Below are 71278 nucleotides of genomic sequence, written 5' to 3'. Positions count from 1 at the left end.
AGTCCACCTTTCCACTCCATCACCCCCTGAAGGTGAAGGTCACCGCTGGACTCCACACTGCTAAATCCATGGTCAATTCTCAGCTCTCGTCTGGCTTGTCTTGCAGCATTTGACAGAGTCTGTTACTCCCTCCTCCAAGAAACTCTACTTTTTCTCCTGGCTTCCAAGGCACCACAATCTTGTTTCCTTCTCAGTGATCACTCCTTTGGTTCCTTTGCTGGTCTCTCCTCCTCCCCATCTCTTGCCATTGGATGACCAAGTCTTAGTCCTTGGACCTGTTCTCTCTTCTGTCTACACTCATCCCATGTCTCGTAAAGACCATCTATGCCAACAGCTGTCGAATTTATATTTCATACACAGCCCTCTCATCTGAATTCAAGTCAACTGTCTACTTGTATCCACTTGATGTCCAACAGGCACTTCAAACTCAACACGTCCAGAACTGAACTCCTGATCTCCCCCACCCGCAAAGCCTGGCAAGCCCTTAGCCTCGCTGCTCTTACTTCCTGGCCTGGAAAACAGGGTTACTGAGAGCTGGAATGCAGGTTGGAGCTGCAGTGCCTGGTTGACACCATGTCCTTGCTGTGTATGAACTACTTAGCTTCTTTGTGCCTAAGTCCTCATCTGTAAAACGGAAATAATATTAACGACTCTTACATTACAGGGGAGTCATGAGTTATTACATTCAAGCACTCAGAACTGTGCCTGCAGAGTCAGCACTATAATAGATGTTTGAGATGACCATTATGAAATAACTGCTGGGCTGGTGCTGTGTAAACGGCACAGTGCTGGGTGAATACTCCTTGGTGCCACTGCCACCTGACTCGCGTTTCTTAGTGAAAAGCAACATGGTACAATAAAGCTTCCTCAAGATCTTTCTTAAATATCGGGACCTGGGTGTTTTCACAAAGCACTGTATGTTACTGGGTTAGATTAACAAAAAAGCAGGCAATGAACTGAACATAGACACTGCTTCCTCAAAAATACATCCACAAGGGCTTAGCGGGCATAAGCATTGGGCCTGGAGGAGCTCATCTCTATGTGGGGCAGGGATAGCACAAGGGGAGTTGGCAGGTCTAAGTGTATGGCATTCCCTGTCTACAGAAGCTGATGCTCTCTGCTGAGGTGTATCTTTACTTGCTAAAACTGCAAAAAGAAGAGGTGGGGGAGGAAAGAAACGGAAAAGAAGCACAGCAGGCTATCTTTTTGTCTGGAGAAGCCCACCCCATGGCTATGGCCGGGCGGCCCATCACTTACGCGTTCGACATGCTGGCTACTTTCCCTCTTTCCCTCGCCCGCTGGGAAGCTCTTCTGTTGTCCTCTGAAGGGCGGCTGGCTGCAGGGGTCGGGACACAGCCGGAGGGCGTTGGGGTAAGTTCCTTCTGGAGGGAGGGACTGGGGTTGGGGATATCTTTTCACTTCGGGAAGGGAAAGGCGATGGGAAGGGAAAGGCGATAGGCAGGGATGAGAGCAGCCGCCGAGTGGGGGATTCGAGCCTTCTCGTCTAGACCCCCAGGCTCCGGAACCTTACTGTGGCCCGGCAGTGAGAAGGCGCGAGGCGGAACCTAGCTACGGACGCTACGCCTGAGCAGCGCGGGTCCGCTCCGCCGGCGCGCTCCCGCCCCCTTCGCGCTAGGCGCCTGCGCCGCCTCCTGCTGTTTCCCTGGCAACCGCGCCGAATGCCGAAGGCCGGCAATCCTCGCAGGAACCACGCGTAGTACCCGCCTCCCGGAGGACCCGCCCAGCGTTCCGCGGGATTGGCCCCGGGTCCTGTCCACCCGCTCGTTGTCCTCCACGCCGTTGTTCCGCTTTTCCGTTTGCCCATTTTCGTCCACCTTCAGATATGTAGCCTTGGGCGAGGTCCTTAATGATGGTAGCCCCAGTCTTCCCGTCTGTAAAGTGGGGTAACAGTCATTCGTTCCTTCGAAACCTTACTGGGTATCTACTCTGGGCTAGCGCAGACGTAGGTTCTGGGGGTGCAGGGCAGATGCAGATGCTGCCCTTCTGAGGCTAAATGAAAATGAAATACGGCGACAGTGCGTTGTGAATGCAAGATGCCGTGTGGATGTTAGTTATTAGCAAGTCACTGTGTTTGTGTGCATTGTTCTTCTTTCATCATTTTTGGTAACTGTTGAGGTTTATTTGCAAATTTTATAATCTGCAATTTCTAGTGGAACATTTTTAGAACTAATGCACTTGAAAGAGTATATAGAGGGCAAACACGTAAAAAGGACAGAATAAATCTGGATCACACAACCCTTCTCCCACAATTACTAATGAAATAAACAAAAGAATAGTAAAAAAAAAAAAAGGAAGAAAGAAAGAAAAAAAAAGGAAAAGAAAAGGAGAGCCAAACAAAAAATTAAGTACAACTTCATGCCATAAACTTCAAAAGCTACTCAATGAAATAGAAACCTGCAGTGGACAATGGCGTCTAATCTCATCCCCACTCCCCCGCAAAATCCCTATTAGGGAGAGAAAGTACCAAGTAGGCAAAGTACCAAGAATTCTCACTAATACTTTTCAATACAAGGAAGTCAGGAATCTGATAATTGAGATGAAAGGTGAGTAGGGTAAGTGAGCTACCTGGGGAAATCCAGGTGAGATAAAACTAACACTAGTCGAAACAATCACTACCACCCACAGGGCCCTTCCGGAACTAGAAAAAAATCACTAGGGCTTTGCCACTTTTTAGGACTTTACACTGAATTGAGGCAAAGATTCAAAGTCAAAGGACATTTTGTCACAGGAAGAGGATATACTCCCAAGAAGCGTGAGGGATGGTGGTAAAAGAGTTTACCAAAATCTCAGGAGAGAAAGCAGAGCGCAGACCTTGCAAAGACTCAGAGGATCGGTCCTTATCCTTACCCTGTGTCCAGGCTATAGAAAGGTGGATAAAAATACAATTTTTCCAGCTCTCAAACTCAGTCAGATACAGTGAGAAAGCAGTCAAGGAGAATTTGCTCACATTATATACGAGGAACTGGAAGATATACAAAGAGCAATCCATATTAAATATGAATAAGAAGCAGTATATCCACTATCTAAATGCAAGACTTCAATAAAAGGGGAAGGAAAAAAAGGATTACAACAGGTGAAGAACCTAGCCTGGAAAAAAGGTAACCAAACAGAAGAAAATTCTTTACATGTGTTTTATACTATAGAATAAGTTAATAAGAATAGAAGTTTAATAGAGTAAGTTCTGGGAGTAATATAAAACAACATAATTAGAAGGAAAAGAAGATTGTATAGCTAACGAAACAAATGAACATCAGAAATAGTCCAATATAGGAACTAAATTAGAAAAACCAAGGAATGGACTGGGCACAATTCATCTGAATTACTGACTTAGAGGAAAAGCTTAAATCAATTGCAGGGAAGGTAAAAGGAAAAGACAGATGTTTAAGCAATTAGAAAGGTTTACTTGATATTCCTGAAAAAGAAAGCTCCAATTAAGTTTTTCAAAGATCTAAAGAAACATTTCTGAAATAAAAGAATGAAACTTACAGATCAAAAGTTCTCATCGTGTTCCAGGAAAAACTGACATAGAACAACCAACACCTAAGAAATCCTGGATATGTTATTGAACTTCAAGGAGAAGTGATACAGAGAATCTGGTTGGCCTCGAATTTCTCCTCAGTACCTTTCAATGTCAGATGAAAAGCTAGAGGTATTTACAAAGTTCTTGGGGGAAAATGTGAACCAGGATATTTCTACTCATTGCAGTTAATATTCCAAAATATGAAAGCTCTCAGGTAATACAGCACTCACGTAAATTGGCATGTTTCAAGTGCAAGTAATAGAAAACCCAGTGTCCAATGGCTTAAACAATAAGAGGATTTATAGGGCTTCTCTGGTGGCGCAGTGGTTGAGAGTCCGCCTGCCGATGCAGGGGACACGGGGACACGGGTTCGTGCCCCGATCCGGGAAGATCCCACATGCCGTGGAGCGGCTGGGCCCATGAGTCACGGCCACTGAGACTGTGTGTCCGGGGCCTGTGCTCCGCAACGGGAGAGGCCACAAGAGTGAGAGGCCCGCGTACCGCAAAAAAAAAAAAAAAAAAAAAAAGAGGATTTATAATCTCCCTTAACAAGAATAGAGGTGAGGCTCTTTGGGAGCCAATGATTTCAGTGGCTCAGTGACATCATCAATCTTTGATGGGCTTTCTATCTTTTGGAGCTGTCATCCCTGGGATGTCAAATGGCTTCCCTCTACAGTGGCTCTAGACGTTACAGCCTCACTCTGTAACATCTCAAGATAGAAAAAGGACCAGCTGGGAAATGTGACCGCCATTATTGTCGTATACCTGCATTAAGAGAGAGAGAGGTAGATAAAAGAACCGCATCAGGCAGTATGGGCTGTTGGGTTGGCAACATTCCATATGAGCCAAATCCCATGAGCTCTTCTGGAAAACAAAACACTTGAGGATGAAATCCAGTGATCGAAAGATACAAGTCATGTGAAAAGGAGGAGCAGGTACTCAGTATAAGACAGTGAAACAAGGTCTCCCAACTCTGCATACCAGGAGAACAAACATAGTTGTTCTCTGATTATATCCCTTGAGCTCTGCCAGTTGCTACACTTATCGACCACTTTTTCTACGCCAGGGACAGTTTAGGACCTGATATATATTAATTCATTAAATCGTCCCACTAACTTCATGAGTTGAGTAATATTTTCATGCTCATTTTACACACGTGGAAACTGAGACTCAGAGAGGTTAAGTAACTGTGTATCCAAGGTCATCCTCCAGTTGATGGTGGAGTTGGTATTCGGACCACCTGCTAGTCTCCCTTTAAAGACCACACCCCTAATCATTATCTCTGTGCTGGTAGCCACACCTACCTTAACTGATATTTGTTTAAAAATTTGGTTTCCTGTGAGACAAATGTTACTAAGAAGAGTATTCCTCAAACTACTTTTCCTTTTAGAAAAAACATTGCTACTTAATTATGCAGATCCAGTAGAAAAGGCGACTTTGTCCTCAGTAGTTAATAATTTATGCAGCTTACTAATCAGACTGCCAGGTCTCTGGGCAAATTCATCTTCTCGGTCCTCCGGATATATGTGAAGTCATTTGGGCAAATATTAAATGATGCCTGTTATATGCAAAGCACAATGGTTCCCACTGTGCAAGAGGAAAGGATGAGTCTGGCATGAACGGATCTTGCCTTCCAGGAGTAGAGGAGGTAAACATCCAGGAGAATGATGATCTCAGGCTTCATTATCCCGTTCCTGGAGGAATGACAGGCCTGGAAGAGCCAATCAGAGGTTGTCTGGTTTACTTCTGTCTCAGATGCTTTAAGCCCCCAGGACATTCCTGTTTCTTGAGCATCCCTTCTTGCCCACACTCTGGCAGCGGGAGGGACCACCTGGCCCCTTTACGAAGTCCATCTGATTTTGGACAACTCTCACTATTAGTCTTGGCTTTTCCATCAAAGCTCCAGGGCAAAACAGAACAACCCTCTTCTACAGGAGCAGACTTTTAAACATTGAAACCCATGTATCCCCTCCCCGCCAGTCTTCTTAATTACAGAGTAAGCACGACCACGTTCTTCAACACCAGATTTCAAGTTCCCCTGCCATCAGTCCCTCTGTATCTCTGCTCACTGTCAGTGTCCTTTAGACATAGACCGATGAAACAGAACCTTCCAGGTGGGGGCTGGTAGGCACTCCATCAGGGGCCATACCTTGGTTCCCACCCCTTCCATCTATTGCTGGGCGGCCACAGTCAACCACAGTCAACCTGCTGAGCCCTCTGTCATTCCGTGTGCTCACCTTTCCATCCAATTCCATGTCATCCCTCAAATCTGGTCCAGGCCATCGATGAAAACATTCTCTATGAGAAAGGTGAGCAGACTGACCGAACAGCACTAGAAATGTGTCCAAGTTAGCATCAGTCCACAAGTTATCAACCTCCCCAGCCACCCTGTCTCCTCTCTGTCCTTAACAAGTCCATGAGATAAAGATGCTGTCAAGTTTGTCGCTAATATACAGCCCTCTTACAACTGCAGCGTTGTCCTTTTCTACTAGGCTAGTCACTATGGAAATTGAAATTTAGGTGTGCCCTGTTTAGAGAACCCACTTGTCTCTGCTTCCTTTTCTAAGAACTCACAAATCGTTTTAATGATCTGTTCTGGATCTGCATTAAGTTCACTAGACCAGAACCTGACCTTCTTTTCTTTTTTTTTTTTTTTGTTGTGGTACGCTGACCTCTCACTGCTGTGGCCTCTCCCGTTGCGGAGCACAGGCTCCGGACGCGCAGGCTCAGTGGCCATGGCTCACGGGCCCAGCCGCGCTGCGGCATGTAGGATCCTCCCGGACCGGGGCACAAACCCGCGTCCCCTGCATTGGCAGGCGGACTCTCAACCACTGTGCCACCAGGGAAGCCCTGACCTTCTTTGCTTTTCTGAGTCACCAGTCACTGAGAACCTCTCCACCAGACCCTGCTTTCCCGTGAAGCATGGTAATTCAGCCAGCCCCAGGCACCTGGGTCCTCACGCACACCTGAATCTACAAAAAGGCTTGCACCAGAGTTAAAACACCCCAGAGCCGCTCATCTGTCCAAACCTCAGCCCAGGACAACTCCAGCTGCCACCAGGAGCAGGGCCTTTTCATACCACCATGTGGTGTGCAAGCCACTAACCAATCAGAATGGGGCACTGCTTCCCGCTTCCCAGGGCCACCTTCTCACTCAAGGACCCAGCCTCCTTGCCCCTCCTCCTTTGCCAGCAAACCCCCTTCTGCTCTTCCCACTAACAGCAAGACTAGAACATAAGGCAGGAAGGCACTCTACCCTATGGTCAGACTCTACAGCTGGACCAAGCACCCTGTCCAGGAAAGGCTCCAACTCTCAGCCAGGCAGTGCTGCTGGGGGACTGACCAGATGCAGCAACATGGCCCTGGGGGTTAGTTCCCTGAAGGACTCAGAACAGTCCTGGGCTTCCTGGGAGACCTGTGCTCTGCTCCACCCTCCCTGACCTCTCTCTGTCCTGCCGAGTCTATCCCAGAGTCCCTTCCTGCCATGCCCAGGTGTGTTAGATTCTCTCTCTTCTGGCAGGAAAATACCAAGTTCATTTTGTTTAGTGACCATACTCTCTGCTTCCCTGGACATCTGAGGCCCAGATCATTATTCTGACTCACCTTTCTGTAATTTCCTCTAAATTGATCAGTATCATTTCCACAGTGACTATGCTTTGTCCTAATAATTGGTGTTTTGTTTCATTTAAAATGTTCATATCTTTTTACACAGCCTCATAATTCAACAGCCAGCTCTCTGGGAAAACTCATCGTCCTCCTGACATGTGTGACCTCAACTGGGCAGACGTTGATTGATGCCCCTTCTCTACAGAGCCCAGTACTCAACACTGGGCAGTAAAAAAAGATGACCCTGGTGAATTCTGCCTTCAAAGAGGAGAGGAGAAGAGAGGTAGTTCCAAGGTGATTAAATGCCACGGTGCCAAGTCCCCTGGGAGTTTAGAAGAGTGAGAGGGGTCACCGTGCCCTTGGGAAAGTAGAAGGGGTTATGCAGCAGGTGGGATTTGAACTGGCTTTGACTTGAGGAAACAGAAGGAGAACATTCCAGGCAGGGGAAACAACATGGGCAAAGGTTTAAAAGCAGAAGTGTGGGGAGCTATTCTTCTGATGGTGGACATTTCGATCTGATCTGGGAATAGGTTTGGCATCCTAGCCCTTGGCCAGAAGGTGTGTGTGCTCAGGGAGAGCCAGAGGAGTTGGACTGAGCTCTATAGACCGTGGAGGTCCACTTGAGCAGAGGACTCACATGATCGTGGGGCAGGGAGACCAATTAAAAGTCAAGAAGCACAGATGAGTGGATAAATGCAATGAGGTATAAATACAGTGGGATAGCATTCATCCATAAAAAGAATAACGTTCTGATATGTGCCTCAACATGGATGAACCTTGACATAAGCCAGATACAAAAGGACAGATACCGTATGATTTCGTTTAATATGAATTATCTAGAATAGGCAAAGTTATAGAGGCAGAAAATAGATTAGCGGTTCCCAGGGGCTGGCGCAGGGGAGGAGGGAGTGGAAGGTTATTGCTTAACGATTACAGAATTGCTGTCTGGGGTGATGAACAATTTTGGAAATAGTGCTGATGTTTGTGGAACATCGTCAGTGTAGTTAATGCCACCGAATTGGATACTTAAAATTGGTTAAAATGGCAAATTTTGTGCCATATATACAATGGAATTTGGCCTTTGAAGGGTGAATGGAGTCAGCAGCACGATGCAATCTCCGCGGGTTTCCCGTAACCCCCAGCACCCCAGATGTACCCGGAAACAGCACATCCATCTCTAGGGAGCAGCACACGTGTGTTCCTCTCAGCGGGGACCTGCCCAGTGTCACGCTGCATCTCTTCCATCCTTTGCCCAGTTACAGATTTCCTGAAACACCACCAGTGTGAGGATCATGCTTATTACTCTGTAGAGCACAGGATGTCGCTTATTCTCCTTTCATACTTTAATTGCTCCACTGATGCTCAAAAACAGGTTACAGTGTAATTAGGCAAATTGGAAGCCCACAGTTCGTTTGAAAATAAAAACTGGGGGCTTTGGAGCTTCCCTGGTGGCGCAGTGGTTGGGAGTCCGCCTGCCGATGCAGGGGACGCGGGTTCGTGCCCCGGTCCGGGAGGATCCCACGTGCCGCGGAGCGGCTGTGTCCGTGAGCCATGGTCGCTGAGCCTGCGCGTCCGGAGCCTGTGCTCCGCAACGGGAGAGGCCACAGCAGTGAGAGGCCCGCGTACCGCAAAAAAAAAAAAGAGTTAAAAAAAAAAACTGGGGGCTTTATTACTATGAATGGAATAGCGGACAGTCGGAACCATCAGACACCTCGTCCCAATCCTTCCGTTTCCTATCAGGGTAACTTGAAGCAGCTTGCGTACCATTTCTGAGCCTCAGTGAGAACAAACCCCGCATCACTCAAAGCCCGTGGTGAGCCTCGTGCTCCAGTGGTCTTTGAATTGCCCTGTGCTGGAATCCTGGATGTTACGACTCTGTGTACTTCGGATTCTGGAGGTTTAGTTCATGATGTTTTTCTGAAAACTCGGTGCTTGAGCATCATTGGCAGTTTTCCCCACTTCCCTCACTGAGCGCCTGGGACGGGAATCATCTTTCAGAGGCGAGTTCCCTTAGCCTGGGAGGAGGCTGGCACGCAGGTGTCCACGGAGTTTGGGGAGTGATGGCTGTGGTCCCTCCCTGGCCTGATGAGCCTTGAAGGCACCTTGAGAAGGAAGCAGAGTGGACCTTGGTTCAGTTCCAACGTGTTCCTCAGGTGGGCCTGCAGGGCTGCAGGTAGAGGAAGCAGGATGGATAAATGTGAAAAGGGCTCAAGTTCAAATCGAATTTGAAGGACTTCTCCTCTCAACTTAGCTGTAAGAAGCATTTTCTATGCTTCTAAGTATAAAATGTCATTCTACAGAAGACGTGCATCTTAAAATGTCAGATATTAAACTCTCTGCTGTAACACGCCCGCTTTTGTGTCTGATGTTATGTCTGTACCAAAGCAAATGGATAAAATGCTAACTTGTTATGTTTGCACACACAACTGGAAATGAATCAAGAATGGATTTCATTAATTCATAATTATTAAAGTAAAGCGTTGGTAGACTTCTGGTGTTGAAATATTTCCTGTCTTGACTCTTCCTGACCAACCCCCAATGTCCATGAATGTTATAATTTGTAAGAGGGACAGTCCCACTTACCTCCAGGGATTATGAAAAGGACTAGGTGAATAATGTAGGTAAAGCACTTGGCACAAGTTAGAACCACATGCTGTTGTGTGGCAGCTTGCTCCTTAAGCTCCTGGGAGAGCCTAGGTGTCTGCTCAAAATCCCCAACTCAGGTAGCAGTATTCCTAATTTGGGGGTTCACAGAAATCTTGAGTGTCAAAGATCTGCTCCATAGGTGGGGTTCACCACGCCTTCACCACGGTGATAGTTACAAACTCCTCCAGCAGGTGAAATCGACATTCCCAAGCAGCAAGAAGTTTTGATTGTGAATCTTGGCTTCTCTCTAGTCCATTATAATCACATATCAAAGGATGTTTTGGACTGGAAATGAGTCTTATTTGGTAGAGTTTGTTGAGAATATGCTAGTAAACTGATTTAAAAGGGATATGAGCAATCTGAACATTACATTCTGGATGGGATTCCAAAGATAACAGAGTCTACAAACACCAAAGCTACTTTACGTCACATAAACATCACTTCCACTGGGAAATGAGTGTAAGAGTGTGTGTGTGTGTATGTGTGTGTGTGTGATTCTTATAAGCTGCCTTTATTATCTATAAATAAAACTGTCCAGTGTGAGAAAAAAATAAAAAGGAACTAGCCGGAGGCAGGATGTTTTTCAAATGATTATTATCCTGTTTTTTCACACACATTGGGGCAGCTTTTGTAACCCAGGTGCAAAGGAGGTCACTTCTCATTGTTTTAACACCTGCTGTCTTTTAAAATGAATACGATTTCCACAGGCCATTGATAAATTCAGCCTTAAACCTTCCTCAGAAACGACAGTCTCCTATATTTTGATACTACTTCTGAATAACCAGCATGTGTCTGTCCAATTTCTGTTTTGTTTTGTTTTGTTTTGTTTCCATTTGACTCTCATACGTGTTCCCTCCTCTTCTGCTATTTTATTCTCACAATGCTTATAATGAAACAATAGTTCTTGGGTACCCAGGGTAGAGAGCCAATTACAAATAGCAGCTGCATTGTTCATAAAACAAAAGTGGTGCATTAATGAGGCTTATTTAGGGACCTGCATTGCCAATGGCCCGGACTACAGCAGTAAGATGAAGTTTAACAGCAGAGAAAACACCTACTTAATCAATTAATTTACACTGCCAGACTTATAAATATAATCTTGCTTTTAAATATAGAAATATAATCTTGCTTTTAATAGAAATATAATAGAAATATAGAAATATAATCTTGCTTTTAAAACATCAAGCAGGAGGCTAGTAAGATTTTTTATATGCACATTTCTTCCACCATCCGTCTCCCAGACTCACAGATGTAGAGAACAAACTAGTGGTTACCAGTGGGGAGAGGGAAGCAGGGAGGGGAGTAAGAGGTACAAACTATTATGTATCAAATAAGCTACAAGGATATATTGTACAACACAGGGAATGAAGACCAATATTTTATAACAACTATAAATGGAGTATAGATTTAAAAATTGTGAATCTCTATATTGTTCCCCTGTAACTTATATAATATTGAATAGCAACTGTACTTCAATAAAAAAAAATGAGGCAGAAGGCTAGTAAGAATTTTTATATGCATTTCTTCATCTGTCTTCCAGTTGTCTCTCTGCTTGCCCTTCTCGATTTATCCTTTCTCTCTAGAAGTACGGTCCTCCTGAGATGTGGGATTGCCTTGTACCAGGGCTGGGACATGAGAGGCCCCACAGCATTCAGGATGGGGTCCTCTTCCTTGAGGCATCTTACTGGTTCAGATAACCAGCGCAGCCTTAGATGAGCTTAAGGCTTAAATATTAATGTCATCTTGGGCATGTGCCTGCCTGAGATATTCCCAGGGAGTTGTTTCCGTATGCTTTTTATGCTAAGAAAAAAATTTCATACTTTTCTTTTGTCTTGACAGGTGAAATGCAGATAAAAAATAATAGTTACAATCTAAAAAATACTTTAAAGTATAATAAGTGCTGAAAACTGAAACTCTTAGCATCCAGCTCAATGAAACTTCTCAGCTCGCAAACACTTGTATAGATCGAGACACAGAGGAAAAGCCAAATTCCAGAGCTTCTCTGAGCCCTTCCTAATCTCATCCAGGCTCTGCTTCCCAAAGGCAAACACTGCCGAACACCGAAGATTAATTTTTCCCTTAAAAAGGAAGACTACGTTTTATAAGATGGAATGATATGATGATGTGCATTGTTTTGAATGCAGCTTTGACCTACTTATGAGTGTGAGGTTCATCCACATTGTTGCACGGAGATGCAATTTGTTTCCACTGCTGTGCAGTCTTCCCTCGTATGAACAGACTGCAGTTTGGTTATCCATTCTACCGTGAGGGACAGTTGGGGTGCTCCCAGGCTGAGGTTATTATGAACAATGCTGCTGTGATCAATCTCCTACATATCTCTTAGTGCACATCCTGTGCTGGATCAGAGCATGCGTATGTCTAACCTCAGCAGATACTGCCAAAAAGTTTTCCAAAGTCGTTGTGGCATTTTCTTCAATTTTACGAATAAGAATTTTGATCAGTTTACACGTTTACCAATACTTGGTATTTTCTGTCTTTTTCTTTTTCTTTGAAATTGCGGTATTATTATTTTATTGTGGTTTTAATTTGCATTTCGCTGATAAATAAAGGTTCCGAGAACCCTTTCATAAGCGTCTTTGGCCATTTGGGCATTTGCCTATGGAAATCTTTGACCGATTTTTATTGAATTTTCTGTCTTTTTCATTTGTAGATGATGTCGATGTATTCTGACAAGTCTATGTTGAATATATTTATTGAAACTAAATAATATATTTATTGAATATATTTATTGAAAATATATTTATTGAAAATTAATCGAAATACAAATCTGAGGGCTCGGCTGGGGCAGAGTTGGCTTAGCTTAGTCGCATGGCTGTCGGCAGGATCAAGTTCCTCTTGGGGTTTTGGATGGAATGGATTCAGTTCCATGTTGGCTCTTAGGTTTTCCATATGGGCCTCTCCATAGGGCGGCTCATGGGAGGGGACTGGACTCCATGGGAGCGAGTGAGCCAGAGAGGGTAATCTTGGAGGTGATTACCACCACTCTTGCTTTTCTCTTCTCTCAGATTCTTCACTACCTAGCGTCTGAAAAACAGTTTACCCCCCACTTTTATCCAGTTGTATGGTTGTTTATGGCAGGAGGGCTGGTCCAGTACCAATGAATTCAACAGGTCTGGACAGAATTACTATGTTTATTTTAACAAATAATTGTGTTTAGCTTCCTCTTCCAGCGAACTGAGAGACTGCTTCTTTGCCAAATATTTTTCCTTTATAGTTTCTGCTTCAGAACTATTTTCTTAACATCTGTTCTTTTTATGCTTTAGCTACATCTAGATTTAATGGCAGAGACAGTAACTATAACAGGAAGTTAATAAGAAACAGCAGCACCTCTGTTTGCAGTGCTGATAAGCTTCCTATGACTGTAACTGATTGAATTTAAAATCATTTCAGAAAAGTGGTAGATCACATGATATTACACTATGAAATCATAATAATCTAGAATTTAAATGAGTGATATGCAGTCAAAATTATTTTCAGTTATTTCCTTGAACTTTTAAAATGTTTCATCCATGTATGATTGTCACTGTTCACAAATACTCCTTCCAATCTTGCGTTTCAAATGCAGAAGTTATTTGAAATGTGTGTCCATCTCTCGTTTCCTTGTACAGAAGAGTTTGGCATTAGAATATCCAGAATTTTAACCTTTGGCCCCTCCCAGAAAGGGCTTCCTTTCCCAAGTCTCTTGAGTTTGGAGCCATCATCCATATTCCTCTAAAAAGGCATTAGGATGAACAAGAAAAAATCAAAGTGCCCCAGAGGCCTGAATTTACAGCTCAAAGGATAAAAGGGTGAGGTGGCCTGGGTGAGGCCAGGTCTGTTGTTATTATTTTCGTGTTTCGACAGACCCGCATCTCCCTGGCTGGCGGTGGGATGTTGAAGGTCTCCAGACTCTGAAAGAGGTTCTGGTCTCCTCAGAGTCAGAGCTGAGCACAAAGGTCTTGCCCTCGTCCTCCTGCACCAGACAGTGCCCACATCTCGACCGTCGCTTAAGTTCATCTGCAGAGAGATGCAGAGATCTCTGGTGAGGATACAATTCTGTTTTCTACACAACCAGAAGTCATCGAGGGATTGTCTTTATTTCTGCTTGTTTCAAGGCCTGGAAGAATTAGAAAAGGAGCTGGACTCGGGTCACCTTTCGTTTCTTGTGTGATTTGGAGGCTGTATTACTATTAAACAATACAATGGGTGTAGAATTCAGGGAGAAGCAAATGGAGAAAAGAAATGGCCAGATGGGAAGAAAAGGCAAAAAGAAAAAGAAATGGATACAAATCACAGAAGATGTGCTCTCCATGCACTTTCTATCGTGTAATGATGATCACACACCGGGGGGGCTTTGAACAGCATCCATTTTGTATCTCACCGTTTCTATTGGTCAGAGGTCCCGCACGCACGGCTTAGCTGGGGTCTCTGCTCAGGGTCATGCAAAGCTGAAGGTGAGTGCTGGCTGGGCTGCGTTCCCTGATGGAGCTCTGGGTCCCCCTGCAAGCTCATTCAGCTTGTTACAGAATTCACTTCCCTGCCGTGCGGACTGAGGCCCCAGGACACAGCTCTTGGAAGGCACCTTCAGGTCCCAGCCCCAGGGCCCTCTTACAGCACAGACAGCTCACTTATCCAAAGCCAGCCAGAGACGTTCTCTCTTGTGGGAGCCACAAGGGAGTCTTACAGCTTCTAACCTGATCAAGGGGGCGGCTCTCCCATCCCAGGCACCGGCCTGCCCCCTCTCAGGGAAGGGCTTATAGCGGGGCGTGACTATTGAAGTCCTTAGAATTCTACCTGCCACAGGCTATGAAATCAGGTGATTTTTAAAAAACCATTCTGACAACAAGTACCTACTATATTGCACGGGGAACTATATTCAATATCTTATAATAACCTATAATGGAAAAGAATCTGAAAAAGAATAGACAGATATACACATATATGTATACATACATATATATATGTTTGTATATATATCTGAACCATTTGCTGTACACCTGAAACTAATACAACATTGTAAATCAACTCTACTTCAATTACAAAAAAACAACCCACCACTTTGGCTAATAAAGAAAACAATTAGTAGACATTATTATTATTATTATTATTAGGAGTTAGGTCTTTTAATTGCAGCCTCTGTAAAATTCAGATGCTACTCCAAACCTTGGTCCTACGTGCGGCTGTTACAAGACCGACTGGACTCCTGCACGCGCAAAGCTTCCACAAGTAGAAGAGAATTGGGACTCCTGTGTGCCTTCGCGCATGCGCCTGCAGTGAGACCGTCTACGTCACCTGCCTCCGCGCCCCCATGCAGAAGTCCACCCATCACCTTTTCAGCTTCTTACAGGAAGTTAACACATGCCACCTTCTCTTGTCACTTCTTTTGTACTTTTTATCTGTTCCTTACCAATTTGAAACCTTTCCAACCGTAGAGTTTGCACCTTAATCATTGTTGCATCCACTTTAGTGCCACCAAAAAATAAAGGGACAATAATCCACCATAAAAGCAGCACGTTGTGAGGCTGGGTGCAGGCGTCATGCAGGTGGGAGGGGCTGCCGGGGTCCTGGAGGGTCCTCCTCAGCCGATTTCACTGGCTTCCTTTACGGAGCATTTACTGAGTGCCCGCAGTCAGCAGAAAAAATGTCACCAAAGGCAGTGACTCTTCAGGGTCTCTGCCTTCTTAGAGACGCTTCCGTGTTAAAACAAAACAAAACAATATACTCTAAGCAGGAGTAAGTGAGGCTTTCATCATGGCACGAAATACCATTTTGAACTACTTTTGCCTTACTGTAAGAACAAAAAGAAACTGAACACAGACATGCTTTAAAAGTTCACAGTAGTAACCAGTGGCCTTTAGGGTGAGCTGCACAAGCCTGGAGCTGCCAACCTCCCAGGTGGAGGTGAATCTGGTTTACAGGGAAATCTGGCGGTGCGGTGGGCTTTTGACAGTCATGTGGTGTAAGGCACAGATACCGTCAGCATCCTCACGGCTGCCGAAATCAGCTCGCTGAGGGTTGGCAACAAGGCTATTGCTCGTGGCATAAAATAAATACCGGTGGTGGAGCCACGTAATCTGCAGAATGAAGGAATTATGAGTGACATGTTGACCTGGTTTGAACTTGGAGCAAGTTAGGAGGCATTATTGAAAGCCTTTCTCCTTTTCCAGGCTCAGAGAGAGTTACCTTTCTCTTAGACATAGGCACACAAGGCGTGCTTTCCATAACAATCATTAACCACATCTCAGCTTAGACTAGAAGTTCCCACTTGGGTAGGGTTTTGGGGTTTTTTTTTGGACATTTTATTGTAACATATCTCATGCAACTAAAAAGGTGTAAAGAATTACATGATGAGCACATAGATTCCCACTCCAGAAATTTAAAATATCTTTGCTAATTCAGTTGAAGACCCCAATGTATCCTCCCCAGTCATCTTCTTTTCCTTCCTTTCCCCCAGGGTGAGTATGAACTATTCTTTCTCTTCTTTTCCTTTTCTTTACAGTATCGACAAACTTTACTTTCTCATGATTTTGGATTTTTTTGAAATGATATCATAATGTAAGTATTCTTCTGTGAATTCCCTTTATCACTCAGCATTATATTGTGAGCTTCATCCAATATTCATAGCTCTAGTTCATTCATTTTTACTGCTATGTAGTTACTGTAAAAATATATCTGGCCATTCTTTCTTTGTGGGACATTTGGATCGTTTCCAAGTTTTTCTAACACAGGCAATGCTGCCACCAACATTGTGGCCCATGATCCATTGTGTATGCGTACAAGAATTTTTTTCTGATTGAATGAATGTATCCTAGTGGAGCGGAGTGGAATTGAAGGATATATCTCTCTTCAACTTAAGAGAGAATGCTCAGTCGCTCTACAGAGTAGCTGCACTAGGTGGGTTTTTTACGCTGTGCTTAAGACTAAGCTTATCCCATGACTTCTCACAACGTTGAGTATTTGGAATCTCAAGCTGTTTATCAGACGAGGGCTGCTTCTCATCTCCCCGGTGAAAGATTAACCAAACCATCCACCAGAGCATCCACGTTTGTTTTCTTAATATTGAATTCTTCTGAAGAATAAAATTTTAATTCTCTTTCTTCCCCACCAAGTTGAGACCTTTTACTGAATGACGCCTTCCTGGCCACCATCACAAATGATCTCACCCTCCCCTTTCTTCACTTAACCTCATTCTTCCGTGACCTTCAAAGACCAGATGAATCCCACCAGCACTTGCCACAAGCCTTTTCTACCAGCCCAGCCACAGCAATCTCTCCTTCATCTAAACTCCCGCGAGGCTGTTGTTTATTTTTTTAGGTTGTAAATGGCAGAGAAACCAACTCCAGTGGGCTTAGCGACAAGCACCGTTTATTGGCTGCAAACCTGAAAAGCCTTGGGGTTAACAAAGCCTTCACACAAAGCTGAAATTGGGGTTTGCTTTCCTTTTTGCAAACACTAGCAACTCATCATCTCCGACTGAATTCTTAGCCCCTGCCTGGTGGCCTGGGATGGATCGCTTCTCCAGCTGATCCCGAGTCAGCCGTGCTTCTGCCCCCATCCATTAATTTAAAGAGTTATGGGGCCTGTAATATTTCCCTCTGGATCACTTCTTCATTTCTTTCTTTTTGTTTGTATATGAATGAACAGATCTCACCCCACGTGTGATTAGGTCTGACTCTTGGAGTATCTTTTCTGTTTTTCTGGGCCCTGGGAAGTGCAGTAATGATTTATGTTGTTAATGATGGAAAGTAATATTAATTGATAGACAATGAGAACTTTTTTCTTTTACGACTTATGGCAAATGAAAATGTTTTACTTTGAAAGTTATTGTTGCGTTTCTTTGAGGAGGGGCTAATCTTTACGGAATTGACTTATTAGCACAAGAATATGCTTCGTGCTTCTTACCGCGGAATCATCCTGAAGCAGTGCCACCTGTTCACACGTGCCTGGTGTTCTTAACAAATATCAGCATGATGACTGCACAGGAACACACTGGGGAAAAGCTGCAACAGTCTAAAAGACACAAAATCTGTGCTTGAATTTTAAAGTCTTTCGTGTCAGCGTCATTCAAAACCTAAGACATGTGCGATATTTTCATGTGCTCTTCGCGTTGCAGCCTCTGATCTGTGGTGATGATTGCCTGTCTTTTTCCAGTTTACAAGAAGGAAATAATCCTTTTTGATAAATGTTTATAAATATTGTTTGAAGGAATGAGTTCAAAGCATTTGCCAAAATAATGTTTTCTCGTGCCACCAGAAAAATAGAACTGACAGCGGCAATTCGAATAACTAAAACCATCGTTTTTTACTCAAGTCATAAATATGTCTTTAACTTTATCAGATAAACTTGGTTTGAGTGGCAAAGGACAGGATGGTGGATGTTCTGTGTTTTCTTGGAGCCTAAAAAATCTGAGGGTGTGTCAGCCCTTCCATCCTCCCTTCTTGAGATGGGGCCTCTTTCCTGGGGCAACTCCACCATGGAGCCTGTTCTGCTTTTGGCCTTTGGACCTCTCCATGATGAGAGGAAAAAGGAAGAAAAAGTAAATTAAGAACAAGATGGCAGACTCAACCCAGCCATGTCAGTAATTGCACTGAATGCCAATAGTCTAAATACCCTGGCTGGGGACTCAGCGAGCGATTCCTGGAAACGTCTTGGCTCTCTGCCTGGAAGGGTCTGATGAGGGAGTCTGTTGCCATGTCTAAAACCTATTGTTTATATTTGTATTTTCTCCAGAAAGAAAAGCTCCAAATCACTTCAGACATACTCATTTTCTGCCTTACCTCCCCAGGTCCTCACAGCTGTGGACCTGCAGAATTGCCTGGACCAGGGCCCAGCCTGGGGTTCAGCCCTGATTCTGTGCCCAAGCTGTAGTGGACCAAGCTCTGGGCTGGGCCTCCTCTTCCGTATCGCATGAGTCCTCACCCAGAAAGCAGCTGTGATGGTATTTTCCTTACAAAACACTCAGGATTGTTTTGAGGACAAAATACTATCAAAGGGTCATGTAGCATTTTATAGCTTATGAGCACTCTTCATATATATCTCAGTCTTCATACCAGTGAGGCAAGCTTATTATTATTATTGTATAAATATGGAAATGAAAGTCATATGACTTTCTCAAGGTCACACAGCTAACGAGGAGTGCAGTTGCCCTAAGACTTTCATACCCCAGAGTCTCCCACGATGAGAAATGGCATTTGACAAAGCCTTGGAAAGTACATTCCTATTGGAACCGCATGGTAAAAGGAAGAGAATCCGGCACAAACTAACTTACACAAGAAGAGGGGTTTGTTCAAAAGTTTCAATGGTGGTCCATTTGAAGAAGACTGATCATGAACTAACAGTGCAATAAAAATTACAGTCTAAAGTTACGTATGTACATGCCACCGCAAGTTATTTCGGACTGTCCCTCTAGGGTTTGAAATAAGAGACTTGGCTTTTTTTCCCTTAAACATTTTTCTATTTGTGTGACAGTGTCTGGCAGAGACTGGGCCCTTCATGTTGGTTTGGATTTGTATTTGACAGTTTGCTGAATATGATCACAAAGTTTCAAGGACCATGAGTGCTGGGAGTTAGCGAGAGACAAGAATAAACAATTTTTCCTGAAAAAAAAAGAAGATTCAAGGACATAACCAGAATCCGGGGTTAGTTGGACCTGACGAGGGCCAGAGTTCCAGAAGAGCTGCCAGAGGAAGGTCGGCTGCCCTCCCCACCTGCTGCTTCCCCGTGGAGCTGCTTCCCTCTGCTCATCTGTTCCGTGCTTCACTCTCTTCTCTTTTGTCAGATTTCAGATTGTAAACTCTGCCTCCCAGCCCATCGCTTTTCACAAGTAGGAAGCACAGGTTTGATAAAATATAGTGTACATTCTAATAGATTCTTTACTCAAGAACAAGAAAGGCTATCAGAAAGGCCAGTATTATATATTAAGTTTAAATTGCAAGTCATTTCAAACAAGGTGAAATTGCTCTTCACAAAGTGCGTCAGGTTAATTTCATGTATACGTTGCCATCTGTATTAAACATTTTTGGCTCGTTCATTTTTCTAATAGAATCTTCTCAATATAGGATTTTTAGTACAGAGAATTATTACTGATCCTCAACATTGAATATGAAATTTAACCCACACATTAAAAATGGGTAGGTCATGGGTTTTTTTATATAAGAGAAAACATAATTAGTAAATAAAAATGAGGCTATAAAACAGTAATGATGGGGCTTCCCTGGTGGCGCAGTGGTTGAGAGCCCGCCTGCCGATGCAGGGGACACGGGTTCCTTCCCCGGTCCGGGAAGATCCCACATGCCACTGAGCGGCTGGGCCCGTGAGCCATGGCCGCTGAGCCTGCGTGTCCGGAGCCTGTGCTCCGCAACGGGAGAGGCCACAACAGTGAGAGGCCCGCGTACCGCAAAAAAAAAACAAACAAAAAACAGTAATGATGTTGTTTAGAAAGTTTCACGATGGGCATCTGAGAAGATGGTGGAACAGACATCAGTACCAGGAGGCTCCATCGCCCAGCTTTCTCCATTGTATGGATAAGAACATATGAACTCAGTCAGGAAATGATGAACTTGACTTGCTTCAGGCCTTCACGGGATGCTCTTATGCAATGCTCACCACAGAGATGGATCCAGAAATAGCTCCCAAACTGGAAGGTCAAGGCAGGTCTACAATCATAACTTACACGAGGGAAAGAATTGCATGAAAAATAACAGTAAATACCCATATTACCTTGACATCCACACAAGTTGATAGGAGTCGCCTCAAGTAGTTGGTGAACAAATGCACAGGTTTATGAGTATTATTCACAAGAATAAATACAATTAGTAAATAAGATGGAAAAATGTTCCCTCCCGTGAGTAACCAAAGGACATAATTACATTCCCCATCCCCCAAAGGAAGTGATTTTTTTTTTTTTTTTCTTTTTGCGGTACGCGGGCCTCTCACTGTTGTGGCCTCTCCCGTTGCGGAGCACAGGCTCCGGACACGCAGGCTCAGCGGCCATGGCTCACGGGCCCAGCCACTCCACGGCATGTGGGATCTTTCCGGACCGGGGCACGAACCCGTGTCCCCTGCATCGGCAGGTGGACTCTCAACCACTGTGCCACCAGGGAAGCCCGTGATTTTGAATATTATAATCTGTTTACTCACTCCTGGGAATCTCTCCTAAGAGTGGAGGAACCCTCGGTACCAATTTATTTTCAGTAAAAAAGCAACGTTCAATATTAGGAAAATGGCCGAATAAATCGCAGTATCAACTACTGTATATAAAGTAGATAACTAATAAGGACCTGCTGTGCAGCACAGGGAACTCTACTTAATACTCTGTAATGACCTATACGGGAAAAGAATCTAAAAAAAAGAGTGGATATATGTATATGTATAACCGATTCACTTTGCTGTACACCTGAAACTAACACAGCATTGTAAATCAACTATATTCCAATAAAAATTAAAAAAAGAAATCATACAAAAATCTCAGATTCAGCCTCTATATAACAATTATGCAATTAATGTTGAAGGTTATTGACAAAATGAAAAAACTTAAATCAGAATTTCAAGTGAAAGTACAAAAAGCAATCAGAAGCTCAGAGCTGAACAGGTTCTTAGATGTCATATCATCCTCAAACCTTCCACGTAAAGGTGAGGACAGCCCACGTGAAATATGGCCAGTCTTCCTTCAGTCCTCGGCACAGGCTCTGAACTCAGCATTGATGTGGGCATATCAGCTGAGAAAGGCTAGTGGGAAGTTGATTCTGAGCAGAGGCACAGCTGTAAGAAAATCCACGGAGAAGTGTGAAGGGTATGGAATTCTCTGTGAGAGAAGACAGAGCTTAGTGACCAGCTTGTTGAGTTTCAGAATGAATTGAGCACCAGTTAGCATAAACGGTAGCAAACTCAGCCACAGGACTTGGAGGGTTGAGCTGAGTCCCGTCCCAACCGTGGGCGGAGCAGAGACAAGGAACATACCAGCCTGAAGGCAGGGGCCACCTTTGCCCTGCCTGCTGTGCTTCCCGGCATGTCCTCCCCCATGATTAGAGGTCTTCTTGAAGGGTTGGAAAGAGAGTCTAAACCTCAGCAGGGATTTGGGTTGGTGTCTAGAACAGGGGGATTGGGAGTGATGCAGGATTTTTGAAGCTGTGCCAGGGAAAACCACGGTTTTGGTTCATCACGCTGCTAACATTTCATGTGCAGAGCTTGGCAGTGTGTGTGAAGTATACAGGCAGATATGGGCCTGGCGTTGGAGCAGCCAGCCAGGATGAGCAGGCCCTGGTGTGGGAGATTATGTGGGGCTGTGTGTGGGACCCACCGAAAGCCAAGGGTCTCCCAGAAGAAGGCTCTGTCTCCGAGGACTCAGCCATCCCGACCTGATTCCAGTCCAGGGTGGGGACCGGGGTCCTGGCTAACGCGTCAGGCAGCCCACCGGTAGTCAAAGCAGGGAAAGGTGGGCTTAGGGGAAGCCCACACAGGCCACTGCCTTCACCAGCATCTCCTCTGTGGTGGAAAGACCCAAAGCCCTGGGTTGGGGGCTTAGGAACAGTGCTTTTGCCCCCCAGAGTTGGTTGGCCATGACCGAGGAAAGCCCAGGCCTCAGCTGGGGCCTCCTTAGGCAAGGGGAGAGCTGACAGCGCCATCTCAGGCGGTCAGGTGTGGAATCCTGATATTGGAACCCAGTACTTTTGGACGGCAATCTTCTAAGTCCTGAGTTGCAGTGGCTTTTTCGAAGGTAGGTTTTCTTACTGGCCTGTGGGCTCCATCAGCAGGGACAGCTGAGGGAAGTGGGCACAGAAGGAGGGTGGGCACTGGGGGGAGATGGAGACCAAGAGTGGGCTCCTGTCTCAGCCTGGATTCCCCTCCAGAAAGCAGAGCTGGATGGAGTTTATTTGGGGAGGTCATCTCAGGGGGCAGCTGTGGGCCCTGGAGAGAGGGAAGCTTGGGAGGGCAGGGCCCTACTAGATGCTTCCTGACACTGGCCACCACTGAGGGCTGTCGGGTCCCATCCCCTAGCACCCTCTGAGAGCCACGTGGAGCCTGCCTCCCAGAATGCTCTACCTGAGGAGGGAGAGGGAGCAGTTCCCTGGGGCTCCTGCGCCCCGTGTCGGGAACCTCACTACATGGCGTCCCTCCCCGGTACTTCTAGGCTATGCGTGTACCAGGCAGGTGTCACGGACACAGGAGGTGCCGACAAGTGGCACCGGCAGGAACCCGGCTGCAGGAGAAGGTAGGGGGAGAGGATGTGGGGTGGGGCTCAAGGAGGGACTGGAATGCAGCTCCAGGGCCCTTTGGCGCGTCCGGGCATCAGGACTGAGTAGCCCCTGGGTTGTCACGAACTTCACTAGTAGCTTGTGGGTGACCTGTGTCTTTTTATCTGGAGGAGGGAACGTCGGGTTTCCACCCGGTGGTCTGGTTCTGGAGGAACCAACTCACTTAACCTGAGACTTAACTTTCTCACCTGTAAAATGGGAGCATTAGTCTCCAGTTTTCCTATCCCGTGGGTGTTGTGAGTATTATCAGTAATGAATTTCCAGTGGAGATGCTTTGCCATTTGTAAATCACTGTCCAAGGGTGAATCAACACTGACAGTTAAAGGCAGACATCAATATCTAAACTATGTGACAGCTGGAATAGATGGCCTCCTAACCTTTCTGGAGTGCCTGCTGCATGTCAGGAACTTTTATATATATAATGCCATGTCATCCTCACTGCAACCCCTAAGGTGGTCACCATCATCGTCCCCATCTACAGATAGGGAAACAGAAACTCGAAGAGACAAGGGACTGGATCCGGGACATGCGGGGAGTGGCACAGGGGGACTTCCACTGCCTCTGCTCTCTCTATGTCTTGGAAAAAGCATGGTGGGCGTCACCTGGCAGTGTAACACCGAGGCCAGCATCCTGGGATTTGTGATCGCATTCTAGGAACGCTAGTGCTGGGAAACTGAAACTACCAGCTGCTGAAAGGGAGACGGAGGGGGCAAAGCTCAGCCCCGCGGGCAGCCTGTCCCGGCTCTAAGTGCGAGAGGCCGCGTGGGGATCAGCCATAAGGAAGCAGGGAATGGTAAACACGTGGGTTTTGCTCAGCCCAGGGACTCTTGGCCAGGGCTCCGTGAATAAATTCAGGGGCAGTGTCTGAACCTCTTGAAACAGTCCGTAAAGCTGTGTGCACATGGGTGTATGTGCACTTTTCCAGGAAGCAGGTTCATAAGTTTTGTTAGAGTCTTAATGATCCATGACCCCAAGTTTTAAAGCCACTTTAGTCGGGTCACCCTGACATAAATAGAAAAGGTGCAGGCCACCTGGAACACCTCTGGACACAATGAGAGCATTACAGCCCATCCTTCAGAATGGCTTTAGATTCCATGAGTTTCACTTTTTTGAAGTGGCCTGCTTTTAATTTCACATTTTCATCTTTTTACTACTATTATATATGAGCCAAGGTTAGTGATATTCTCCAGAGGGAAAAATGCATAATAATTTTATGATCAAAGTGTTCCTGTCTACTACTTTATTATTATTTTTTGCACTTTCCGCAAAAAGTATAATTTCCTCAACAAATTTAGTTTCTTTCTTTCACTGACATGTATTCATGCTCTTTCAAGCAAGTGAATGTGCTTCTTTTAGGGAGTCAACTCTTGCAAATTATACCTCTTTTAGTTGCCAGGCTAGGAAAACAAAAATAACCTAATAAGAAAGTGTTTATGTTCCAAGTAGGTAGTCTTTTAAAAAATGGTTCTTTTAAATATAATTCCCTGAACCACTCTTAACAGATTTTGACTCAAAGGCCTCTTTTGTCCCTACTATGAAAAGCAACATGAATAGATCAGACCCCCCTTTCCTTGTGTGGTGCAGTTAATATCCGGGCACATCACACCTGGTGTCTGACTTCTCGGAAACAGGCTAAAAGTCTTGTGCACTGTAACCCCCAACTTGATGAACTGTGATTGTGTCCTGCAAAGTTGCAGGAGCTTTAGATGTCCCCTGAAAAGAAAGACAGAATAGGCAAGAATGAGCAAAATGAAACAGAAACATGGTAACAATGCCTTTTCACAACGTGAAATGATGAAAATGTGGTCAGAAGGAACCATTCAAGCCAGAGACTGGGCTCCATCTGTGGTCACAGGGGAAGCCACGTGCCTTCCCTGGGTGGGGTTTCTCCCCCAACCCCCCAGCCCTTGGAGGGAGGGAAAACCTTGCACCCCTCCACCCTTTGAGAAACCAACTGCAGAACTGGCACTGAGCATGGTTGGGGCCTGCGAGCTGGGAGGACCAGGGCAGGCTTGTTTCTCTCTTCTCTGAGGAGGGCCTGAGGGAAAGGACCCAGCCTGGGGGGGTCTCTCGGTCAGTAGTTGGCTTGCCTTTAGAGGGGCCACAGGAAACCACAGTGCGGAGATGCCAGATAAAACACAGGATGCCTAGTTACATTTGAATTTCAGATGAAAAATGAATCATTTTTTAGTAAAGTTATGTCCCATGCATGTACGTGCCACCCATGTCCCAAATAATTGCATGGGACATACTTATACTAAAAAAAAATATTTGTGGCTTATCTGAAGCTGAAACTTAACTGAGTGTCCTGAAATTTTATTTGCTGAACCTGGCAACCCCAGCTCAGGGCAAAGGAGGCCCCAACAGGCTGTGCTGGTGAGCCTTTCTTAACAGGCCTGTAGGAATCGTATCGGGCTCTCAGCTTCTAGAGCTTCACAGAGATCAAAGCATGCAGTGTTCTTGTTTGTGTCTTATTTCTCTCACTCAGTATGATTTTGAGTTTCTTCCCCGTTGCTGCCTCTCGCAGTAGTTTGCTGTTCTTTTGTTATTACTGAGCAGTTTTCTATTGAATCAAAGTACCACAGTGTTTATCTATTTACTGCTTGATGGACCTTCGGGTTATCTTCAGTTCTCAACTGTTATGAATAAAGCTGCTTTGTGTTTCAATGTACAAATTATTTTGTGGACGTACATTTTCATTTCTCTTGGGTGAAACCCTAAGAGTTAAGTTGCTAATGGTAAAGTTTAGCTTTATAAGAAACTACCAAGCAGTCTTCCAAAATGTTTGTACCATTGTACACTCCTACTAGCTGCCCTAGTCCATTCAAGGGGCTATAACAAGCCATCACAGGCTGCGTAGCTTATAAACAACAGAAATTCGTTTTTTGCCGTTCCGGAGGCCGGGAAGCATGGTAGAAAGTAAGGGTGGAGCTTCATTTTCCGCCCACATAATTGTCCAGTTTTTCCAGTACCGTTTACTGAAGAGACTCTACTTTCCCGGGGAATTACATTGGTGTCTTTGTTGACAATTAATTGAGTACGCCTATGTGCACCTATTTCTGGGCACATTCTGCTTCTTTGACTGTTACATCTGTCTTCATAGCAATACTGAGACAGGCTGGGACCTGGGACCCTTTGCTGCCGTGCTTGCACCTGGACAAACGTCTCCTCTCCTCAAGCAAAAAATACAAAGAAATTACGAGGGACTAAAAATAACCGCATGTATGCGCAGTTGGGGCAAATTATGGACAAGAAGATGCAAAAAGATTAAAAAACCCAACTGTCATTTCTGAGGTGTTGGGAGCAAAAGCAGGGGTCCTGAGCATGATTCCTGCACCCAGCACCACCGAGGGGGTGGGCAGAGCATCCAAGTCACCCCTCCAGCCAGACCCCCCCATCCCCCTACTCTCACCCCATTTAAGGGACCAGCTCCCTGCCCCCTCAGAAAGCCATCAAGGGTACCTGTTACTTGTTTTCGCTCCCTTGTGCTGGAGCACAAGTCCCATTAAAGCCTTGCCTGAATTTCTCGTCTGGCCTCTTATCAATTTCTATTGATTAAGGAAGGCCTAGAACCCTGATCGGTAACAACTGTGCCATAGCTGGGATTCCACCCCATTGTCTCCTGCTCAGAAATGTGCAACTAAAGGAAGATGACTGAGTCACCTTAGTATAGGGGAAATCTCTATTTTATTTTTCAATGGTCAATACTTGTAAACCTTGGTACTTTCTTGTGAGAAAGTCTGCTTGTGTCCCAGCACCCAGTGCAGATCCCGCTGCTTTGTCTTTTGTGCAACTCAGCACAGCACCGTGATCCTGCAAGGGCTTAATGCTTGTAGGGTAGATGCACAAATAAGCAATTGGCTAATCCTGGGTCCCTCTCAGGGGTGGAAATGTGGGATCCAACCAGCTGTGCTTCTCTTCCCAACTCCACACTCAGGGACGGATGCCATGTTGGTAGCTCGCCATCAGCCATGATGGGAGCATTTACACTATGGAAATTGGCAAGAGCTACAAATTAGGACATTTTTCCCCAAGGAACAGGTTGTTAAACATTTACCAGTACATCACGGGGCAACTTTGCCGCTGGCGGGGAGATAGGGCAGTGGTGGAGATTGCACGTGTGCTGTTAATGTGCAGTGAGAGCTCATGACGTCAGGACACTGGGGACAGACGTCTCACTGCTTCGGCCAGACTTATTCAAATTAATGTAAATGATCATGCCGAGCATTATGATGGAATCTGGCCGCAGAACAACCTTACAGCTAATCTCCAGAAGGGGCTTCTCTGCAGATGGCATCTAATTGGTGGGTGAGACCAGTGGGAGGATGCTCTGGGGCCATGCATCCCAGTCCATATCTGCCTTCCAGCCACTCATTCACCCCAGCAGTTGCAAAAGATAAGGACCCCATTTTCAAAAGTGCTACACCTTCTTACTCAGAGGCACACATCCTCAAAAAGCGTTGGAAACTTTCCCAACCAGCTGTAGTTCTATCATTATCCTATAGCATTTGGACTATCTCTTGGGTCTTTTATGCCATCAGAGTAAATTGGCAGCAAGAAACTTCTAATCCTCCTTACATGTGTTTTGGGTTAGGAAGGAGTCGTACAGATTTCGTTCTGAGCAGCATTGTGGTATTTCAAGAGAAGTTACATTTCAGTTTGAATTAAGTTTACATATAAGTGAAAAAGTATATGACACTTCTTACACACAGTATAAACCTTAAGGGAAAGCAGTAGTGATCTGGGACACCGCTCACGTAGGAGAATCCAACCTGGAATTTCTTCCCCTGCGTTTTGAGAGCGTCTTGTAAAAAACTGAGAGCACACCATGACGCTTTAGTACTTTCAGTCATAGTTTGTGTTCCCTCTGGTGGGTCTTTCAGTTAAGTTATCTATGGATAACTATTCGTCTAAGACCTACTACACACAGGCCTTGTGCTGAACAGTTTGCAAAGAGTATGGTTACAAAGAGTATGGTTCTTGCCTTCCAGGAGTACAAATCTATGACGGGAGACCAAGAAGTAAAATGATCGCAGGGTAGTGTGACAAATGCTTTCCTGAACCTAAGGGGAGATCAGGAAGTCCTTCTGGACGAGGTGCTATTTGGGGTATGAAACGATGAACAGGACTCATCCTAGAGGATAGGAGAGGGAGGTTGCTTCCGGCAGATGGAAGAGCCTCGAGCTTTGGGGCCCAGAGCATGGTGCAGTGGCGGGCACCAAGGATGGGGTTCATGTGTTGACGGCCTCAGAAATTGTGTGCAGCAGGGTGTTGAAATGGAACCACTTTGTCTCTGTTTCAGCTGAGACTCCAAGAAATGGACGCCGTGTTCTAAAGTGGAGTCTGAGGCCCCGTGCTGGAGGTGGTGAAGACAAAAGCTGTTTTTAGGTAAACAACAAGGTCCTGCTGTATACTGAGCTATATTCAATACCTTGTAATAACCTATAACCTATAATGGAAAAGAATCTGAAAAGAATATACATATATATGCAAAACTGAATCACTTTGCTGTATATCTGAAACTAACACAACATTTTTAATCAACTATACTTCAATTAAAAAAATGAAAAATAAAAGTAACAAATCCATTACATATAACCATAGAGGACATATTTTTAATGAAGACTATATTTTCAAAAAAATACTGAGAATATTGGCATTATTTTCCATTTTCGCAGATCTCTTTAATGCCTTCCTTAAAAGGCAACTGGATTCTCATACTTGCTTATACATTTAATCTTTTGTAATATGTTGTTTTGATTGAAATATATGAAGAAAAATCTGGCTGCACACAAACTTGTAGCTGGAGAAAGGATTTGATGGGTGCCTGAAAGAGCCTCAGGGACCCAGCTGTCTTTGGACCACATTTTGAGAAGGACTAATATAGATGTAAGTGCTAAAACCACCTTGTTCTAATAAAAAGTAGATGAGAAGGGAGAGAATGGTTATAACAGTTATGCACCTAAATAATTTCTTGTATATGTTCCCATTATCAAGTATTATTTTTAATTTTCTATCATCTGACAGCTAAATCAAGTCCTCCCTCAATTTTGTTGAAAATAAATGATTTGAAATCACACACACAATAAAGACAAAAGCTGTTTTATTACTTTTAATTCTTCGTACGCACTGAGGTTACAGAAAAGCCAGCCTAGAGGCGAAGGGAAGATTTCGGGGGTCGTTGATGTGTTGTGTGTCCCAATCCTATCCCCAAGGGGTGACGGGCAAATATGCATTTTGGGGGGAGGAGAGGTGAAGGCCCCACCCTCCCAAGCAGGTGCCTGGCCTGTAGTGGGCATGTGCTGGCCAGGAGGAGAACTCTTAAATGAAATCACATATTTTGATTACGTCACTACATGGGACATTGTCATTCCTGACTGATATGGGCACTTTTATTGGTTGAAAGTGACCAGAACAGTGATGAGACGTGACACAAATTCCATCTCAGGGCAGGGGAAGAATCAGCCTACCAGGGTAATTTGAAGGCACAGTGGAACTCCATATAAAATTAACAGATTATTGTATCCATGAATTATGCTTCTTCAACATAGTGGTTACAGACCTCTCTAATTTTTTTTTTCCCTGAAAAGGGTCGTAGCTTTATATGGACGCCAAGAGGCCTAGGATTCAGAGGGGTTCTAACTGCTGTTGCAGACAGCGGGAGGCCGTTGTGTTGTGGGTCATGTTAGGAACAGCTTTGTCATCTCCATGGCTGCCTTTGGTGGCAGGGTGGCCCATCGGATGGGATGGCCCCAAGTCTAGAGGCAGGGAGATGAGTGAGGGGGCCACTGCAGGAGCACAGGGCTTGTATCTGGGACCATAGAGCTGCCAGCAGATTCCAGAGCGATCCAGAGACTGGATCAATGGTGATAGAGGCTGCACAGAGGAGGAGGGATGACTCCCCCCAGAGTTCCGGGTTGACCAGCTTGACGGGTCCTGGTCTTATGACTGAGCCAGGGGAATACGAGGAGGAACAGTTTTTAGGGGAACGATGATTGGCTCAATCCAGGAATTTGAGGTGCATCAAGGAAGGAGTCAATATTGGTTTGATGCTTGGAAAAGAGATCTGGGCTAGATTAGGAAGAAAGTAGAGGTACAAAGTGTAGGCTATTATTTTAAGAAACCTAGAAAGCATGGCAGAAACCTAGAAGACACAATATGGGTTTTATTTTATTTTTAACTGAAGACACTTGGACATCTTTACATCTTTTTCACTCCAAAGGAGAGAAATCTGGTCTGCAGATGGTGGCGGGCAACCACAGCAGAGGTGGAAGAGACGTGTGACCCCCCCAGCAGCCTTCCATCTCAGGGGGCTGGTGTTTCCTGTTTACTGAAATCCCTTGCTTCCTTTGGGTTCTCTGGATCGTCCTGCACCCATTCTATACATCCTTCATTGATGGAAGCTTAAGTGAGGTTGAGAGGGCTTCTGTTTCTAGCAACTTATGGATGTGAGACAGACACCTTGACCTTCAGGGGCTCTGTCACTCAAACACATTTGGGAATTTGTGCCCATGGTATCATTCCCAGTTCTGAAGTGCCCCTCTGCTGAGTGTCCACAGCCCCTCCTTTTGTCACCCTGCCTAAGAATACAACATTCACGCTTCCCTCTTTATTCACCATCTCAAAGCCATAGCAATTCTCAGTGCTTCTACTTGGGTATTTCTTTCGCGTTTGTGCACATGTCTCTAGGTCCTTGGAACCCTCTGTAAGTGCTGTATTTTAAAAGGCAAGAGGCTAATGAAAATGTTTTAGCCCCCATGATAATGGACCCAGGGAGCCACAGGCATATTTCCATAATGATGTTCAAGACATGGTAGTAAAGACACGCACAATATTAGGACTCCAGAAAGGACTTAGTGCAGGCAAGCAAGTGGACACAATCGATTTCTCTTTTGGGTGTAGTTCAAACGAATGAAAGGTCAGGACGTTCAGCTGGGCCTGATATTCTACTTCTCCTTCCTTCGCAGACACTTTTGTCTTCAACAGTGAGCAGGGAATGAGGAGTGCCATATGGATTCAGTCTCAGTACAGCAACTGTTTAATGCTCTTTGCATCTTGGTTATAAAACAGGAAGATTTCATGGTATGTAAGATGGGATCGCTTCTCTCTGGGGATGTAAAATAAAACCTCTGGGAATTTATTTTATAGCCGTTACGGGGAGAGTGTATTGTGTTTTCAATAAATACTTTTGCATCACTAGAAAGAGAAGTCACGATTATTGGTGAAATTATTTGCGTGATTTCGCCTGTTGCGGTTGCAGTTCACTTGCCTCAAACACACAGTATGGTGAGAACTGAAAAGCCCCACGTCTACAGCATGTGGGAAAGGAAGTGCAGTTACGGAGCAGCTGTTCTCTACCTCCCTTTTCAGCCTGACTGCAGAGGAGGGAGCCATCTTATGACCACAAGGGTTTTGCTTCCTTTTCAGAGATTCATCACATGTGTGACTGCAGAAAATACACAGCAGTGCTTTGTGAATTGCAAAGCACCAAACAACAGAATTTTCTTTCTGACTCTCCATGGTCCTGTGAGAAACTAGATAACTGGCTAAACGTGTTGAATTTGCGATATGAAGATTGTTTCTCAGTCGTAGGTAAAATGGGCACTTTGATGACTGGCATGCACTTGAGGGACCCCAGCCTCCTTCAGGGCTCGTTCTGGAAGGATGTCTTCTCAGCACCGACCCACAGAGGACTCTTGGCTACAGGGGCCAGTGAAGACTCTGCTCTGTGTCTCTCCATCAGTCTCCCCCTGCACAAGGGCAGGACCTATTCCATCTGGTTATTTTAATACACAGCTACTTTTCCACTACAAATTGAATAAAGCATGTGCTCAGTTCTTGGTGGTTACGGTCAGAAATTAGATTTAAGGTAGTAAAAGCATCCTGCGAGGTTTATGTATTTTTATAAAATATAAAGATGGGTGGATGTCCATTCACCCTGGAGCGGGCACTCCGGCTGCCAGCTTGGCCACGCTCCTGAGATCTCTGCAAGGATGGTTTTAGAAAATGCGGAAAACATATTAGAGTATAAAGAAGGAAATAAAAATCACCCAGAGCCTCTCAGCACAGATAATGACTATTCACAAGTATTATCCTTCTTTTTTGTTTTTTGTTTTTAACTTATTTCAAATCATATACCATAAAAGGCTAAGCACAATCACTGAAGTTCAGGTCCCAATTAAGAGATGCTCTGAAGAGAAGCAATTTGTCCCTAGGCTTACCTGCAAAAGCATACATCTTCCTGGTCCAGAAAGAATAAGCTCCAAAAATATACAATCAGAATTTTTTTAGATTTACCCACAAGTTTATTATTTTCTTTGCTCTTTTTTTTCTTTTTTTAAAACCTTTTTATTTTATATTGGAGTGTAGTTGATTAACAATGCTGTGTTAGTGTCAGGTGTACAGCAAAGTGATTCAGTTATACATATACATGTATCTATCCTTTTTCAAATTCTTTTCCCAATTACATAATTACAGAATATTGAGCAGAGTTCCCTGTGCTATACAGTAGGTCCTTCTTGCTGGTTATCCATTTTAAATATAGCCCTGTGTACATGTCAGTCCCAAAGCCCCTAACTATCCCTCCCCCCAACCCTTCTCCTCTGGTAAACATAAGTTCGTTCTCTAAGTCTGTGAGTCTGTTTCTGTTTTGTAAATAAGTTTATTTGTATTATTTTGTTCATCCTTTCTTGTTGAGTATCAGATCATTTTTTGCCTGAGATCATTTTATATATTCAAGAAGTAAAACCTTTAAAGAAGTTCCTTTAAGGAAGGTTTGTTGGTGAAAGACTCAATTTTTGATAGTACAAAAGATTAATTTCTGACAGTATATAGGTATATATATATGTGTGTGTGTGTGTGTGTGTGTGTGTGTGTGGTTGATATTTGGGAAATGAATACTTGAAACTAATTTTTATTTTTTAAAATAAAAAATTTTAATTCTATAGTGGTTTACAATTTTCAAAAGTTTCACACATAAGATTTCATATAATCCCATAGTAATCCTTTTTTAATCCCTTAGCCCTATATTGCCCCTCCCTCCTTTTATCACCCCACTGGTAACAACTAGTTTGTCCTCTGTATCTGTGAGTCTGCTTCTTTTTTGTTATATTCACTAGTTTGTTGTATTTTTTAGATTCCACCTGTAGGTGATATCATGCAGTATTTGTCTTTCTCTGCCTGACTTGTTTCACTTAGCATAATGCCCTGCAAGTCCATCCATGCCGCTGTAAATGGCAAAATTTCATTCTTTTTATGGCTGAGTAGAGACTAAATTTAAAATTAAGTGTATCTCTTGGGGTGATGAAAATGTTCTGAAATTGGATTTTGGTGGTGGTTGTACAACTATAAATATACTAGAAAGCACTTAAACAGTTGAACTTTATAGCGTGTGGCTACAAAAGGTTTTTTATTTTGTACTCATTCTTAACGGATAATTATCCCAGGCTGACAATTCTAAATCGAGAGTTCTAGATTGATCATGGTAAAGAAATTATCCCACTGACTTCTAACTTCCATTATTATGGCTAAGAAGTCAGATTTCAGTCTAATTGCCATTATTTTGTGGTACTCTGTCTTTTTTTGAGGGTTGCTTCTGAGAGCTCTTTCGTGTTTAGTGCTCTGAAATTTTAAAATAATATATCTGGGTGTTGAGCTCTTTCTGTGTATTCTGCTTGAGAACAGTTGTGTTTCCTGAATCTGAGGATTTGTGTCTTTCATCATTTCTGGACAATTCAGAACTATTTTTCCTGATTATTGTGTCATCCTCATTCTCTTGTGTCTCTCCTTCTGGAATTTCCATAAGACATCTTAGACATTCTTGTTAGCCCTTCATATCTTTTCATTTCTCATTCCCATTACCATGTCTTCATTTTTCTACATTCTTATTTTCTTGTCTCTCCCCCAAAATTTTAATACCTGTGTCTGCAAGTTTGGATTTGCTGTTTGTTTTTTCTGCTCATTCAGCATTCCTGGTCCCTTGTCTGCTCACGTATTCTGTGATTTTTCTGAGCTTCTTTTGGTTGTGAGCTCATGATCAGTGCTCTTCATCTCAGGGAACTCTTTGAGGCCTGGCTTGAGAGCACCGTCTTCCAGAGAGATTTGTGTTTACTTCAGTCTGGCTCCTGTGTGAAGTTCTACTTCAAGCTAACTTCTCAGCTAAGGTGTTTTTGGACCACAAAAGTGGGATGAAGTCAGCCCCCAAACTCACACAAGTCTGGCCTGTTATTATGAATCCCGGGGAGTATTTTCTCTCCCTCTAAGCAGGACCAAGACCAAGAGGATAAGATTCTTCACCGTCTCCCTAACTGACCTCCCCATGGAGGGTGTGGTGCTGTGTGTGGAGGTCCCTGACCTGACCCCTTGGCTACTGTCCCATGGTTTTGAGCAAACCAATCCAGCAAGAGGAAGCAGAGAGGACACTGCATACCTCTGGATGGAGCCATTGTTCCACTTGGGAAAGGAGCTCCATGTGACACATGCACGGAGAGGCTGGAGAGTATTATCTGAGGAGACTTGCAGATGTTATCTTTTTTATGACATAACGGCCAATAAAAATTCACATCGGCACAGTTCAGTATTTATTTAATTGTGATTTATAATTACGGGATGAGTTTCTTGCCAATTAGCTCATTTACAGGTATCTAAAGAGGCCATATTACCATTTTGGGGTATATGACCTCAAGGCAGACAGCAAGGGCACACATAGGCTATTCTTAAAACTCTAACTTGGTCAGCTTTTGGTCATCAATTAGAGTCGTTTAATTCAATAGAGAACCTTAATTATCTTAGTTCAACTTTGGAAGGAAATATGAGACAGCTTTAGTGAGTTACTAAGAACCCATGACAAATTTTGATAAACTCTGTTTATCTGAAATGAGATAAGTTCTTCTCTTTTGCAATAAGATTGAGTTGAGATGCTTTTGAAAGGCTGAGGTATTTTTGCCTCTGCTCTCTCTGTCTGTGGGAGGTTGGTCTGAGCCCATGACGTCCGTGGAGCAACTCTCTCCTCCTGTTCTAGCTCTGCCTGCTGCAGGCTTCATTCTTACCCCTGATCCCACCCTTCAGGCCTGAAGGGCTGCAGAAAGGGGGTGCTTCCACCTTTGCTGGCCCCCATATGCTTCACAATCCCTGGTTGGTGTCTGTAAACCTGTCCACCATCCTTTTTGAGTCCCTGTCATTCACCCCTTTCTTGGCGTGCCATCTGTTCCTTGCCCTTGCCTGGAGGGTGATTTCAGGTACCCTGTGTCCCTCCTTTACGGGCAGAAGGCTCCCATCCTCGGGGTCCCCACGCACAGCACACTGGAGGATCTATCCCGCCCAAGGGCTCTTCTCCGTGAGGTGTCTCTACCAACTATTGGGTCTGGATCCCATGAGAGGCATGTTGCCAGTAGGTTTCCAAGTGATTTCGTTTTTAACTAAATCATAACGGAGTGAAGATGCTCACCAAGGCAGCATCCTCCTCCCTTGGCTGCAGTTCTGGGCATGAGAACAGAAGCAAGCTCACAGCTGGTGCCGGGAGATTGGTGTACGGTGCACGCCCAGCCTATGCCACAGCTGGGAGGCGGCGAGCCAACACCTGAGTGCCTGCAGAGCTGTGGCAGGTCCATGTTATCGTGGTGCGTGCCTGGTACATCCCTGGAGAGTGCATTTTGAATGTGGAAGTTATGTTTTGTGTTCAGTAGAAGACAACTGGATGCGAACCATGAATCAATCCACTTGTTTCCAGAGAGCCAGAGGACCGATGGGTAAATAGTGTTTGAAAATCATCAGTTTCTCTAACGTGATGAGGACGTTTCCACCTGACTCGCGTCCCTGATCTAATCTTGTGTGCTGCGGCTGTGATGGCGAGGACAGACACAGCACTGTCCACCGGGGACGCTCATTAGGCTTTGACAGGTGCACCCTCAAAGTGGATAATCACGGGCTCTAGCTCTGCAGCAGGGAGCCAAGCTACAGCAGTGTGGATTCTCGCTTCGTACCCTGTCCTTTCCCATCCCCACGGTCACCAGAGGGCCTGGCTTCCCTCAGGCAGGCTGTGCAGTGTGGGAAGTGCTGGGGAGAAATCGATAATGTCCTTCCACGTGTCTATAGCTGGGGTGGAATGGGCTGGAACGCTGGAGCAGGAATACTGCTTTGCCAGACGAGGTCCCAGTGGGAGATGTGGGGGTGGGTGGGCATCCTGGGGCCCACACGCCTGCCAGCCCAGCGTGCTGACCTGCTGAGCCTGGTTAGAGACAACCGCTCAGTTTCCAGTGGTGCAGCTGCCCCTGGTGAGTCAACGTTCTTCGTGTCATCGGGCAGTAAAATACGCGTTGATTGATGGCATTACCTTTCGAGGAAATCCATGCCTGGGGGACTACTTAGTTTTGTTTCAGGCCAGTGCCACACTCGAAGGGTGAGACGCAGCCCTACACCAGCTCCAGGCAAGGCAGGGTTCTCTGAGAGCAAGTGAGTCAGTCTCCCTAACCCAGGCCAGAGACTGAAGAGCTGGGCAAGGCTTTGGGCAAAGCACAGTGCCTCTCTGAGGATTAATATACCCATCTGTAAAATGGGTATATTAATACTTTTTGTGGGGCTGTCACCGGGGTTCAGAGATAAATAAAAGGTCTCTGTCAGAGAGTTGATGCTCATTAAAGACTTACTTATTATTGCCATCATACTTTTATTGTTAAAATAAAGCCATTCCGCGTCATGTCCATCCATATCTGGCGCTCCTGGCCTCTTATGACCAAGCCTCTACCTGTTTTGGAGGCAGAGTCTTCTTCCCCATGGGTGTTCCCACCTTGGTTTCCCTGGTCCCTCAGCACTGGAGATGCACCTGCCCTCGGTGCCTTCTTTCACAGGGCACCGTCCGCCTCTGCATCTCACATCCCACCTGAGGGCTGATCTCAGAGAGGCCTGGGTAACATGATGAGGGGCTGCCTGACTGGCACCCCACTTCTCCTTCATCCTCAGAGCATCGGGGCTCCTCACCTGGGCCCTGCCAGGAGGCTGACATTTCATGTCCCAGAGCCCTCGTGCCCCTCCGCCCCGGCCAGGGGAAGCCCCTTGACCAGGTGTCTAGGAACCCCACCGTGACTTTGAGCTGAAGGTGGCTGCCCACAAGGCCAGCCGTGTGGCCACAGGAAGGAAAATGTGCTTCTGGCTTCCCACGGGGAACTCAGAAAGCTTTTGCCCTTGGAATTCTGAGGCCTCAGACCCGGATGTGCTGTCGTGCCCTGACAGGAGGGGGGCATGCTGCCAGCTCCCTCCCCAGGTGCACCGTCTCTGGAAGAAGAATGGGATCAGGCACCCCCTTTCATACACTAACAGACCCCAAAGTCAAAACAGGTTGTATGGGGCCTATCTGCCTGTTCCCTGCCCCTGACCCCTTAATCCACAGAACGATGGCTTCTGAAAGGCAGAATGGAATATTTCCAAACAACAAAATATATTTTAGGCTGTTTGAAATAATGTACAGTACTTCTCATTTTCAGTGTCAGCCAGCAGAGATTTATATTTTAGCCCGGACCTCCAAGACCTCCATCTGCCTGGAGGCCTGGGGCCCTGGTTCTCTGATTCCTGCAGCTGGAACTTTGAGGGAGGCTGGGCCCCATCCCGCCTCTGAGCCGGCCAGCCCTGTCCAGGGGGTCAGGGAGACCACGGCCGTGGCTCAGAGGCCCAGCGCCTGGTCTGGCTGCTGATCTCATCCTGCAGTGGGACTCAGGTACCCGTGTTTGGCCTCTGCCTTTAATTCCTTATCCTCAGACTCCCTTCTTCCCCATTTTAGTAACTGAAACATGGTCTCCTCCTCCTGTGGAACTTTCTACAGGGTTTCCCATCCAGTACCTTGATTCAGAGTATTTACAGTTATGTGGGGGAAGACTCAAGGGTTCCCAGAGCAAACTGGGGATGATCTTTTAAGATGTAAACGGGCTTTGTGAAACCCTGAGTGAGATGTGAAGCAGAGGAGATGTACCCGGTAGGGGGCCTCTGGCTGAAGACTCTTGTCCACGTGGGTATGTGTGAGGGCAGCAGGAGGGGACAAAGCCTGTCATTGATCTATAGTTCATTTAACTCATTTCTATTTTACGTGGTGAACAACTGAGAAAATTCGTAAAATCAGAACTAAGGGAACATATTAACATGGGCCCCAGCACCCAAAGAAAACCCCCTGTAGAGTTTCGGTGTATTTCCTTCCAGCCTTTTCCTCCTCTGTTTTATTCTGTTTGTCGTACTGATCGCCATGGGCTGTGGTGACCCCAGAACAACTTCTCCTTTGGAGAGGATTTTTATTTGGAAAAGATGTAAATGTCTGCTATTGTTGAAAAATTAGAGAAGATAAACTGTGATGACACCATGAGGTGTGTTTGTCTACAAAGGATCTATGTACCAAGATGTGGGTGCGGTGACTGGAAGGGGTGGGGTAACAGAGCCGCAGCGCTAAGGGTCCCGGAGCTGGGAGCAGAGGGGCCACGGCAATGTCCACAGGACTTCATGCCAGCCACTTGCAAGGGATCCTCCCTTCCCGGGCCCCCGGTGAGGCTCATGGTATCAAATTGTTTGGGACATTTGTAGAAGGAACACATTTTAACCGCCAGCAGGTAATGCATGTCTCTTCCATTCTGATTTCAAGGGCCCCTTTGGCACATTCCCGGTGCTATGGGGTCTGGAGTGGCACCGGTGTGTTTAGTCATAATTCTCTTTTAAAGAGAGCTCTGCCTGAGGTAGAAAGACCAAGACATGGAGAAGCCAATGACAAAGAGTCAGAACAGCGAGAAAACAGATTCCTGAGGGTCTCAGTCAAGGAGAAGCTGGAAAATGACCCAGCTGCTCAGAGCAGAACCCCAAGTTCAATAAATTAAGGCATGGATAGTGAAGCACCTGGTTAAAATCTGAGGTGGGGAGGAAACCCCTCATCCTTGGTCGTGTTTGAGAGTATTTAGATGGCCCAGTCCATGAAATATGGCTGGTCAGAGGCCTGCAGAACTGGCTCTGCAGGTTGGGAATGGGAGCCCCCCCATGCCTCCCCCCGCCCCCTGACTGTGTTCAGATGCTGGGCTTGTGGAAAGAGGCAGTTTGGTTGGGCATCTGATACAGTGAAGGGAGGAGGAATTGTCTCAAAAAATACAGACTTCAGAAGAAGAAAGTGTTTTCTTTGGTGATATGTTAATTATTTCATCTCAACTTGTTCTAGCCATTTTGGGGAATTTGTCCAGCATTGTTATTCCATTAGTGTGGGTCTTTGCTTAGAAAATTCTTTCACATCTAGTCTCTGTGCCATTGTTAGATAGGGTCCAGGACAGAGACTCACCGAGTGTTTTTGCTTCTGGGGGCAGGACACAGTGTCCTGAGGAGCAGTGTTGAGTCACGGCTGGGAGTCCATGGTGGATTTAAGCTTCAGTGGAACTTAATCTGAAGGAGGAAAGTGTGGTTTGAAAAAACTCCCAGTTGGTTGTGATACCTGTTCCCTTTCTCTTCCTCCATTCTGGGAAAAAAGGTGATTAAGACACATTCCTTTACCCTCGAGGAGTTATTAACCCTTTGTGCATTTGACCTAAATAAAGTGAAGTATGATTGAGGCCTGTGCCCACAGATCTAGGTAAAAGGTCTCTGGATCCTTGAGGGAATGATGAATTCTTAAGGGAGGGATCAGGGAAGTCATCATGGGGAACAAGGTGGGTGTATTGATCAGGGTCCAGACGGGGGAGAGAAGCCACAGGCCACTTGAACAGGGGAGGTCTAATGTAAAGAATTATTAACTATAACAGAGGATCGAGTAAGGAGAGATGAACAGTAAGAAGTAAAGAGAACTCTAAAGAAGATACGGTTGACAGATATAAAGATCAGCCATGACCCCCAGGGCTGGGACCCAGACCTCACTGAAGACGGCACAGCCGGGGCTCCGTGGTGGCAGAGGTGTTGCTATGGTGATGCCCCATCAGGACTTACCAGAACCCTGTGCTCTAGGGTTCCGGAGAAAGCTGTTCATGAGGAAATGTCTCATCAGAGGTTACCCAAGTTTTGTACCAAAAACCACCAGGTTTCTGCTAAAAACCACCCAGGGGTGCTGGGGGAAGCTGCTGGCTGCACCCAAACTAGGAAGCAAAACACTTCCTCCTGCCTCCTTCGGGCTCCCTCATGCACCTTCTGCCCACAGAGTTGAACATCAGGCTAACTGGCAAAGAAAAGATATTAAAAGGGGTCACATAGCCATTTTCACAGGACAAGCGAAAGGGCTGAATCTATAGCTGGGAGGCAATAAATAAATGAGCATTACAATAGGGTCTCACTGAGTGCCATGTTTGGAAATGACTTTAAAAGTCCTATTGAATCCAGATGCTCACACCCCCAGCGTGGCGTTGCCAAGCTTATGGGTCATCCATGGCAAGGCAGCTTATCTACATCTGAGATGGTCAGACAGTCCCTCCACATACTGAGCCAGCATCCATCACTGGTTCTGGTTCTGGAGCTAATTATCTTCCGTCTTCCACCTGACAGCTCTTCAAATACATGAACCTGACCCTCCTGCTTTGCTCCTTCTCCAAGTCTTCTGCCTCTTGTAAACTACACATCCTTATGACCTCCCTGACATTCACAGTCTTTTCACTCTACCAGGCATGAGACTGGGTAACTTCTCCACACAAATGTCTGTTCCAAACCTGCTCTGCTCGTGCAAGAGGGAGCAGGACCATTTCATTCATAAATGAGCCCGTCTCCTTGGCCAAAGGGGTTGACCTAAGGGGTAGCTCCTGATCTACATCAGAAATGGGACTTTTCACGCTGGTATTGGAAAAGAGAAGTCTCTCTTCGCACCTGGTGATGAAGCTAAGAAGTTATTAACTGGAAAAGCAGCCCTTCCACCCTGATTCCAGCCTGGGAGAAAGCATCCAAGATGAGAGAGAAGCGGAGATGGGAAACGGAAAGTGTCCTGAAAGTGTCCTCATTGGAGCCCCTGGTTCCTGCCATCTCTGAGCCCAGTTCTGGCCCCTCTTTGCCTTGGTTTGGTTACATGAGCCAATAAATTTCTCTTTTTTGCTTAAACTAGTTCAAGTTGGGTTCCTGGCAATTACCAACAAAGAATAACAACGGCAGCCCTCCTGACTTTTAAAGAAAAAAAGATGTAGGAGGGCCATTGGTTCACTTCTTTGATAAGGTTTCTGCAGAAGTGAGCATAACTTTAAATAGAAACTCTAGAAATTAGTTGTTAATGATTTGTAAGGAAAGCATATTACAAAGTAGGCTCTGGCTCTGCCCCTTTTCTTTCCTGACAGTACAGTCCTAAATTGATTAGGTGGGGCCCACATGGAAGCCATGGAGGCTCAGACTAGGGGGAGGAAGACATTCTCACAGGGCAGCCCTGCAGGAGGTCTCAGGGCCCAGACATGGTGAAGAGGACATCCAACCCCAGAGGAAGAAGGGGCGACAAGACCCCCAAAGATGTCCACGTCCCCCACACCTGTGAATGTAACCTGTGCACCAGGGACTGTGTAGATGTGATTAATTAAGGATCTTGTGACGGGGAGGTGATCCTGGATTCCCCAGGTGGGCCCAGTGTCACCACAAGATCCTTGTAAGAGAGAGGCAGGAGGTTGGAGTCAGGAGTAGGAGATGGGGGGATGGAAGCAGAGGTTGGAGTGATGCAAGGAAGGGGCCTGAGCCAAGGCGTGCAGGGACCCTCTGGAGCAGGTCACTCCTGAAGCTCCCAGAAGGAAAGAAGCCCCCAGGGCACGTTGATTGTAGACTTACAACGTCCAGAATTGTAAAAAAACAATTTTTGGTTTTTTTAAGCACTAAGTTTATGGTAAATTGTTACAGCAGCAATAAGAGACTAGTATAAAGGGAATGATGACTAAAGAACTATAATAAGGACAGTAATTATAATAAGGATACTCTCCCTGCTATGGAGATGGGAGTTCTGAATATGGAAAGGGAGAGTACTTGAATAAAACCTGTCTATTGGATTGGAATTAGAAGTGTTGGTGTTAGAACCAATTATTTTATATATTTATATATATGTATATAAATATTTTGATGTGCATGTATGTCTGTATAGGTGTGTGTGTGTGTATGCATACATATGTATGTCTTGACTGACAACGGATTGAGCTGGGGAGTTGCAATACCACGATAAGCACATTTTGCACCTAGATTTTGGCTTCTAAATACCATTTTCCACTAAGGCTTCTTGGAAAGCCAATTCCAGGCTGGGTTAGAGAAAGTCCAAGATGAGCCTGGACCATCTTTTTGTGCCTGAAAACAAGAAGTGTTCAAAGAATGATAGGGATATATAAAAAGAACACAGAAGTCAGTTCCCACTGGTTAAATCAGGGACAATTAGCTGCAAAATAAATACTGAGAGCAATGGACTGTAACTTACAGAGAGGAAACCACACATTCATATAGATACAAATAAATCAATGAATAAAGCAGAAGTTTGAGGAAGAATGATATCTGCATAGATTCAAAATCTGTGCCCTCAAAATTATGTAGGAGAAAAGAGTAAGACAGTGGACATGTCTGACAGACATTTCCTGAGTCAAGAGATCAAAGTGAACACTGTCAATACTGTAATGAATCAAGGGATCAAGAGATCAAAGTGAACACTGTCAGTACTGTAATGGAACCAATGAACATTGTTCACCACCTGATGGGCTGCAGCGAGAACACACCCTCATTTCTGTACGATTCCAGCCAAAAATGCATAACCTGAATGTAATCACAAGGAACCATCAGACAAACCTAAATGTAAGGACAGTCTACAAGGCTGACAAGGAAAGAGATATAATGACCTAGGGTAACACACAATTCAGAGGCTCTTTTCTCTACCCAAGACGCTATTGGGAAAATTGGCAAAACTCGAATGGGCTCTGGAGACTTAGAGGCAGGACTGTCTTGATGTTACTTTTCTGAATTTGGTGGCGGCCCTGGGTTAAAGAAGGAGAGTATCCTTGTTTGTGAGAAATGCACATTAAGTATTTAGGGGGTGATAGGGCATCATGTCAGCAGCTCAGTCTCAAATGGTTCAGGGAAAGAAGAGTCTTTTTTCTCTACTTGAAATTTTTCTGTAAGTTTATAATTATTTAAAAATAAAAAGGAAAGAGGAAGGAAGGGAAGAAGGAAAGAAGGAGGGAGAAAGGAAGGAAGGGTCTCCCATTCTAATTTGACCTCATATGGTGTTTTAAGATCTGTAGAGGCATTTTCAAACATACGTGGAAATGAAAATATATAACTGACCTCATATGGTGTTTTAAGATCTGTAGAGGCATTTTCAAACATACGTGGAAATGAAAATATATAACCCTATTAGCATATATAAAATTTGTAATCTTAAAACTCATATCAGCTGAAATAATTTTATTAGCTATACTCAGATATTTCTTCTTTGATTGTTTTCAGGTTTAGATATTTTTGAGCTGAAATTGTTTTTAGGCTTTGAAGCTAAAATCTTTATATTGAAGTTTGTGGAAAGTGAAATCACAATACTTTAGAATGTTGCCAAAGTTTCAGAAAAAACGAGACTTAGGTTTGACCTGATGTGCTTGGTATCTCATTAGGTCTTTCATGCTTTGATATACTCTCCTGGCAGAAGTTTCCTGGTCTCACTCAGAGATAAGAAAACATTCTTTTCTGTGTCAAACTTTACAGTGAAGTAAACGTAGAGAAAGCGATGCCTCACTCAGAATTTTCTATTCAAGTTATTGTTTTTTCTTCTCTTAAACTTTAAAAGCTAAGAATGAAATTTTTCAAATATGGAGAACAACAAGTAATATAAAGTATTCCAATGTGCCCACCAATAAGATCTTACAAATGAGAGTATTTTGCCTAAAGAAATAAAAACATTATAGAGACAGTGTATGTGCTCCTGCTTCCCACTCCATCCTATTTCTCTTTCTCTCCTCAGAGATAACCATTGTCTTCAGGTTGGTGTATATCCTTTCTTCCATCTAAGTAGGCTTTTACTATAGTTCCCTAAACAATATATACTTTTCTTTGAGTGCTTTAAAATTTTATATAAATAATATCACTTTATATACATTCCACAGTTTGCATTTTTTATTGAGGTAAAATTTAATGAAAATCACAGATCTTAAGCATACAGTTTGATGAGATTTGATAAATATATACACTCATGTAACCACTAGCCCAATCAAGATACAGAACATGGCCATTCACCCCGGAAAATTCCCTTCCAGTCAGTCCTCACCCCAATAGACAACTATTTGATTTCTACCATGATACAGTAAATATCATTGTTCTTAAACTTTGCTAATTGCTATGGGACCTTTGCTGAATACCAGTTGATTGTACATGTGTGTCTATTTTTGGACTGTTTAGTTCCCTTGATCTATTTGTCTATCATGCCAATAGCTCACTAGACTGATCACCATAGCTTTATATTAAGTCATGAAATCACAAAATATGAGTCCTCCAACATTCTTTTATTTCAAGATAGTTTTAGATATGGTTAGGTTTTTTCAATTTCCATAAAAATGTAAAAATCAACCTGCCAATTTCTACCAAAGAATTATCTGGGATTTGGGTTAGGACTACATTGAATCTACACACCAATTTGGGAAGAATTCACGTATTGACAGTATTGAGTCTCCCAATCCATGAACATGGTATACCTCTCATTTAATTTCTCTCACTGCTGCTTTTGTTGTTTTCAGTGTAGAGGTCTCACAAATCTTTTGTTAAATTTGTTCCTATGCAGTAAATGTTTTTTGATGCTACTGTAAAGAAAATTTTCAATTTTATTTTCTAATTGTTTGCTGCTGATGTATAGAAATACGATTGACTTTTCTATACTGACTTTGTATTCTGTGGCCTTTCTAAATTCATTGATTAGTTCTTGAATTTGTTTTGTAGATTAATCAGGATTTTCTATGTAAATAATCACATCAACTACCAATAAAAGAAGTTTTACATCTTGTTTTCCAATCCATTGCCTTTCTTTCTTTTTTTTTTTTTCCTTATTGGCACTAGCTAGGACCATCAGTACAATGTTGAAAGGAGAGAGTAAAAGTAGATATCTTTGCCTTGTTCTCAATTTTAGATGTAAAGTGTTCACTTTTTCACCATTAAGTATGATGTTAACTCTTAAGTATTCACACATGCCCTATATCAAGTTTATACATGTCCTGTATCAAACTGAGGAATTAAATCAAATCATTTTATTTTCAGATTGCTGAAAATTGTTATCACAAATTGATTTTGAATGTTTTCAAATACTTAATTTTATTAATATAGTAAATTAAATTATATTGATTTTCAAATGTTAAACCAGCCTTGCATTTCAAGGATAAACCCCACTTAGTCATGATAACTATATTGTTGTATTTGATTAGATTTTTAAAGGATTTCATGTCTATGTTCATGAGGGATACTGGTCTGTAATATCCTTTTCTGCTAATGTCAGGTTATTTCTAATTTGGGGTTCTTATAAATAGTCCTGTTATAAGCATTCTGGTATATTTTTTGCTGCAATATTGCACCTTCAAGTTGGGTATATACCTTACAATGTACTTTCTGAGTCAGAGGGTATGTGTATGTTTAATTTTAGTAAATCCTGCCTAATTGGTTGTGGCAATTTGCACCTCCACCATCAGGGCACAGTGTGTCAATGGAAGTGTGGGTTGTGAGCTATTTGCTACTAGTCTGCAAAGAGGTAGGTCCAGAAATCGAGAATGAGCATTTAGATACTTTTATAGAAATGAGCCATTTCTGTGGCATACAAATCCACAGTCAGCAGCCTTGTGTGACAGTGAAGACCGACACTGCAGATGTCACACTTGCATGATGAGGCCCAGGTAGCAGGAGTTCCATACTAGTCTTTCTCAGTGGCACAATATTTTGGTCTGAAATGCACTGGAAATTGAAAAAGAAGAAAGAATTGCTGGTCCTTCATCACATACAGTTTAAGTAACATTAGTGTGTGAGAATTCTGGTGGTTCCACACCTTTGCTAACGTTCAGTCATTTTCATTTTATTCTTTCCGGTGGGTGTCCAGTTGTCTGGCCCTGTGATTTTAATTTGTATTTTTCCAGTGACTAAGGAAGTCGTACACTTTTCATATGTGTATTGGTCATCTGTAGATCCTTTGGTGTGAAGTACCTATTCAAGTCTTCTGCCCACTTTCAAGGTTCATTATTTTTTTTATTGACGTAGAGTTGATTTACAATATCGTGTTAGTTTCCGGTGTATAGCACAGCAATTCATAAGTATATGTGTATATATAGATAGATAGATAGATACACACATATATATTATTTTTCAGATTCTTTTCCCTTATAGGTTATTACAAGATCTTGAGTATAGTTCCGTGTGCTATACAGTGGTCCATGCTGGTTATCTATTTTATATATAGTAGTGTGTATATGTTAATCTCAACCTCCTAATTCAAGGTTTATGTTTTAAGTTTCCCCAAAGCACTTAACCTGGGCTCTTTCCTAAATACCCCCCCCCCCCCCCCCCCCCCCCGCCCCCCCCCCCCATTTCTACGAGGCAGAAGGTGAGCAAAATATGGGACTGGTGAACACCTGATTTAAAAGTGAGATTTTTCCAAGTTTATGCAGGTAATATTTATGAGCACCTACTACGGGCCAAGCACTGAGTGTGATCGCAGGCATCCTGCCTTGAAACAAAACAGCCACATTCTTGCCCTGCGGCAATTTACACTCTAGTGGGGAGAAGACAAACAAGGAACTGACGACTTTGGATGGTGATTAACTGTTATGAAGAAAACAGGATAATGACAGAGTAACTGGGATGGGAGGATTCTTTGGCTAGAGTGGTGCAAGTTTCTCTAAAGCAATTTTATTCAAGCCTGAAACAGGATAGTGAGAAGGCAGCCATATAACCGTTATTGGAAAGAGCATTCCAAGAACAGAAAATGTCAGGTGCGAAGGGCCCGGCATAGAAACAAGTTGGTCCGAGTCTTGATTAGAGAGTACTCTCTTATTTGGGTCAAATTGATACAATAGACGCCACAGATGCTCACTGCGGTGGACCCTGGCGGTGCTGCGCTCAGCTCCCCCTGACCCCTTTCTAGTTCTGTGCACCCCTCCCCAACACTTGATGTGGGTTTACTGCCCAGGCTTGAGACTGGGTGAGTCTCTGAGAGACTGACCTTGGGTTACTGGAGTAGCTTTGCCCACACAGGTTGAGAATGGGGAGTATCTGGGGGTTACATTACCCTATCCATCAGCCAGTAACCCTAATCCACTGGTTGAAGGATATAGGAGCACAAAATCCAGCTCCCTTGCCTGGAGTTGGGACAAATTAGGGTGTAACTTAGGCTTCAGAGAGACATGAGGGGTCAGGCTGCAGCTGAGGCTTAGCTGGAAATTGCACCTCTGGTTGTCTTTTCCCCTATCCGTGCCAGGTTCTTCTGGGAGCACATCCTTTATACAACAGTTGCCCTGAATTCTCATCCGAGAGTCTGTTTTTAGGGAACCAACTTAACACACCCTGATATATGTCTCACAATGGTTTTTCTGTTTTAAGAGTATGTCTTTCTGCGGTACCAGGTAACAGCATGTGCTGTGAAGCTGGGCAAACCCAGGTTTGAATCCCACTTCTATTCACTGACAGTTTGCCCACTCTCTCTGGGCCTTAGTTTTCTCAGTTAGAAAAGCGGGACAGAACCAGAGACATTTTAGGTTAATGGCTGCTGCTGTGAAGATTAACTGAAAGAATGCAGCCCTTAGCACAGAGCCCGGCAAAAGTTCCACACTCAGAGCTATTATTGTGCAAACTTGCCAAACTTTATGAAAGAGCTCATAAAATGTGGCAAGACTTGGGTTGTATATCTTCAAAAATGCTCTGTGTCACCAGAATTTGGCCACGGCCAGGGGAGGAGGAAGAGGGAGAGAACTAGCCTTCCTGACACCTGCGAGGTGCCTCTAACCTTTTCATTTAACCCCGAGAGGCACCTGCCGAGAACAGAACGTTCTATTATAATTATTTTAAAGATCCGAACCTAAGATTCCAAAGAGGTTGGTTGCCTAAGGAGATAACAATGTATAATTCAGGTTCCAAATCAGGCCTGTCTGGATGGAGCCCAGGCTGGGACCCCCATCCCCTTGTGGGCAGGGCTCTGTCCTTCCTTCCAGATCCTTCCCCCACAGAAGGCGTCGGTATCTGTTATTCTGGGGGGATGTCCAGTCCTGGCTGAGATGACTTCCGCCGGGCCAAGATGTCCACTGGCTGGCTCTAGGAATGCGTAACCCCTTGTGTGATGCTCTGAGGGTGCACGGAACGCCCGCCCTTGGGCCGATGATACAGGTAATCTGGGACCACATTTGCAGTTGTCAGAGTCCACGCTGTCTCCAGCCTAACTGTGCTCCCCTGGAGCCCTCAGCCCGCCAGCCGCAACTCTGGCCCTCCAGGATCCCTCTGAAAGTGAGGTGGGGTTTCAAGGCAGGAGGATGATGGTGCCACATCTGCAGGCAAATCAGAGCCCAGAGGCGACAGCCTGCTCTGCGGAGTCTAAAATCCCAGGTGCAGATTATAGACAGGGAAGGATGGGGTGGGGGGCTTGGCTGAAAACCCCTTCACCGCCCCCGCTGCACTATGTAGTCAGGGCGAGCAAAACAGGTCCAGGAACTATGAATTCTGGGTCAGCCGGGACAGCTCTAGGGACAGCGATCCATTCCTGCCTTCTCAGTTTCCCACTGCGGGGGAACCAAACTCATTCCTCTGAGACTAACCCTCCCTTCCAAATGCAATCCTTCCACCAGCTGGGGCAGGCTTCCAAACGTTCCAAGAGACATTTTAGGTCCTGGGGTGATGGAATCTTCCTCCCTTACAGAACATTGGCTTACTTACCCTCTCAATTCCCCCAGGACTGGGTTCTCCGTCAGGGGTGGGGAGACCCAGGCAGAACTCAGACGCGGGAGGGCTGCGGGCCTCGTCCCAGGGGGCACCCATGCACACAGCTCTCACCCAGACTGTGCCCGCGCGGCTCCTGTACCCCTCGCCGTCCTCCTGGTGCTGCGACCGGCGCCCCAGCTCTGCCACCGGGGAGCGCGGGTCCTACAGCGTCTGAACTGAAGCGTGTTCTTTTTTTTAACACCTACTTTGCGTTTTCCTTCCTCCACTTCAGCAACTGCGTCCTGTCGCGGGTTTCTCGGCAAAGCTTGCTTTCTTTTCAACGTAGCACACTTAATTGAGAGCAGATTCAAACCCATCCTGCGCTTCGGTCTTGCCCCCAAACCTGCCAAAGGAGAATCGCATTAAGGGACAGATCACGTTCATAGAAATAGAAAGTCAGCCTGGGTGTCAGTGTCATGGAGGAGATCTCTGCTCTGGCCACCACAGGAACATTTCCATCAGGCTCAGACACAGGGTCACCTGCTGGTAGAAAACAAGACCGAGAAAGTCGCGAGGGTTTTCGTACAGTCTCCCCAAATCCTGCGTGCGTGCAGAGCCAGCTGCCTGTGGTTTTGCTTTACAGCAGCTTTCACTGTGGGAGCTCGGAGATGGGGCTTTGGGTGCCCAGGCAACAGGACAGGAAGAAGATCCATGCCAGTTCTTAAGGACAGCGCCCAGATGGGCAGGGACAGGGTGGGCAGACCCCTGTGAGAGCCCTCGGAACAGGTGTGCTCTTAGCTCCCATTTTGCAGTGACTTCCACTGTGCTCTGTGAAGTTTCATCTAAACAAAATATTTCTTTTGTTAAGGGCTTTCTGCATACCCAGGCCTTCTGGCCGCGTGAGAGTTTGACCTCCCAATCCTCCAGACGGAGCGTTTGGCTGTCTGCTGGTATTTTTAGTAGAAGTATAAAAAGAACCTCAAAAAGTTTCAGCTGGGGTGAGAGCGGGAACACCGGGTGCCAGCGCACAGGGAGTTGAGCCACAGAACTAACGCCATGAGAAGCAGAAGGCAAAACAAAAGCCACAACCCTGCACGTTACTGAGGGGAAAAGCTCAGCACGGCTTTAAAAGTGAAAGCTTAAGTCATCCTGATTTATGTAAATAGGGCAGTAGAGGTGATTATTATATGGAACACATTTTTAGGTCCAATTCCCCCACGGATGGAACTCCAGCTACCCACTTCTAGATAAGAATGTAGATTTCAATAATAAAAATAAAGAAATATTTGCTAAATTCACCTCCGTAAAGGACATTATCAAAAGACATGTGTGATGCCTCTAATGTGTGCCTGGCACTGGGTGTGCTTCAGAACATCATTTTCATTAGATTTTCAAGGTTTTTGCACCTAAAGTCCTTTACAAATAAAAGTATTTAAATAAAATCTACTAAAATCTATTACAAGGCTCTTTCCCTCACTTTGGTTGTATATGCTGTGGTACGCATTCATTGCTCCCATACCAAAATTGTTACTTCTGTTTTGGAGGAATTAACAAAGACAACCCAGGCTTAATAAATCAACACCGAAGTTCAGAAGTTCAGAGCAATTTGTCTTGGGAACAAAGTCTTCCCTGGAGCTAAGAGGCATTCAAAGGAATTCTTGGTGTTAATGGGATTATTAAAGATATACCTGAGACCAGATAAATATTTGATGATTTTGCAAAGCACTAGGGTTTCTTTGCCCGTTTTTTTTTTTTCTTCTGCTGACACATCTCCCCCCGGGGTCTGGACCTTGCAGCTTCATTAAACTTTGCAAATGAAGGCAGGCTGGGGTTTCCCAAGAGTGTGCTGGTGTGGGAGAGCTTGGCCGGAAATGACAGATCGGGGTTTACAAGAGGGGTGTGTGTGCGTGGGTGCAAGTGTGTGCGTGCATGCAAGCATGTGTGTGTGTGTGTGTGTGTGTGCGCGCGCGCGCGCAGAGAAGGGGTGGCTGGAGGAGGGAGGGAGGAGATGCGGGTTACAAAGCTGCCATCTAGAGGCCGCCTCCCTGCAGTGTATATAACGCAAGTCTGCAGCCCGAGAGCTCACACTTCCTGCAAAGTGCTCAACCCTAAGGCAGTGAGCGCAGGAGCTGGGAAGGCGAGCCCTGAGCCCTAAGCCGGAGCGGAGTCCAGCCAGGAGGTAAGGAAACTGTGCTGGGTTAGCAGCCTTGCTTAGAAAGGAAGGGAGGATGGCGGGCAGGGGCTCTGCTCTTAAGCTAATGGTCTTTTTCAGAGCTCTTCTTTCTTATAAGCTGTGATGGGTGTTGGAGCGTCTGCAGGTCTGGTTTCTGAAAGCACAGGCTGCGTGTTGCAGGGCTGCATTGCAGAGTGTGGCTGTTAACTGGGGGCTTCACCTTGGCTGCAGAAAGTAAAAAAGGGCAGTTTTCTGAAGTGGAAGGCACTCTGTGTGTGTGTGTGTGTGTGTGTGTGTGTGTGTGTGTGTTCGTTGGATTGAGGAATCTGGGGTTTATTTGCAAGCAGAGAACTTCACAAGAAGGCACACTGTCCATTCAGCTTGCTCAAAGTTGGCATTGGGATCAGCTTGGCACCGCTGCCTACCTGTTTTGCTTCTGGTATATCCACTGGGAAATAGAATTGGCAGTGAATGTGTAATTCCAGAAAGATGTACCATTTATGAAGAGGCATCCTTGAGCAAAGAAGAAAACTGGGCTGAGAATCTCTTTGGGTCCAGAGTGGTTTGAATTCACTGCTTTGGAGGATTACCAGAGCCTGTAAGTCCGGAAGCTATAAGGGTGAATGTTAAATACAGCTCGGTGGTCTTGTCTCTTGACTGCATCCCTCCTGATCTAATTTGAGTATCTATTGTTCGCTCAGAAGGTGTTAAATCCAACTTCAGCTGGAAAAAAAAAGACACACACACAAGAGTGTAGAATTTTGCAATTTAATTATATTCCTAAAGTAAAACATGAATTTTGTTAGCCCGCATAAACGTTTGAGGGGTGACAGAAAGTAAAAACTTTGCAGTGAGGTCAGGGTTGGGTGGTTAGCCAAGACTTGTAAGTTCCAGGGAGAATGAGAAGTTGTAAAAGTCAGACTGGCTGTCTCCTTTTTTCTTTCTTTTTCTTTCTTTCTTTCTTTTCTTCCTTCCTTCCTTCCTTTCTTCCTTTCTCTCTCTCTCTCTTCCTTCCTTCTGTCTGTCCTTCCTTCTTTCTTCTTTCCTTCCTTCTTTTCTCTCAATTCACTTGCTCACACCAGGATAAATACGTTTTCCAGATGTAGAAGAGGCCTCCCTGAAATGGTTTACAGCCCTTTGAAGGTATTTGATGCCCTGACATCCCCTGAAACTTCATTCTGCAAAATCTCAATGTGGTAACTTTTTCTTTTCTTTTTAAATGTGCCGATGCTGCCTTTGTGTCCCTTTATTTATTCCAGGGAAATGCAGAGATCAAATAGGCTTGCCTAGAAAGGAAAGTGGAGGCTGCTGGTGTCTGTGCTTAACTTCCCATAGATTTTAAATGGATAAACTGCTTGCCCTTCTTTCATCAGCCCTCGAGTTTCCCCAGATGCAGAGCCTTTTTCTGAAGCGGAGTTGCACATGGGAGCTCTAGCTTGGAAACAATTTGCTCTTTTTTCCCCAGTCTCTGCAATAAACACTCCAGTGTGCACACAACTGCGGAGCCTGATGCCACAGCCTCCTGGAAACCGGGGTGGGGGAGGAGGGGTGTACGGGATTCGAGTGGAAAAGCAAAAGAAAATTGAGAAATGCCTGTATTTTGCCGCCCATCTGAGTTTTTTAAAGGGGTGTACATTGCAATCGTAGTTTTAAAAAAAGTTCCAGAGAGTACAGTCCAGGCAGCATGACGATGCTTAACTGAGTCAGGACTTCGGAAGTGAGGTTATCCCATATTAACAGCAAGTCTTGAGAGACTGGAGAAGGTATTATGTTTTCTAATCAGGTCCAGAACAGGCAAAGTATAGGCTTTCTGGATGGAAAAAAAAAACAAAAACCCAAACAAAAAAACCTACTTAATCAGGAACAGTGGCTTTTTGTGTGATCACTCCAGGCAGAGAGGCTCCCGTTTTCCAGGAGACACAAGGGAAGTTGGTCACTCAAACCTGAGACTGAAAGAGAGTCATTCTGTGAGCCCCAAGAGTGACTCAGGACTTGAGATGGTCCTCAGTGATTTTGCAGAACACGAATGGAATTGGGGGCTAGAAAGTATTTGTACTTTTCGTACAGGCAACCAAGGAGCTTGGTTTTACTCAGGAGCAAAAACATTATTAGAAGGGCTTGCAATCGAATTGCATGTGTGTAGGTGGACATTTGTGTGTCATGTCAAGTGTTTTTAAAGTCCAGGAAATTGTAGCTCTGGGACACGTATGTCTTATTAAAGTAAAAGCAAGCAAGCAGAAAAAAAGAAAGAAAGGAAAAAAGGGGGAGTCCTCTGATTTTGAATCCTTAATGGTTTTCTGTAGGGAATCTTTGATACTTTGGTTACATAAGAATCTACTAGCTTAGAACTGGAAAAAAACAAACGTTGCTTGGTTCTTCAAGTGATGAGAGAATTACATATTTTTGTAGTGAAAATTTTGCTGAGCCCCAAGTAGGTTTGGAAGCTGACCCCCTTTTTTTTTTGTTCCAAGCATTTAAAGGTGGAGGGGCTGAGACCACCTCAGGTGGCCTCGGACCGCTCTAGGTCAAGGGACGGATAAAGGTGCAGGGGGCCGCATGGGGACCGCATGGTGAGGGCCCTGCCAGCCAGGTGGCTAGCATCTTCCAGTTCTCTTATTGTAACAGAAATCTTCGTCGGGTCTTCCCTTAATTTTGTCTAAGATTGCGTCCTGTTCTCCTGGGGACCCTGTTGTGTGTAGCCGGAGGTGAGTGGCTGTCCTGGGCTGGCTGACCTCCCACTACCTCATCCTGATACTAAGCTGGGTGGGAATTAGGGCTCTGGTTACACCCATCAACCCAGACAGCAGCCTTTGTGCCGTGGGAATCTCTGGGTCCGGCACTGCTTCCCTGTTGGGCTGCTAAGCACAATAGAGCAGATCAGGTTTCTGGATGTGGGGTTCGTTTTATCTCCCCCAATACTTACAGTGGACAAGGCTGCCCTGTGTGTCAGTGTGTAGTGTTTCTGAGGACTCTGGAAATAGGTGGCCCATATCTGAATTAGGGTTTGGATTTTTCTTTCTCTCTCTCTCTCTATTATTTTTTCAAGTTCTCAAGTGATTCAGAGCAATTCTTTACTTGTGTAAAATAAGCAGTCAGGACAGCATTGTTCTGTCTGCGCGACACGGGGTGGGGGACACGCCGCCCCCATTCTGCTCTCAGCCCCAGCAGGTGGCCTCCCAGGCTTGGGCTGAAGCGTTCCTGGACTTTCCCGTAGATTTAATGCAGGATTGGTAAGTGAAACAAACGCCAATGACGTGCGGTTTCCTAATGGCCTTTACAGATGATACGGGCCCTCTTTACACAGACTGCACTGGACTGAGTAGTAGAAGGGGCAGGGCTTTCCCAGGAGACCAGAGGCTGAGCGCCACTGGAGAGTCCCTGGGGAGTGGGGAGAGTGACGAGAGCTGGTACGAGCCACACCCCTGAGATTGTTCGTCCTGCTGCCTGTCTGACCTCAGTTGCCAGGTGCCCAGCAGCAAGATTGGCCGAGCTGGGTCATCCTGTTGGGACAACACTGAGTTGCTCCATGAAATTCCACCCTGGGAGGACACAAGTCCCAATTGCAGAAGACCAGTCAACAAGGCCACCTGCAGGCAGAGGTCCTGGAGGGCCCAGAGGGCCCCTTGGCGTCCGAGCTGGTGCCCCGGGTGGCCTGGCCTGTGTTCGCCTCTCTGCATGGCATCCTGGTGTTTGCCTCCAGTCTGACCTGCACCCAGCCTCCAGTGCAAGCCTTCTCCGTGGTTTGTGTCACCTCTTTCCTCCTTTTCTGCCCCAAAGCCAGTCCCTTGCTCAAGGCCTTGGTGGCTCCTGCGTGGACAGGCCCCGCCTGACTGTTTCAGCCAGATTCGGTGACCCTCCTCATGGCATATCACTGAGCATCCCACCACCCCCTCTCTCCTTGGGGGTCCCCATCAGCCACTGGTGTGGAAATCCCTCACCACTGTGCTCAAGGGCTGTCCAGCACCGCCCTCCTGCCTTCCTGAACCTCTCGGTTACTTGGTGAGTTCCTGGGGGCAGGCGGGTGTGATGATTTCAGTTTGTTATGCCCCAGAGCAGTGCCCCTCACAGAAGGGGCTCCACAAACATCTGGGGACATAGAAACCAGTGATGTTTATCTTAGCTCTGTAAGGATTTCAGAAAAGTCTCTTCTGGGCCTCCATTTCCATTGATAACCTCAGATTTCTGGTCTTGGGGGAGCTCAATTCACTGTCGATTCATTGACTATGAATTCATTGAACACCTGCTTTGTCCAGGTGCCATTGCTGGCTGCTCTGTACACAGAGCGTAAGACGTCATGGGGTGGGAGCTTGAGGATGAGGGGAGACACACCAATAGCCCAGTGACACAGACTGGAGATGCGCGGCCGGGCTGGGAGAAGGCGGGAGAAACAGAGGGGATATTTGGGATGGAATTTATTTGGGGCAGGAGGGGCTCAGGGGTTGGTCGGGAAGGGTCTTCCGGGATTGTGATGGGAAATTGCAAGCATACTGAAGGCAGTTTTGGGGAACGCTGGCCAGACACCTGAACACGTGGCAGACTGTGTCCTGGAGGGAGTGACTTTTGGCCAGTGAAAGGACATATTCCTTGCAGGCCAAACTGCCACCCCATGGGGACCCTGAACTTGGAGATTCTCATTCTGGCTTTGCCCCCAGCTGGCCTGGTGAGCGCAGGGCAACCATTTGGAGGCAGCTGAATGTGTCAGGCCGCTTGAAGTGGTTGCCAAGGATACTCGATTGATGAGCGATAAGCCTGAGAAATGAGTGGTGCATCTCCCTTCCACCATTTGGGGATGCGAGTGGCAGATGAGCTCCTTTATAGACCCCAGGCCGGTGGGGGAGGCAGAATGGATGGACGCTGGCCCTCCATCCTCAGGCTGTAGGAAAATCCACTTCCTGTCCTGGCAGAAGTGCGATGCTCTCCAGAAGCAGGTGCTGGGCATGGAATCTATGGGAAGTGATCCCTGGAGGGGGGTTCGGTGAGATAAAGCAGCACGTGTTGGGGAAAAGGGAATGAAAAGTGATGATTACTCCTTTGTTCTCAGTGGGATCTCCCTGGTCTAGAAAAAAATGGACCATGAACCTTTATTGTTCTGGGAAACATTCCTCCCTCTAATTCACATTTACAGAATTCTTGCTAGCAAGTTTCAAATCATACGGAAGTGTATAGAGTAGAAACTACAGTTCCCCCTTTGTCCCCTCATCCCACACTCCCAGCCCAAAGTTATACTTACTACAGATCTTTTTCCCATTCCTTTACACCCATATATTTATCTATAAAAATACACATAATTTTGGTTTTTTTTTTTTTAACATACATGAGATTACGGTATAAGTGTAACTTTCCACGTTCGTAAAAGTAGGTTTCCTATTTCTTTGTACAGCTGCATTATATTCCAGACAGTGGTTTGCTGTCCTCCATGAGTAGACATTTATGTTGTCCCTAGTTTTTTGCTGGTTTATAAATAGTGCTTCAGTAAACATTTTTGCAGGTACATTTGGGGACCTGGGAATATATATTTTGAGAGGAGAACGTGTGAACTTGTAAAATTAAACAATGGTAAGAATCTTTTATTCCAAGCCCCGTTTTTTTCCTCCCATCAGGAATCTTTATGCAGATGTTATGACCTGTGTCAGAAGTGGTCTCTCATTCTCCTGTCCACCCCGGTGGGGGGCCTGGCCCACAGGGAGGCAGGCAGTGGGCAGGTGGGACTAACACCAAGAAGTCCCTCCTCAGCTCTGGCCCAAGCTGACAGGAACAGAACTGCTGGTTTATTCCAGCAGAGGGGGTCAGGTCCCAGTGGATGAGGGCATCTGCTCCAGGCCCTGGGGTCCGCAGCCCAGCCACACGGCTGGGAGGTGTCACTGTGTATACGAGGAGTGTCGGGCCTGCAGGTCCTTCCTGGTTGGCACAGGCAGTGGTGCCTCCATAGTGGATGGGGTGATCCCCACTCCCGCTTTTCCTGGAGATGAGACTCTGGTGCAGGATCTCAGGGGGTTTGAGTGGTCCCAGGGGCTCGGTGGAAAGCCTCCCTCACCCCCTCCTCCCTCAGGTTTGGCCAGGTCTTGGGGAACCAGGGGCCTGGGTCCATATTTCGTAGTTGCTGTGTCATGTGTTTGTTTGGGTCAGGAGCTCTGAGAGCATCACTTGTTAAAACCTAAGCCAGTGACTTAGGAAGATTCTCGTCTTCAGCGGGGCAGTGAGGGACGCACACCGTTAGCCCCAGACCTCTGGGACACGCGCTCAGACAGCCACGGACCACATGTGATGTAACATGGCAGATTGTCTTTATATCATAATATTCTCTTTTCTGGAAAGAGCCCTTGTTTGTTTCCAGAACAGAATGCATGTAAAATAACAAATGATCGAAGCTACGCTAATCGTTTGGCGTTCGTTCTTTTTTTTCCCCCTTTAGCTTCCCATTTAAATCGGGGAAGGACTGGATTACTGCACTGCTTGTTTAACCTCCTCTCTTGGTGCTTCTCTTCCTTCTCTGGACCACTGGAGCCTCGGCCGTGGGGTCGGGGTGGGTGGGTTCCCCAGCAGGAGGCTGGTGGTCAAGGCATGGGCCTCTGGCCTCATCTCCTGGGCTGATGGGTGATCAGTGATGGATGATCGGTGATTGATGATTGATCAGTGGGGCCAATTGGCTTTCTTTTTTTTTTTTGCGGTACGCGGGCCTCTCACTGCTGTGGCCTCTCCCGTTGCGGAGCACAGGCTCCGGACGCGCAGGCTCAGCGACCATGGCCCACGGGCCCAGCCGCTCCGCGGCATGTGGGATCTTCCCGGACCGGGGCATGAACCCGCGTCCCCTGCATCGGCAGGCGGACTCTCAACCACTGCGCCACCAGGGAAGCCTGGCCAATTGGCTTTCAAGCTCCAGCGAGGAGCCCCCCAGCCTCTGCTCTCCCCTCAGCCCTTTCTGGAAGATTCCCTCATGCTGTCCAGGAGCGAGGGGAAAGGACGGCTGCAGGGAGTGACGTGCCCGGTTCACGAGTAACATTTTGGGCTCAGAGGACCAGTGATCACAAAATCAGGTTTTCATCACCCAGAAGGCAGAAACCAAAGGACCGATTCAGGGTCCCTGAGCCCTTTCCCACCACGGCTCCGGCTCAGGGAACACCAAGGGCTGGCCCAGCCCCAGTGGTGTGAGTGCGAACGGTCTGTTGTGTGGGAGAAGTGGGGTCCTAGAGGGACACAGACGCCTGGCATTTCCCCGAGGTCCCCTGCGTGCGTGCGTCCCTCTGTCCACACTGAGCAGTGCCCCGCCACCTGGACCCTGCAGGGCACAAGAGTGGCCCAGCGAGCGGAATGACTCCTTGGGTTGAAGACAGAGGTGAGGACATGGCATCCAAGTCAGGCCAACAAAGGCTGGGGGTCCTTCCTTTTCCTCCAGCCCCTGTGAATGACCCAAACTCCAGGGTTTCTGGCTGTGTCCGCCGAGGCCTGCTAGGGCTGTGCCAGTGCGGGCAGACAAAGGAGCCCCAGCTAGGGGCCAGCCCACCTTTGTGGGGCTGTGGCGGGGCTGTGGCTCGTCCTCTAGCTGAGCTTCTCTGCTCTGCAGGGACTCGGGTCAGATGAGGTCACGGGGTGCAAGCGCTTATAAAACTAAGCCATGCTGCAAATGTGTTTCATTTTAAGGAAACAGGGGAGAAGTGTCACCACGCTAGAGCCAGGCAGGAGAGGAAAGCGCAAATCCTCTGTTGCCCTCATCTGGGGTCAGGGGTGCAGCGGGCACAGTCAGCTCCAGGCAGGTGAGCAGCCCGGGCAGCGGGAGGGGGCAGTAGTACCTTGAAGGCTTGGTCTGGGCGTGGCTGCCCACCCTGAGGCCCATCCAGTGGGTCGGGGGCCTGGCTTCTCAGAGGCGTCCTCTGTGTGTCCATGTCCTCTTGGGGTCCTGGAGCTGCATCTTGGGACAGGGCATTCCAAAGTCTCTTAACGCGAGCAGTTTATTTGTCCTAACTTGACCCAGCTGACTGCGTGGGCGCGCCACGGGTCAGGTCTTGCAACAAACTGGTGGTCCCAGGGCCCGAGGGTCCTCCTGGTGGGGTGACTGTGGACCACCAGGCTTCCCGGTTGCAGGGCCAGCGGTTCCAGCCGCCTCCTGGGAGGTCCAGCCATCTCCGTCAGCGGCAGGGGACACTGAGGTGTGGTCAGGTCACCTGGAGGGGAACCAGCGGCCGCTTACAACCCATGGAGGAGAAGGGACAGGAGCCTGAGGGCTGTCTCCCTAAATGGGATTCAAGAGCAGGTCCTCTGCCGTGAGTTTGGAGGCAGCCCTGGGAGGCAGCAGACGGCCTCACTTCTTGGGATTCTGTTCATGAAGCCTGGAGATGAGAGCATCAAACCGCGCTCTCTGCGTGGCTCCTGCGTCTCCCTCCAGGGCAGGACATTTCCCAGCAGCTGGGAAGAGTCAGGTTTGAACGTGGAGCAAAAGCTAAGTGAGCCTGTGCTTTCTAATAGGTAAAGAGAAGGGGAGGGGTGGGCCTGAAGTTGTGAGTGTCTGCTTGTGTTAGGTTCTGTCTCAGGCCCGTGAATTCTTAGGTAGCTCCGTGAGATGTGTGCTGGTGTCCTGAGAAAGCAGCGGCACACGACAGGTTAGCTAGTCTCAAATTAAACACTAATGAGTGAGGAACCTGAAGCCCAATCCAGGAAGGTCTGATCGCCAGATGGGTGCTTTCCCAGCTGGGCCTCTGCAGACCCTTAGCCCGGTCACCTGGGCACTGACCCAGGGACCATAGTCCTCATCCTCTGGGAGCTCTTACATGTGGCCTGGAGTCCACTTTAGTTTTTAAAAAAATTTATTAATTAATTTATTTTTGGCTGCGTTGGGTCTTCGTTGCTGCGCGCGGGCTTTCTCTAGTTGCGCCGAGCGGGGGCTACCCTTTGTTGCTGTGCGCAGGCTTCTCACTGCGGTGGCTTCTCTTGTTGCGGAGCACAAGCTCTAGGCTCGCGGACTTCAGTAGTTGCAGCACGTGGTCTCAGTAGTTGTGGCTCGTGGGCTCTAGAGCGCAGGCTCAGTAGTTGTAGCGCATGGGCTTAGTTGCTCTGCGGCATGTGGAATCTTCCCGGACCAGGGTCTCGAACCCATGTCCCCTGCATTGGCAGGTGGATTCTTAACCCACTGTGCCACCAGGGAAGTCCTGGAGTCCAGTTTAAATGAACTTGGCAAATAAGCTTGACTCGTGGTCAGTCATTACCTGCAACAGGTGAAAAGGAAGCACAAACTCCTTACTCTCGGTGACAACTCCGATCAGGGCACCCTCAGGTTGAATAGTTTCATTTTACATCTTCCTTCCCATAGTCATGCAGTGAGGCTGCCATCCCACGGCAGGTGGTGGAGGGATTTCAGGGCCCTTGGGTGGACCAGTCAGCAGAAGACAGCCCTGGGCAGCTCTCGAAGCTGGTGTTTGTGGGGGAATCATTTCCAGGCATGGTGGAGCCTCGGGCCTGGGTTCTCCATGGGTGTTAAAATGGTGACAGTTGAGAGTGTTGACCTCATGCCGGGTCAGCAGGGAAGACGAGAAAATTCAGCCCCTCCAGAGATGCAGCAGGTGGTGGTTTTTGTGCTTTGGGTCTTGACACCAGTTACTCTTGAAGCAGTTGGACGAATAGAAGATGGAAAACTAGGCAATGGCCCACACTTTGAGACAGCTGGTTGGTTGCGCTGAGTTGTGAACCACATGGCAAAGTCAGAGGCTGCAGGTTTGGGGTGCAGGGAAGCTGCAGGGCGTGCCACGCGCTGCCCGCATCTCCAGGGGCCTCCTGACTGCAAACCGCAGTGGACCTGAGAGAGGCGAGCAGGACACTTGTAATACACCAGTGCCAGGAACAGATCCACCCCGCTGCTCTTGGGATCATAGGTGAGATGGCTCTGCCATCCCCAGCAGAGAATGAGCGGGCCCGCAGCACTACTGGGCCTGAGGCTCAGGGCCTGATGTCCCTCTGGCCTCTGGACTGTGTCGGTTTCACACCCTGGGCACAGCCAGGCTGACGATGTCTTGAGAACACAACCCTGCAAAGACAGAGAAAGCAAACATTGTTTCTCTCTTTGAGAGAGATGGCTTTAGATTCACAGGGATTTAGAATCTGGGTGTGTTTTCTTTTGCAGATTCTGTTATGTTTGGTTTCTTTTCTCCTTTCTTCGCAAAGATACTAGGAAACCGCTGAGCACACAGGGGCACTGGGAAAGCGTTTTACAGATCTGGAGTGTTTGCTAATGGAGGCATTCTGGTCTTCCACCCTTTCGTTTGCTTTTGCACGTAGGCTGTTTGATCGCTGCCCGTGACACCATGGATCTGCACGTCTTTGACTACTCGGAACCGGGGAACTTCTCCGACATCAGCTGGCCGTGCAACAGCAGTGACTGCATCGTCGTGGACACTGTGCAGTGCGCCAACATGCCCAATAAGAACGTCCTGCTGTACACGCTCTCCTTCATCTACATCTTCATCTTCGTGATCGGCATGATCGCCAACTCCGTGGTGGTCTGGGTGAACATCCAGGCCAAGACCACGGGCTACGACACGCACTGCTACATCTTGAACCTGGCCATCGCCGACCTGTGGGTGGTGGTCACCATCCCGGTCTGGGTGGTCAGCCTCGTGCAGCATAACCAGTGGCCCATGGGCGAGCTCACGTGCAAGGTCACTCACCTCATCTTCTCCATCAACCTCTTTGGCAGCATCTTCTTCCTTACGTGCATGAGCGTGGACCGCTACCTCTCTGTCGCCTACTTCACCAACACCTCCAGCCGCAAGAAGAAGATGGCGCGCCGCACCGTGTGTGTCCTGGCGTGGCTCCTGGCCTTCTGCGTGTCCCTGCCAGACACCTACTACCTGAAGACTGTCACGTCCGCTTCGAACAATGAGACCTACTGCCGGTCCTTTTACCCTGAGCACAGCGTCAAGGAGTGGCTGATCAGCATGGAGCTGATCTCCGTGGTCCTGGGCTTTGCCCTCCCTTTCTCCATCATTGCCGTCTTCTATTTCCTGCTCGCCCGAGCCATCTCCTCCTCCAGCGACCAGGAAAAGCACAGCAGCCGGAAGATCATCTTCTCCTACGTGGTGGTCTTCCTCGTGTGCTGGCTCCCCTACCACGTCGTGGTACTGCTGGACATCTTCTCCATCCTCCACTACATCCCCTTCACCTGCCAGCTAGAGAACTTCCTCTTCACGGCTCTGCACGTCACGCAGTGCCTGTCCCTGGTGCATTGCTGCGTCAACCCTGTGCTCTACAGCTTCATCAACCGCAACTACAGGTACGAGCTGATGAAAGCCTTCATCTTCAAGTACTCGGCCAAAACGGGTCTCACCAAGCTCATCGATGCCTCCCGAGTGTCGGAGACCGAGTACTCGGCTTTGGAGCAAAACACCAAGTGATGCGCTCTGCACGGCCTCCGGGACGTGTGTGCTTGCTGCCAGCAGGGCACCGGGCTGCGTCATTTTCCACAGTAAAGCAAAGTGGCTTCAGGCTTGATGCCGCGGTTGCGTGAAAAGGGGAACGTGTGTCCCTGTGGCTCCTTTCTCTCTCTCTCTCGTGCCAATGCGGCTGTCTGTCGCGTGGCCGTGTGTCCCGACGGGGTGGCACCCACCATGCGGGGCTGTGCCGAGCAGTCCCCGCTGCTTGTCACACCAGCTGCGGGACAGGCTTGCCTGCACTTCTGTAAAATAGGACTTTTCTGTGCTCCCTGAAGGTTTTATATGGTGGTTTGTATTTAAATCTTAAGACTTTATTTTTCTCACTCTTGATGTACCTTCTAAATGTATTTGAAAGTTTAAATATATTTTAAATATTGTATGGGAGGTATAATGCTGACATATATGCAGTGTTGTAGTTGCGACATTAGTTTGACTTCCGTTTTGACTAAGGATGACATTAATTGTTAGCTGTTTTGAAAGTGTATATATATATATATATACACACACACACACACATACATATAAATATATATATAAATACATGCTGGTCTTGGCTGAAATGTTTTATTTACAATAGTTTTCTATCTGTGTGGTATTTTGACCCGGTCTGGGATATGCAACGAAAACTGCTCTATAATGCAGTTTGTGACATTAATATTATTGTAAAGTTACATTGAAAATAAAGAAAGCAACACTATTCCAGTCTGTAACACGGCGCACAAAACAAACCTTGTATTTCAGAGAGTTCTTTCCATTTGTAAGTTATTTTTTTTTAATAAAGATTTTTTTTTTTCCTAAAAAGGCGTTCGGGTCTAAGTTTTAAAAGCATGTTTGGCATTAGGTGGCATGTTTGACAATAATACAAATATTTACAGCATAGATGATCAACCGAATAAATGTGTTTAAAGAAAAGAGTACTACCATAAAGGCAAAGCCCAAGAGATTAACTTGGATGAAATGATATAAAAGGAGAAAAATTTGAGTGTGAGTGTTTTTTTTTTTTTTAAATTCATGCCCTGGGGCTGCCCTGGTGGCGCAGTGGTTGAGAGTCCGCCTGCCGATGCAGGGGACACGGGTTCGTGCCCTGGTCCGGGAAGATCCCACATGCCGCGGAGCGGCTGGGCCCGTGAGCCATGGCCGCTGAGCCTGTGCGTCTGGAGCCTGTGCTCCGCAACGGGAGAGGCCACAGCAGTGAGAGGCCCGCGTACCGCAAAAAAAAAAAAAAAAAAAAAAAATTCATGCCCTGTGTTTGAGGGAGGGGAGATGGTTGGTAGGTGCTCCTGTCAGCACAAAGTTGGTGCAGAAATGTCCCCACCTGCTGTGTCTGCCCAAAGGGTTTGGGCCCCAGAACTGATCCTCATATATGCCCCGTGTTCCCCCAGGCCATATGACATGGGCCTTGAACCTTCCCTGCCGAGGTTCTGTGGTTTAAGTTCTCTCTCTTTCTCTGGTCAAGACAGACTCTTCATTTAACAGTTAACCCATCCATGATGCTCTTCTTCCAGCCTTGCAGTGAGTAAATTCCTGGCCTGTGCATCACCAGGTAAACCCACTTTACTAGTAGTTTAAAGCGCGCTCTCAGAATGGCCGCTTCTGCTGTGCCCTCACCAACTCTACCTGGGCCACAGGAGCAGCGGGGGCTTCAGCAGCTGAGCCTGGGCAGGAGCTCAGAGAAGGACCTGGTGCCCCAACGCTGCCATGACCAGCTCCACCTCTGATGGGACCGATGAGCATAGAGAGCTATTTGCCAACATAAAGGTCGACCCGGACCAGGATCCAAGTCTCACCTGTGAATTTGGGGGCTGCTATTCTATAGGAAATCACCTCGTGCATTTCGGCTCCCCTGCCGGCCCACAGCGGATAGCCTCCTGCAGCCCCCAGGCCTCAGATCCAACCTCCTGCAGGAAGGGTCCCCCTTCTCAGAGGGCTTTATGCCTGGGAGTTTTGAAACCTGGGTTATAAATTACTTTAAATATCTACTTGATACACACATATGTTCTCAGGTCCATATATGCCTTGCCTTGTTCCAAATAGGATTCGGGTCAGATAATAATAATGTGGGTAGTGGGATAACGGCATAACCATAGGTGAGACACGAAGATCAAGGAGAAATAAGAGCAGAATGGCAAAGTGAAATCAGAGAAAATTATGACCCAAATACAGGTTCCTGAGAATAGAAAAGGGTTGCAAGTTTGCTCTGTGCTTTCTGGTGGCCTAAATTCAGACAGAAACATACTTAGCATGTAGTCAGTGTGAAGTGGGGCACTGATTGCACCCCAAGCTCAGCTCTACAATAGGCGTATCAGAAGCAATTCAACTGAATTTCTCTTTTGAGGCCCCATCTTGGGTCAGTTCAGAGATGCCCAACTGCCCCATCCCTGTCGGCATCTGCTGAGATGTCCTCTTGCCTGCTTGGTCCTCATGCAGGGCTCCTTCTGACAGCCCTGTTCAAGGGTCTCTTTCTGCCGTCCCATACCTCTCTGGACCACGGCGTACTCGGGTACTCGGGGGGCTGCCCCCGGCTCTTTTCTGCATTTCTGCCTTCTCTGAAGCCCAGGAGAATCACCAGCTGCTTCCTCCTGCACTGAGGTGCAGAGGGAGGGAGGCTGAACTGAATCTAGACGCATCATGTGGATTTTTCGTCTCCCCGCAGGGCTCAGCACACAGTGTCGCAGACCCCTACAGGACTCCGGGATGCAGGCTCCGTCTGTGGGATGCTCCAGTGACTAAGGTCTCTCTGGTCCTTCCAGAGATCCCCTTCTTTGCCCTGCCTGGGGCTTGAAGACTTGCTTATCCAGACTCAAAAGCCTTCCCTTTGATCTCTGGCTATAACATCCTTCTCGGGAGCAGCGGTACTGGATGGTGTCACTGCAGATGTGATGACAGAGGCCCAGGTCAAGGGTACAGAATATCCATGGGGGTATCATCAGTTAACATTTTAAACAATTTCTGCCCACCTCGCGGATGTGGACCTGGGGTGGGCAGAGGTCACGTGCCAGGTTTGGGATACGAGGTGGGCGTTGGTGGGGAAGAAGGGCTGGGCAGAAGACCCTGGACCTCCTCAAACACAGAGGCCAGAGTCTGAATTCTGCCATGTGAGGCCCATTCTTCTGGCGTCCTTTGTGATGGAAAGATCTTTGAAAATGCCAGCCTCGTGAGATATTAATAACACTGTTAGTCATTTAGCAAGTGATGGCATTTGGACCCCATGTGGATGGCGGGAGCTCCAGTGTAGGGTGGGGTCTGGGCTGGGGAGGAAAGCAGCCATCAGCTCCACGACAGGCCCTGCCTGGAGCCCGAGATGGGGAAGCTTTTCCGCTCCCCTCCCTCCCGCCTGGCACTGTGCTCCAAATGGCAGCGACCAGCGGGACCACCGCAAGCCACCCTGACGGCAGTCTGTTGTCAGTCAGGAATAAATGCTTTCCATTTGGTTCAACGTATGAGCAATTTACTGGGTTCCCAGAAAGCGAAGAAGAAAAATAATGCCACTGAAAACCCCAGATGGAAAATCCTGCGGGCATAAAACTCTTCACTGGCCGACGGACTTTAGTCCTCGCAGGAGCCTGGCAGCGAACTGGGATGAGACCCCTGTGCATGTTTGTGTTCAGATCTCTGACGGAGCAGCGAGGAACTTTAACTCACTCGCAGCTGGCCTTTTCTCAGGGTCTCCCCAGGAGACAACAGCTCAGGGATGTGACCCAACTTTTTAGGAATGTGGAAATTCTGCCTTTGCTGGGCTCCTCCTGTGAGGGCACTGACCCCCAACCAGGGGTCCGGGAGACATTCCATCTAAGGTAAGCCCAGTATCACAGAATCTGGGGGCACACATGAATCTGCCCTGAATGGGGTGAGTGGGGTGGCCGACTAGTGCAGGAAGGTCCGCAGAGCTCCTTTCTGGAAGGACCAGGCTTCAGTCTTAAGCTCCAGGGTGACACTCTGTGTGGATACAAGCCCCTGAGATTTCATCTCTCCAGAGCAATGGTTTTCGGTGAGCTAAATGTTTGAAAAGGTCCACTCAGCATTAAAAAACACTTTACTCCTCTTTGCCTGTGGTCTTGGACCCTCCAAGGAAAGCTCCTTTATACCCTTGATGGTGCACGTACAAGCAGTGCCTGCCAGGATCCTCAAATGTCCAGAGACATTTAATATGGAATGATGCTAGTTTAGGTCAGGGCTCATAGGAAATTAGATTACTTATTGTAGGCACTTTGTATTTGCAGCACTTTTTTTAATTTTTTTATTTTTTGCTTTCTGAGTGACTGATGGTGGCCTGACATTTCTGTAAAATACTAAGAGTTTACTTCCCTAGAGCCGGCTCTCATGCACTCACACACGCGCGCACACACGTGGGTTCGTTACCATACGGGGTCACTAACACACGCATCACGGACACGGCTTCAACGGTCGTGTCTAGGGTGGTCTAGCCGTTGTCTGGGCCACAGCACTGAGGTCTGCCTTCGGGAAGTGAGGGCCTCTGCTGGAGTGGGGACAGCTGAGCGTGAGGCCCAAAGAGCCCTCAATACTAACGTCCTGGGGAACCTTTGGGAATTCGCAGGTTCCTCATTCATAAAGTTGGATGATAATAGTACCCGCTTCACAAGTTTCCTGTGATGACCCAGTTCCACAGCCTCTACAAGGTGCTCGCCAGCAGCCCCGGGGCACACAGAGCACGTGCTCAGGTCCAGGGCTGCTCTGTCCACAGCCTCGGGGCACAGTCTGCATTTTCTTTGCAAGAAGCAATGCACTCCAGAGAAATACTGGGAGAGAATATCTACCTGTGAGCAGTGACTGAAAGAGTGAGGCACATCTGCCACAACCGGGCCATTATGTCCCTGGGGGACATCGGGCAGTGTCTGGAGACATTTTTGGTTGTCTCCCCTGGGGTGGGGATGCTCCCATCATCTGGTGGGTGGAGGCCAGGGAAGCTGCAGAGCATCCTACAATGAACTGACAGCCCCCAGCAAAGAATTACTGGCCCCAGATGTCGGTAGAGCTGAGACTGAGGGACCCTGGTCTCGGACTAGCCAACCACTAGACACACGAATTCTGGCTGCTATGCAATGACTTCCTACGATCCGCTCGGAGCAGGGCCCTTTGACAATCCTGGGGCTGGGGGTATATCCTAGGGGGGCCTCAGAGCCCTCAGCTTCCCTTTTCTTGCCCCTCAACTCTGCAGAAGGTTGCGAGCTGACAGGCAAGGGCAAGACGTACCTTCAATCCTTGTGCAGGGTTCAGACCAAGAGCCTCATGGTGCCTGAAGAGATTTTACTTCCACAAATCTGGTTAAGAGCTAAAGACATGCTTGTAAAAAAGGCACACACAAATTAAACTTCAGTCGACATTTGAAGTGCCCTTGGGAGGTTTTACCTTCCAATATAATATTTACACCATTTAGTTTTAAAGGCCCCAGAGAGAACACCGTTAGTGACAGGGCTGCTTGAGGAGACCAGGGTGACAGATTCAGTTCTGCCTCTCGATAGCTCTGTGATGCTGGCAACAGTTCTTCCACGAACCTCAGTTTTCTCACCCTTAAAATGACTTCTCCAGGACTTCCCTGGCAATCCAGTGGTTAACACTCTGTGCTTCTAGTACAGGGGGAGAGGGTTCGATCCCTGGTCGGGGAACTAAGATCCTGCAAGCTACGTGGTGAGGCCAAAAAAAAAGACTTCTCCACCTCCATTAAAGGGTTCTTGCAAAGGTCAAAGGAGCAGTTATGCCAGTAAATACTGTTGAGTGACGGGATAAAAGGGTGAATGCTGCAAGATGCTGGGAAGCCACCCAAAGAATCCCCAAACATTTCCCAAGCTTTTTGCATGATTCATTTCATGCTGCCCCAGCGCTTAACTACGATGCAGCCTGGTGTGTCTTCAATATCATACCTCGCGTGCACCCTGTACTTTCCGGGCTTGTTTTAAGTCTACAAGTGAGTTTACGGTCACTCGTACATTGTACAGTTGGACACTGTACACACGTCCTTGTCTAGATTTCTCAGGCTCGTGCTTCCCAAGGACTGAGATAATTGGCAATAGCGGGAGGGCTCTTCACGGGAGGGCCTGGTTATCTGTAGGGTGTGTGAAGAGTGATGGGTGATTTTGGTGTTTTTCTTATTTTCCAAAGCTTCATTTCTGTTGCCTTTTCATATGCTTATTCACTCAGACCTTTCCATGTGGGATTCAGAAGGGCTGCCAATCAAGTCATTTCTCCCGATGGGCTGGGGAAAAAGAGAACGGGGCTGGGGGTGACTTCATCAGCCATTTGTTAGAATATAATGTTCAGGAGCAGCAGAATGGAAAAATCTGAATTTCCATAGTTATTTCCGGAACTAAACTGATTAAAATCCTTTCCTAGGTAGGTCGGAATCTTCCCTTTAACCATGTTTAGAAGAAAAGGCCGAGAGAGTCATTGTGGCGAGGGCATTAAATCTGCTTGGGTGACTCAGAATGTGTGTTGGCACGGCGGCATGTCACGGGGCGAGTCACAAACCCGGCGAGTCGGTGGCCGCGGTGTGTCTGAAAGGGACCCGGGCCTCACGATACCACGCTGAATTTGCTTCCTTTTAGTCTTTCACAGCAAAGTGTTTGAAGCTAAGCTTTTCATTCCTTTTTGCGAGGCTGTGATCAATAGGAAGAAGGCATTAAAGGTTCCCCCACCGTTGCCTTTCTCAGGGTCGTGGTTAAAAGTGAGGATTGTGTTTTAGGCTGTGTGCTAATGAGAATTTGAATTTTGTGCGGAGCTGGAGTGTCAATGAAAAATCGCCCGTTACCCAGCTGTGCAGCCCGTGATTATCTTTCCCTGTGATTTATTCCACACTGGCTCCCCTTAATTTATTCATCCATCCGTGCGTGTGTTCATTCAGTCATGGATCGGATGAGCCTTATTGAGCGCCCACTGTGTGCCAGGCACTGTGCTTGTCTTTAACATGTCAGAGACAGCTGTGGCTTTGGTTTTTCTTATTTTGTTTTTAATTTTTAAAAATTAAAAAAAACTTTCTTTGGCTGTGCCACATGGCATGTGGGATCTTAGTTCCCTGACCAGGGATCAAACTCACGCCCCCTGCATTGGAAGCATGGAGTCTTAACCGCTGGCCCACCAGGGAAGTCCCAGTTTTTCGTTTTTTCTATGCTCCCAGCCTGGAAGGGGGCTTGGACAGTGAGATGCAGAGAAACTGTTATGGGCAGGATGCTGAGAAGATTCCCGGTGGCCTCTTCTGGAGATGCTGAGAAACTGTTATGGGCAGGATGCTGAGAAGAATCCCGGTGGCCTCATCTGGAGATGCTGAGAAACTGTCATGGGCAGGATGCTGAGAAGAATCCCAGTGGCCTCTTCTGGAGATGCTGAGAAACTGTCATGGGCAGGATGCTGAGAAGATTCCTGGTGGCCTCTTCTGGAGATGATCAGAGCCAAGAGGGGGAAGTGAACATTTCCAGGAAGAATCAGGGAACGTTTACAAAGAGGGGTCCTCCCTTCCCAGCCTGAGGGACCCCAGGGGGCAGGCCCAGGGGACGGATGTGGGCTGGCAGTCTCCAGGACAGTTTCTGGAATGGCGTCACTGTTAAAAGTAAATGCTTTCAGGAGAAGTGAAGGCATCTGAGGTGTCCAGAAGTAATCAACACTGATGTCATTAATCACTGCGCGATAGGAGCCTATTTCTAGGTGAGAAGCCAAGGTCATCATGGCCACCCACACCCAGAGAACAGAAGGTGAGGCTTCAGGACAAGGATGTGGGCAGCGGACAGAGGCTTCGGGGAATGGGTGCTCAGCTCTCACGGCTGTAGGATGGACCACTTGACCCGTGTTTCTAGAAGGAATGGGCGGTTCTCAGAGAGCCTGGACTCCTGTCCTGCTCGGCGGCCCTGCTGCAGGCTGATCGCAGCTGGAGGGTCTCTGGCGGTTCACGGAGAAGGGCACGGAGGCCACTTTTAAAGCTGGGCTCCCAGGGTTTCCGTCACATTCTCTCCCCACCGCACACAGGATCTGTAAGCTAAGTGGAACCTCATGCTGTTGCCCTTGGTCTCTGGGGTTCCTGGTCTGTAAGATGGCTGGGGATGCCCCGGAGGGCACGTGGCCACTGCCTGGGCATGTGGGAGTATAGGGGCTTCAGGCAGGGAGGACTCCAGGTGCAAGTTACACTCCTAGGCAAAGACCCTTTCCCAATAAGGCCCCATTCACAGGCTCCTGTTGGCAGTGTCTTTTGCGGGGACACTGGTCAACCCACTGCGGGGATGCTCCTGCCCATGAATGGGATGGGGTTCCCAGCCCAGCCCTGCACACATGGGACCTGGCACAGACTGGGCTCCAGCCAAGCCCTTCTCTCCCTGTTTGCCTGCTAGTTGGTTTTGGTTTCTGTCTTTCACATTAGGATTTTTCTCAAATAGTTACTGATCTTTGGTGATCTAGTCACCGTTCACAGTGAGACGCTGAAAGTCTGACTGACTGTGCGTTGAGGGGCCCTGAGGCCAGCGAACCCTGGGGAAGAACTAGCTGACGGGGCCGAGATGCTTCACCTCGGCGCCCTGAGGGTGAGTGGCTGTGGGGCTTTCTTCTCAGGCTGGTCTCTTTTTCCAGATCTTCCTCCTTCGGTGTGGGAAGTGTAACCCTGATGCGTGGCATCCTGGAAAGGAAACAAGGGAAGGGGGTTAGCGAGTCTCACCATCTGGGGGGACAATTTTGCCTAACTGCCCTATTTTTAGTCCTTCCTCCTGTACCCACTGTCTGCTGGGCCTGAGTTCCCAAAGTCCAGACTCCGATTTCCCGGACTCCGATTCAGTTTCCCCATAGGACACCCTCTTCTGTCTGGATTGGGACGGGTCGTCTCCGGAGTGTGAAGTAGGGGCGGGATATGGGGA

The 71278-nt window shown here is 46.8% G+C and overlaps 2 protein-coding genes across 4 annotated transcripts in view; one reads left to right on the top strand and one right to left on the bottom strand.

The window, feature by feature from the left end:
* IQCA1 (IQ motif containing with AAA domain 1) overlaps positions 1-1552 on the bottom strand; it is a 167901-nt gene extending 166349 nt beyond the window's left edge. Inside the window, exon 1 of the mRNA XM_029225692.1 lies at positions 1258-1552. Coding sequence (XP_029081525.1) covers positions 1258-1268 — 11 coding nt within the window. The 5' untranslated portion in view covers positions 1269-1552. The remainder of the gene's footprint in view (positions 1-1257) is intronic.
* A 49390-nt stretch (positions 1553-50942) lies between these two features.
* On the top strand, positions 50943-63398 carry ACKR3 (atypical chemokine receptor 3). 3 transcript variants are annotated; one of them, XM_029224482.1, is made up of 3 exons: positions 50946-51021; positions 52116-52158; positions 61279-63398. In XM_029224482.1, the coding sequence occupies exon 3, from the start codon at positions 61305-61307 to the stop codon at positions 62391-62393; it is 1089 nt and encodes a 362-aa protein (XP_029080315.1). In that variant the 5' UTR covers positions 50946-51021; positions 52116-52158; positions 61279-61304; the 3' UTR covers positions 62394-63398. The 3 variants fall into 3 exon arrangements, with proteins under 3 accessions (XP_029080314.1, XP_029080315.1, XP_029080316.1); XM_029224481.1 differs by lacking the exon at positions 52116-52158 and having other exon boundaries at positions 50943-51021; XM_029224483.1 differs by lacking the exons at positions 50946-51021; positions 52116-52158 and adding an exon at positions 51051-51613.
* Positions 63399-71278: the final 7880 nt, after the last annotated feature.

The sequence above is a fragment of the Monodon monoceros genome, unplaced genomic scaffold (genome assembly GCF_005190385.1).
Source record: "Monodon monoceros isolate NGI ecotype Baffin Bay Population unplaced genomic scaffold, NGI_Narwhal_1 Super_Scaffold_16, whole genome shotgun sequence".
NCBI classification, from domain to species: domain Eukaryota; kingdom Metazoa; phylum Chordata; class Mammalia; order Artiodactyla; family Monodontidae; genus Monodon; species Monodon monoceros.
Note: the sequence above shows the minus strand (reverse complement) of the source record. Positions and strands in the feature narration are given on the sequence as shown.

What these genes read in the sequence shown, in the direction of transcription:
- ACKR3 (XM_029224481.1), top strand. Translation starts at nt 61,305, where the DNA reads ATGGATCTGCACGTCTTTGACTACTCGGAACCGGGGAACTTCTCCGAC.